At 55.3% G+C, this 69,552-nt stretch overlaps 3 protein-coding genes across 3 annotated transcripts; 1 reads left to right on the top strand and 2 right to left on the bottom strand.

The window, feature by feature from the left end:
* Nucleotides 1-1,797: 1,797 nt before the first annotated feature.
* Nucleotides 1,798-4,261, bottom strand: OVCA2 (OVCA2 serine hydrolase domain containing). The gene has a single exon (XM_015646384.3). The coding sequence runs from the start codon at nucleotides 3,880-3,882 to the stop codon at nucleotides 3,196-3,198; it is 687 nt and encodes a 228-aa protein (XP_015501870.1). The 5' UTR covers nucleotides 3,883-4,261; the 3' UTR covers nucleotides 1,798-3,195.
* DPH1 (diphthamide biosynthesis 1) lies at nucleotides 2,670-21,921 on the bottom strand. The gene is made up of 12 exons (XM_015646375.2): nucleotides 21,855-21,921; nucleotides 21,026-21,172; nucleotides 18,713-18,776; nucleotides 11,145-11,266; nucleotides 9,300-9,454; nucleotides 8,560-8,681; nucleotides 7,290-7,358; nucleotides 6,437-6,593; nucleotides 5,453-5,553; nucleotides 5,151-5,229; nucleotides 4,716-4,847; nucleotides 2,670-4,373 (listed from the first exon to the last, which is right to left on the bottom strand). The coding sequence occupies exons 1-12, from the start codon at nucleotides 21,901-21,903 to the stop codon at nucleotides 4,299-4,301; spliced, it is 1,272 nt and encodes a 423-aa protein (XP_015501861.1). The 5' UTR covers nucleotides 21,904-21,921; the 3' UTR covers nucleotides 2,670-4,298.
* A 1,689-nt stretch (nucleotides 21,922-23,610) lies between these two features.
* RTN4RL1 (reticulon 4 receptor like 1) lies at nucleotides 23,611-53,256 on the top strand. The gene is made up of 2 exons (XM_015647031.3): nucleotides 23,611-23,773; nucleotides 50,110-53,256. The coding sequence occupies exons 1-2, from the start codon at nucleotides 23,761-23,763 to the stop codon at nucleotides 51,471-51,473; spliced, it is 1,377 nt and encodes a 458-aa protein (XP_015502517.1). The 5' UTR covers nucleotides 23,611-23,760; the 3' UTR covers nucleotides 51,474-53,256.
* The last annotated feature ends 16,296 nt before the right edge of the window (nucleotides 53,257-69,552 follow it).

The following is a 69,552-nucleotide window of genomic DNA, read 5'->3' as shown; positions in this document are numbered from 1 at the left end:
TCTCCCAGATGGGATTTCCCTGGGAAAGCACGTGGCCCCAGGAAACTTCTAGACAAAACCTGTCACCCGCTCCTGGCTTTGCCAAGTGGCATCCTGGCACCGCAGGAATTTAGGGTGGGCCCAGGGGGGCTGAGCCAGCAAAGCTGGTGGGGGCGGCAGGGAGAGGTGCTGCTGTTGTCCCCACAAAGGCCAGGCAGGTGCCCACTGGCCCCACACACTGTTGCTGCCATCTGACAGCTCTTGGAGAAACGGCCTTTTGTGATTCAGCCGTGTTTATCCCAGCCTGCAGCCCGGCCCAGCGTGGGTTTCCATGGAAAACTTCCATCCAAAACAAGGAAAGAGAAGGAGCTACAGCAGGAGTGACTCAGCCACAACTGGAAGCTTCTGCAAGTGAAGCAGGGAAGGGGGGGCTGTTCCCAAAGGCTTGGTCCTGCTCCAGCAGCGGGGCCCAGGGATGGTCCCGGCTGTCCCCTGCCTGTGCCACTGCCACCTCGCAGGCAGGAGCTTGGCAGGTTTGGGGGAAGCCTCACTGTAAAACCATCTGGGAAATACATCACCCTCCCGGAGTGCCCTCTCCCCACACCTGTGGCAGGTCCCAGCGGTGGGGACAGAGGAGGAAGAGTGTGAGATGAGTAAGGCTCAAACCCTGGCACAAACTGCCCCTGATGGCTTGGTGGGACGTCGCTTTTCCAGCACTGCCCACAGGAACCCCACCCGTGCCTGGTGTGCCCCAAGTGGGTGGCTGGCAGGGTGGGCAGTGGCAGTGACCTCGAGGTGGCAGTGGCACAGGAAGAAGGGGTGCGGGAAGCTGGGGAGAGGTGGGAAAACAGGCGGGAGTTTGCAGGGAAGCGGCAGCACTGGCAGCATCTCTGCTCATGCCGGGCTCCTCCTGCCCTCCCTGGGACACTGGGAGAGGGCTGGGGGCTCTGCTCACCCAGGGCAGGGGAGCAAAGCTCTGCCTGGCCGAGCCCTGGACTCCACACCTGCAGCAGGCTCCTCACAAGCAGGGCCACAGCAAAGGTCCTTCCTGCCCCTGAGGTCACACAGGTGGCTCCAGTGGCTGCATTGGGGTATGGAAAGGCATATCTGGGGACAAAGGTGACATCCCCCTTGCCAAAACAGCCCGGCTCCCGGGGCTGCTGGTAACACTGGTAACTGTCCCCAGGGCCCTCTTGTCCCAGGCAAGTGGCACAGCTGCCACACAGATCTTGGGCTCACTTCATCACCCCCGTTCAGCAACAGCAACTGGCCACGCTGTTCTGGGGGGAAAACCGACTCCCCTGGGCCGGGTGATGGAAAAGGGAACTCCCCAGCATCAGGCTGAGTGAGGGGTGGGAGGACATCAGCCAGTCTTGTCTCCAGGCTCACCTCTGCGGGCAGCCAAGGACTGTGGCCGCATCCCAAGAACAGACCTGGATCTGCGAGAGAGGAAGGGCCAGCCCGAGGGCATCCCTCCAGCAGAAAGGAGGGAGCGGGCAGGATTCCCATGGCAAACCCGTCTGTCCACTGTGGACACGCCTGAGAGCCGCTTCCCTCCTCCCACCACACCGGGACCAAGCAGGACCTCCCTCCGCTGCTCACACAAGCACCTCCTGCTGACAAAGGTCGCGTTTATTCGTTTTTATTAATTTATTTAAACCGGTACAGCAGACACCCGGCAGGAGCCATCTTCATGCAGACCCCGGGAAAGGGGCAGGTACTGCAGTAGCCCAGTTCAGGTCATCCATCCCTCCCGGCCCCACCCGAGGGAGCCGCCCGCAGAGCTGGGGCCGTGCTGCTCACTCACCGCACCCTAGGGCTTCTTCTTCCCTTTCCTTCCCTCTTCCCAGGAGCTGCCAGTGCCTCCCTGTGCCCGGGAGCTGCCGGGGGCCGCAGTGCGGGCGGGCGGGCCGGCCATGGCTGCGGTGCCTCCCCCGCGCCGGGACCGCACCGCGGATGATCAAACAGCTACCGGGGGCTGCCCGGCCGCGGGGGAAGAGCGGAGACAAAGGCTCCGGTGCGTTGTCACAGCTGTGTTCGGCCACAGCTGCAGCCGGGCATGCAAACCCCAGAAAAGCCAGTCTCTGGTGTCCCCGATGCGGTCACCAAGGGGTGCAGACACCCCACGCCCCCGCAGCAGATGTGACACAGCCCACGTGGAGTGGCACGGACGGCCAGCACTGCCAGAGCCCCCCCAGCACCACAGGGCAACAGCAGCGTGGGGCTGGGCTGTAGGGAAACAGCTACATCCTCCTGCCACCATCACCAACCTGCTGCAAATCAGGGGGAAAAACCTGATGGGGCTGAGAACTGCTCACTCCTGCCGGGCTGGTTTAACCCACAGCAGCTCCCAGGCCTGCTCCCAGCTCAGAGAACATGGGAAGAGTTCACAGAGCTGACACTGCACTGCCCTGCTGCTCAAGCACGGGGAAAATTCACATTTTTCACCCCATTTCCCTCTTTTACCAACTCTACAGCCCCAAGGAAAGCCGTGGTTAGAGAAGCTCTGCTAGCACTCCTCTCCTGAGACTGGTGCCCAGTGCTGAGGGGGGCAGAAGCTGGGCAGGACACCTGCAACTGTTACAGCAATAAAGATTTTCGTGTGCTTCTGGATAATACAGAGCCACAAAGTGACAAGTTTCTCTTGTTCATGGAGGCACTTTGTGCAAGGAAGATCCAACACATGCATGCCGAGCCAGCAGACATTTCATTCCTGAAACAAACACTTGCCCTGGCACTGCCAAGGATGAGAGGGTTTTCCAGGCCCAGACCAGCTGGAAGTTTGGCTTAACAGATATTAAAAACCACTAATCTTTGGGGTGAAAAATTGCAGGAGCTCTGTGCCCTGCAGACACTTGCTGTGGTTGAGCTGAGGGACTCTCATTTTCAGCAGGTGTTTGAGCTTGAAAGCACCTTGCACACAGAGCAGTGTCACCCTCCTGCCCTCAACCCCCTCACTGTCACAACCCCACAATCGTGTTATGTGTCATACATCTTATATACATAGCTTTATATACATATATATTTTATACTGATGTACACAACAAAGCTGAAAAAAAGAGATAAAAAACCATTTAGCCTGGCCTGGGTGGACACTGAAGAGCAGAACGTGCAGAGAGCTGTTCACTGGTCCCTCTGGAGGCACAAAAACAGTGATGTTTCACAGGATGGGCGCACGTGGCTCACCAGAGTCCTTTATTATTACAGAGCCCGATCTCAAACCTCCCCAGCCCCCGGCTGCTCGGCCTGGCCCTGCCCGGGGCAGAAGCGTTCCAAGAACTCCAGGTAGGCTTTCTTCTGCGCCGGAGCCGCGGGGATGAAGTGTCCCCCGGGGTGCGTGAGGATCACGGGCTCCACGAAGCACCGGGCCAGCTCCCTGCTGAGGGCTGCTGCGATGACGGCGTCGGTGTCGCCCACGATGTGCAGCGTGGGCAGGGCGATGGGCTCCCGGTAGAAGTGTCCGTGTGCCGGGGAGCGGCTGGCGAACCCGGCCACCAGCACGGCGAAGGTCACCGGGAAGCGCGGGTCGCCGCGGGCCCGCAGGGCGCACACCATGGCGGCCAGCGCCGCGCCCTGGCTGAAGCCCAGCAGCCCGTCGAAGGGCCCGTGCTCCGCCAGCGCCGCCGCCACGGTGGACAGAGACTCGTCCAGCCCCACCGGAGCCGCAGCCGCTTCGCCCGCCTCGAACGTGCCGGGCCCGGAGAACCACCAGCCCCGGGGGGGGTCGTCCCCGTCGGGGTCGTCCTCAGCGGCGGCGGGCAACGGGTGAGGCGCGTCGATGATCAGCAGCTCGGCGCGGCCGCGCAGGGCCTTACGGAGCGCACCGGTGCGCTGGCGGAGGCGGCGGGCGCTCTGCCGGTAACCGTGCAGGGCCAGCAGCCGCAGCGGCCGCGCCTCAGCCATGGCCGTGCCCACGGAGCGCCACTTCCGCCTTCCCGCCGAAACGCTGCGCGCTGATTGGTCGGAGAGAGGAGCGCGAGCGGAGAGCCCTCGCGGATGTGACGCGCGCCCCCTGGCGGCGGGAGGTCGCGGGCGGGTGAGGAGGGGGCAGCCCCGACGGGACGGGACGCGACCCCCGGGGCGATGGCGGCGGCCGGGACAGGGCCGCAGCACGGCCTGGTCTTGCAAGGGGCAACTTCCCACGGACAGCCGGGCTCGGTCCTTGCGGGCAGTGGTGTCGTCGATGTACGGGGTGCGACCCCATCCATTCCGGCGATGGCAAAGCGGGTCCCGGTGGTGCTCACCCTGGCGGGAGCCACCAGCGGTGCCCCCGCCGCTGCCCGTGCCAGGTCCCAGAGCGCGGCAGCTGCGGGCGACACTCACGGGGCTGCGGGGTCCCCGGTGTTTGGCTGCTCCCCAGCCTCGGGCGGGGCGGGGGGCGCGGCTGCCTTGCCCTGCAGGGAGAGGGAGGGTCAGGGATGTCCCAGCCCCAGCCGGAGCTGTGATGAGCCAGCCCGTGCTCAACCCGCGGGGCACTCCGGGGGGAACCCCCCCTTTGCCGGGGAGCCGCGGGGCTGGGCAGGCGCTCACCGCGAGCAGGGCTGGGGGGATCCGCGTGTCCCTCCCCCGGGGCGGGCTGGCGCTGTCCCCGTTACTGTTCGATGGCAGCGACACCACGGGGTGGCGCTTTTGGTACGCGGCACCGGGCACCGAGCGGCAGCCGGTGCTCAGCCCTTCCCGGCGCTCTCACCGGCCCGACGGACCGAGCGGGGACTCGGTGACACCCCGCTGCCCACCTGTGCCGGCCGCCCGCGGCGCGGGGGCTGTGTGCCACCGTGGTTCACCGTCCACGGCCCCAGGGACTGGCTGGCATAGAAGTCCATGGGATAAGGCTGCTGCCACTCGATGTCCTGGAGAGCCACCGCAGCCTGCGGAGAGGACCGGGGATGAGTCCCCGAGCAGTGCCCATGGAGGGGGAGCTGGTGGTGCTGGGAGAGGTCCCGGCATCCAGCTTGGCGTGCTGAGGGCACTGCTGGGGCAAAGCTCAAGGCACTGGGAATCCTACAGGTTTCACAAAAGATTGGATATCCCAGCAGCATGCCTGGACTGCGTACAGAGCACACAGATGGAGAGAGGAGGGGATGCTGTCTGATGCAGGGACATCCCCAAGCCTGCTCTGGTGCATCACCCCAAGCCAGGACTGTCCCCCCAAAATGGAGAGGGGTGCTCACCTCATAGGGTGTCAGCAGTGGCTTGCTGAAGGCTTCTCCCCAGTCGATGGAGAGCCGGGGACAGGCTACCTGCACCCACCTGGAAGGGAAATGTCACAATGGGGATGAGCGTTTTGGGAAGAACAAGCCACAGTGAAGTCCCTCAGCAGAACCCCAGAAGGTCCTTACTGTGCCAGCACCACCCTGCTAAGGACAGCCATGCCCCTTCCCTGCACAGTGACAGATGTGTCAGGGACGGCTTCAAGCAGGAATTCCACAGGGTTGGGACACCCTGAGGCTGGAGGGGGGTCAGCAGCACTCACACATCCACGTCTGGGAAGAGCTTTAACTTGCTGGGGAAGATCTCAGACAGCAGCACCCGCACATAGGGCCGGCCCAGGGCACGGAGACGCAGCTCCAGGTGCTGCAGGGGAAAAAGGCACCCAGCAGGGTTAGGGTCCCCCAGCCCACAGCCCCTTCCTGGCCATGAGACCCTCTGTGGGTCCCAGTTCAGCCCTACAGCCCCATCCCCTTGGCAGTCATAGGCCAGACTGTGGCCATAGCTCTGGCTTGTGCCCAGCTCTCCCCAGCACGTGCCTCAGCCTAATGAAGTAATTACTGCTCAATGACAACAATCTGTTCTCGTTAGCGGCTGCCTGCCCTGGGACATCCGCCTGTCATGGGCTGGCTGCAGCCACAGCTTTCAGGAGGAGGAGAGGGGCCAGAGATGTCCTTGTCCTGCAGAGATGGCACTAATCGCCCCCTGCCCCGTGCCTGTGTCCTGCCCACTGTGGAAGAGCAGCTGCTGGGACCTTGCTGCCCTGCTCTGCCCCCTGGTCAAACCTCTGCCCACTGCCTCAAACCTCACCTGTGGCTACCCCAGAATTTCTGGGTGTGAGCACAACCACCACACTCAGAGAGCAGAACTGTCCTGCTCCCCTCACCCAGCCAGGGTGCAGAAAGCACCAGCACAGCAGCTGAGCAGGGATGCTGAACCTGATCGGAAGTTCATCCAATTAAAACAAACCCAGCCAATTAATTGCCGAGCTGCCTGGGCGGAGGGGGGTTCTCCGAGACTGGCCAGCTCTCCCCAGGAACGGGTTTAATGAGTCCTTGTCCAGCCTCCCTCATCTGCTGCTAATTGCCCATGCAGACCGGGCCAGTGGCCACTGATGGGCCACCAGCAGTGCCACATCCACCCTCACCCTGGCAGCGAGGACAGCGATGGTGCCATCGCCATCAGTGCTTCCCCCCACCCAACAGCAGCGCCCGCTGCCCAGTAGGGACAGTGGGGACAAGGCTGGTACCTGTAGGATGCTGGGGGAGCCCTGACGGCCCAGCGTGCCCAGGATGAGTCCCCAGCAGCGGGCACTGGTGGCAGTGCGGATGGCGTCCTGCCGGGCGCGGTGCATGCGCTCGTGGCTGTAGTGCTCCTGTGAGAACACTTTGCTGTAGGGATCGTACCTGCAAAGCACAGCCAGGCTCACACGTGCTCCATCACCTGCCCTCCTCCCGGTGATGCCCGTCTCTCATTAGCACTAATTGCCTCCCACAGCATCTGTCCTCCTGGCTGATGTAGGACCCAGCCGGTTCCTTAAGGATAGGGACAAGTGTCCCACCACAGCACCCCAACACCCAGCACAGCCTCGGCTCCGTTCTCGGCTTCACACTCAGCTCCCCCCCACCCTGGCTCATCAATTATAAAGAATTCTTTGATTTGTTGCTTTGTTTGACGAGGAGAATTTTAATCAAATCCCACTCGGGTTTCGGCAGCTTCACCAGTGCCATAAACCTGACGTGCGCCTCCCGCTCGTAACAAACGACCTACTAGGAAATTCAGATTCCACCAAATGGGCCCAGCCTTTCACTCCTGATATTTCATCTGCTTTCAGCGGCCTCATCATCGCGCTTTATGGCCTCTGCCTGCAGCAGCCGTGCTTTAATGGCTGCACCTCCACGAGCTTTCACAGGTACTTGTCAAAATGTTTATATTCAGCCGGAGTAAATGGCTGGTGTTCATCTCCCCCAGAGCACCTCCTCACCCACCCCATGGCCTCTCACCTGCCCCTGCCTGCTGCTGACAGCTACCTGCCCAGCCCCAGGTGTTCCTGGGGTGCACACGGGGACAGATGGGGTGCAGATTGGAGTGGGTGTCTGTACCTGTATGCAGCTATCCCTGGGTTGGCAATCATGATGGACTCCAGGTGGAAGCGCCCATCGCCCAAATACCTGCCGAGAGGGGAGGGAGAGCTATGGCACTGGGAAACAGCAGCAAGCACCCCATCCTCGTGTCCACAGTTTTCCCAAACTGCAGGACACTGGAGATACCAGGAATCCAAGCTCCTGTGCTGGAACCCAGGGGCAGCAGGCACAGCCAGGGCTCCCTGGCATGGCAAGGTTGGAGAGGCAGACATGCTCAGAGCAAGGAGGGGTGCTCACACCAGCACGGGGTGGCTGGGAGCTGCTCCATCTCAATGGCTGGTTCTAGACGTTGCTGCTTCCATTTCTAATCGGATTTCCAGTCAGCAATTACATTTCAAAGCCTTTCATTCAGCTGCCCTAATGGAGTGAGGGCTTGGAAAATGAATTCAGACGTAAAACTTGACTAGATTTTGCCCTTAATTGGAGAATGACATTTTGGGAGATCAAAGCTAATTTGTCTGCAAAAGTTAGCCCCAGAGACGGTGCAAAGAAGAAAATAATAACGCAGGGAGGACGCAGGTAAGGCCGAGTGCACCTGCGCGGGTTGGTACCGCACTGCCGCTCCTCTGCCAGCTGAAAGGAGCCACTGTCAGCAGTGCAGTGCCAGCCTGGCTGCCCCTGCCTGCTCCTGATGTCCTTGGAGAGACGGAAAGTGGCTCAGGATAAATCCAGAGCTCCCACTGACCCCATGCCCAGCAATCTGGAGCCCAGCTCCCTGCCTGGCTGTGCCTGGAAAGGCACCACTGCTGTTGGGCAAGAAGTGTGGGCAAGAAGGAGCTCAGCAGGGCCCAAACCCACACCTGGGCTCCCCGGCTCCCCCCAAGGGTGGGGTCCTTGTATTTATTTATTCTGCAGCACACTGTATTCACAGTACATTAAGCATTTCCATTACCTAAAATAATTAGGTGATAGGAAGCGAAGTGCTCCCTCTAATTTGCTGTCCTTAAATAAAATTAATGTTGCTGTGATGTTGGGCCCCGGCCATTTGTCTTTTCCAATTATCCACCCGCCCTTCCATCTATTATCTATTCTGATATACGACTCAATTATTTCCTCTGTGCTACAAGCACACGCCACTTAAAGCAGCGTGAGGAGCTGAAGGGGGCCCATCCCAGCCTGTGGGTGTCCCTCACCACCCCCCAAAATTGCACAAAACCAGGTAGGGGGTGTAGGAAGGATGGGAAGTCTGGGCCAGGCAGGAGGGTGGTGAAGGACCCCGGGTACTTACACAATGGCATCCGTGTCCTGAGCAAGCCGGGGTGACGTACAGCCCAGGATCTCTCCTGGGGACAGCGGCTTACACTGGGGCACACACACCTTGTACTGGGAGCGCAGCTCCTGTGACACTGCCTGTGGGAGATGTGGCATCATCAGGGACAGGCCATGGCACAAAGGGTGGCTGAGGACCCTTGGGGACACCCCAGTTGTGGCAGTCCCAGCTGTTGTGACCCAGTGGGGGAGAACCAGCCTGCTCGGGGTGGCACCAGGAACAGCCCCGCGCAGCCGGGATGCTCAGCGAGGCTCAACAAACGTATCAATTAAAAGACAAGGGAAAAGGCTTAACGCTTGGATAGCCCCGTGTTTAGATAGACACGGCTCAAGAGGCCCATTCATCTCCTCCCGCCCTGCCCAGCCGGCCGTTCAGGGCCAGACAGACAGACCCGCCGGAGCTTCCCCGGCCGCTGCCGGCACTGCATCAAAATGCCAAGTGCTCCACAGCCTGCCCTGACATTTCCAGAGCAGCTCCCGGGGGAGCTGGGGAGGGGTGCCGCCATGAAACATTGATCAGAGTTATTATAAAATACTTGATCAACATTATGGCAGCGGCACGTTACTGCAGTGACTCGTCAGAGGAGAACCAGCTCCACCAGCACTCCGGGGCAGCGCTCCCAGAGCGAGGTGCAACAGGGAAGGGCTGAGCCAGAGGAAAACTCAGGGGGAGACAAAAGCCAGGGATTTCCATTTCACCTGCACCGTGGAGACGAACTGGATGGTGCTGACCAGGGCCAGGGAGGTGCCTGCTGCGAAGTTGAAGCGAATGGTCTCAAGAAAATGCGATGCATTGATCTTTATGTCCACGAACACATAGAGCATCTTCAGCCCCTGTGTGGAGTCGATGGGAACTGGTGATGGGAAGAGACAGGGTCTGAGTGTGGGGTACACTCGGGGCTCCAGTGAGCCCCAAGCTGTTGCTGCCTGCAGCTGGGGAATAAAGCATGTTGGTGAGGCTCCCTGTGCCCCAAACTGCCCTGGCACAGGCAGGGTGGGCTGTGCCACCCCTCTCTTGTGCTGGCACCCAGGGCAGGGGGTACAGATGTGAGCCACTGAGAGCACCCGCTCCTTTCTCTCCAGATAATGGCAGCCTGGGGAATCAATGAACACAAATCTAATTACCCCTGGTGCTAAGAAGCCTTTGTCACCACGATTAAGTGAATAATTAAAGTACACAGAGTCCACATCGATCTGCAGCTCCGCGTTCACTTCCCATTTTGGTGCTCTTCCCTGATCACAATTAAGTGCAAATTACTCCCTCCTGTGGGGCACGTGGGGCTGGGAAGGAGCAGGAAGCATCTGTGTGCCTCACCATTGGCCACCCAGGTGACAGGACCACCGTGGACAGTTCAAGAGGAGCCCAGCATCCTCACAGCAGCCCGTGGGTAACCCAGGGTGCCCTGTGACCCACCCAAGCCAGAGCAGGCAAGGGCAACAAGGCCACAGGCAGCAGATGGCAGCTGGGCTGGTGACAGTCAGCCTGGCAGTGCCTGCCTGTCCCTGCAGGGAGCAGCTCCAGCTGATGTGACTCCCATTCCCTGGAGCAGCCTGATGGATACAGCTCCTTCCTCCCCTTCCTGCTGTTCATTCATGAGCAGCAGGCTACAAACCAGGAGTTTTATACTCCCTGTTCCAGTGGTGCCCATAACCCTCCCTCCATAACAAAGCACCTAGCACACATATTTATCACCACGAATGCTCACACCGACGTGGCTTTCAGGACAGAGTTCTCAACTGGGGAGTGAGTATTTCATACAGAGCCTGATGCAATTCTTCAAACCCTTTTATAGGACCCCATAAACGTCCAGGAGGGCTGCCAGGTGCTGGGAGCGTGGCAGCAGCAGGAATGCACACACCTCCTATTCACTATGGCAATTCTGCAGATCCACCTTAAAACCCAGAGCGTCTTATTGTTATTTTTGGGCTGATTCCATCCTGGGTGGACTTCAAAGTTAGCAGCATCTGGGACAGCAGCGCAGTTTCCATGGCAACTGGATCCAGAGTACTGTCCGCCTGGGGAGCACACAGCCTCCTCCTCCTCCCTTCCCCGCCCAGCCTGCACTGTACCCGCAAAGCCGAGCGGGACCCCCAGGCCCTTGCTCTCCTCTGCCATCATTCCCTTCCTCATCACTCCACAGAGGCCAGGTGAGGGGCAAGAGCAGCCTCATCCCTGCTGGCAGCTCCTGGGCCAGCGGGGTCCTGCCAAGCCATGGCCTTGCTGCTCTGCTCCTGGGGACAACAAGGCTGGATGTGTGCGCTGCTGCAGCAGCCGAGCAGGATGAGCACGCCTTGCTGCGCCCGAAATCCTGCCTGTGAGCAACCATCCAGCCAGCCTGGCCCCATCCAAAGCCAGCAGCTGAAGCTGGAGATCAGAATGCCCTTTGGGAAGGGATTAGTTTCGGCACTAAGTCTCCGAGCTGGCGTCGAGAGGGGTGTGGAGCTGCTCGGCGTGGCACGGTGGCAGCGGCATAGCCTCCACAGTGTGCACCCACCCACCCACACGGCCACCCCAGCAGCACCCCGGGACTCAGTGGCACCTACTTAGGCAACTGTGGCCGTAGTGCACCAGGAAGTCAGCGCCCAGGGCCCGGGCCGTGTAGTCGTCCACGCAGCAGGCGCCGTAGGTCACGTCACCCATCACCACCGCCTCTGCACCCGTGAATCTGTGGGAAGGCACAGCACTGAGGGTCACAGCTGCGTCACCACAGCCCAGGCTCTGCCCCACAGCCTCGTGGTGTGTCACTACGCGGGGACCCCGCGCTGCCACCGAGCCACGCGCTGAAGAGGACAAGCACTGGCTACTCTCCGAGATGTCAACATGATTAAGCTGGAGAGCGGTAATCCGCCTCTTCAATTGGGTAAAGCTGTTTGCAATTCAGCGGATTATCCACTCATCAAACAATACGCTGCCAGATTCCTAATGCTCCAGCAGGGAGAGCAGCAGAGGGAGACCCGGCACAGTGTGGTGCCACTGCTTCCACCAGACAGCCCTGGGCGCTGGAGTCACCAGGATGGGCAGAAGAGGTGTCCTGGAATCCCCTGCAGTGCCAGCCAAGCCATCATCATCCCATACCTGGGCACTGTGTGAGCCGGTGAATCCAATCTGCACCTGGCTGTGCCACCCCTGCATGCCGGTTTGGCCGAGCTGGGTGACCTCCAGAAGAGCTGGTGCTTGAGTGGCACTTGGCAAGGGAAAGCGCCAAAACCACCACCGGTGCTGTCCCCTACTCTCAGTGCTTCAGTCCAAACCCACCTGGCACCTGCCAGCCTGTGGGTGAAGGGGCACACACCAGCACTGAGCAGCAAAGCCAGGACTCTGGCATGATTTAGAGGCACCACCTTTGTGGGTATTTATTGCACCATTTTGGGGGATTATTAGCTTGGCTGCCTTCCCAGGGAGCTGCCGCAGCAGGATGAGAGCAGGTATTGCCATGACAAAGCCCCTTGCCTGGAGGGGCTGCTTAAACCAGATGCTAATTCCTTATTTACTTGAGGCCGGCTGTAGCTCGGTGCCAGCGGGGTCCCCCCTGCTGCTGGCACAGGGGACCAGGGAAGGAGCAGGCCCTGGCACAGCGTCACCCCCTGCAGCACCCATGGCTGGCTGGGGGCCAGGGTCCCGCGCCCCCCACAAGCGCCAGGCAGGGAACGTTACGTCGGCGGCAAGAATAGAAATGGTGGGCAGAGCTGGGCAGATGGCAGAAGGTGGAGAAATGGCGGAGCGTGCTGAATATTAACAGCTCCGGCCCATCCGCCAGCGCCCGGGGAGGGGACAGGGGAGCAGCAATGCTGCAGCGCCCCCGAGGAGGGGACACAGCCATCCTCACCTCCCCAGTCCTGCCTGGGCAGCTCCCACTCCTCAAGGGTTGGGGATGCAGCTGGAGAGCGTCAGAAGATGGGGTGGATCCTGCCAGCACCCAAATCCTGCGATTCCTCACGGCCAGCGTGGCCTGGATGCGAGGATGGCTCCTCTGCTGCCCACGTGGCCACACTATGGGGCAGGGGGCTACCAGTGAAGGTTCGAGAAGGCTCTTCCCACCCTTCCAAGCCCCCAGCCCCCTCCTCTAATGAGAGGTGATGAGATGAACATGAATCAGACTCCACACATCTCAGCAAAAGTGGAAAATTATTCAGCTCCTTAAGATTCAGGATGGGGAGGTCTGACTCAGAGCGGCAGCCAGCGCCGCTTAATTTTTTATAGATTAAAATGTATGCAAATTGGCCCAAACCCCAGAGAAAGTCCCTGGGGGTGAAGAGCAAGAAAGTGAAATAGCAACGGTGGAAGGAGGAGGGCAGAAGTGCCCGTGGCCCTGTGGGGCTGCAGCTGGGCAGGGAGAGGAGGCTGAGCCATGGGCAAGATTCCTCCTCTGGCTTCAGGGAGTGGAGTCACAGGTGAGCAAAGAGGCCACGGGATGGTGCCTGGTGAGGAGGGAACCCAACGGTGCTGGCAAGGCCAGGAGCCTGGTGGTGCTGCAGGAGGGGCTCCAGGATGGCATGGACCGGGATCACCCGCTCCGGCTGGGCTGGACAATCCAGTGGAGCCGTAATCATCTCCCGAGACAAATCAAAGGCAAGCGCCAGGGCCTCCCCTTGATGTTTTAATCAGTTCGGTGTCGCCAGAGTCTTTCATCAAACTACAGAGGAAGGAAATGTCAATTAGCAGCCACCTGCCTCCGATGCGGGCTGGGGAGCTGCTTGCCAGCCAGCCCAGACCAGGACACAGGCAAGGGGCAGCCACGGCAGCGTTCTTGTGTTTTATGTCCCTGGAAGTTGTCACAGCCACGGATGGGTCCCAGCAGCGTGCTGGCAGTGGTGACAGGGATGTCCCCACCCAGTGCTGAGACGCTCCTTACAGCTGGGAGCTCATGAATATTGAACACGTGGGGAGGTTATTCATCTTTTACGTCCCGCAAACCCCGGCTCATTCTGAAAAACCGCCTGGCCTTAGCATTTTTCTCATCTCCCCCTAATTCATTATCTGCTCCTTTAAACAGATGGCTCCCAAAATCCCATTTATAAAGCCCCATGCTCAGCACTGGCAGGATGTGCTCCAGGGCAGGCCAGGTCCCAGCCCCAATCCCAGCTGGGACCCCCAGGCCCTCCCAGCTCTGCTCCCCAGCGCAGGATGGAGGCAGCAGCAATCCAGGGACAAGTTTTGGGGCTGAAAACATGGGGTCAGAGACATGCACACATGGGGCCTGCATGTCTCCAAGCATGGGGTAGCCAGTCCCTGTCACCTGAGCACAGGCACTTGGTTGGAGCAGCCCTGATTTATCCCAGCCCCTCGAAAAATGAATGAGAGCATTTGCTGCTGGCAGGAGTGCGAGGTCCCTTGGCAGTGTGTGAATGATACAGTGCTGGTCCTCAAGCCATGAGGCAGAGCTGCTCTCCCCAGCAGGGACGAGTCCTCAGCCCCTGTGTGTCCACCAGCCCTTGGTGGGGAGGGGATTGAGGGGACTGGGCTGAGAGTGGCCAGGACCCCTGTGCTATGTGAGGATGGAGACAACACTGGGATGATGCCAGGGTGCCTGCATGCTGTGCTGGGAACAGGGACATGGTGCAGCCTGCCCCTTGCCTCACAGCCACCTGCCTCACCTGCATGTGGCCCTTCAAATACCCCACAAGCACCCCATGATCACCCCACAAACTCCACACTCACTGCCTGCCCTGTGCCCAAGCCCAGCATGTCCCAGGACACCCATGGGTGCTGCTGTCCTGGGCTGTGGGGGCTGAGCCCAGCCCTGGCCGGGAACAGTGCACTTAATTAGCGGAGAAGCCCATCACCAAGCCCCATTACCAGACTCCCAACTTCATTAGCACAGGAAGGCTGCACATAATTAAAATAATGAGTTTGCTATTTTATTGCAGTTGGTGCTGGAAGAGCCCAGCTGCAGCTGGGCAGTGATGGGACCTCACAGAGCTTCTGCAAGCGGGGCACAGTGGGGAGAGGTGGGTGTCCCCACATCCCCCCAGGAGGAACCATCTCCAGCTGGGTCCCCTCCCCTGAGGGCACTTCCTACTCTGTCCTCACTACAGGTGGCAGGGCAAACACCTCTCAAGGGGCACGTCCCAGGGCACCCCAGCTTTGCTGGTCCTGTAGCAGCAGAAAAACCCCACAAAAAGACAAACCAAGGGCCAGTGCACGCTGGTTGTAAAGCCACCATGACCATCCTGTGTCTGGATGGTGCCTGTCCCCTGTTCACAATGATCACATCATAGAGCTCTGTGGGACACAAGGAGGTGGCATGGGGCACCACACCTGTGCTGGCACATCCCAGCCCTGGAAGTTGACAGCCCTATAGACCCCACACACTCCCTCCAGCCAAATCCCCCTGGCACAGCCACCACCCGGGTAGAAGGTTTTGAACATCTCCAATGAAGTGAGAACTTCATTCCTCCTAATGATGCTGTTGTGTGGTTAATGACAGTGATTAAATTCCCCTGCACAGTGTGCACCCGCTGCCAGCGCCTCCAGGTTGTGCGTGAAAGGACGAGGGAAGAAGGGAAGGCAGCGCTGGCCGGCAGAGCCATGGCACTGTGCACCTGAGGCCACATCCTGATCTGTGTCAGTGTCCCAGGGTGACCTTTTGGGACCCCCTGGTGATGCTGCCAGCTTCATCACAGCATTCAGTACCACACTGCTCAGTGTCACATGGCAGACCTGCCTGGCCAAGGGACCTGGTGCCTGCTGGCACTGGGAACCTGCTGGGCACACCAGCCATGGCACCGGGGACTGTGGGGCACAGCAGCCATCAGGGCCTGTTTTGTGTCAGCCATAGTGGGGCATTTTAAGCTCTGCCACAGCTGTTGTGTTGTGCACACAGATGTTTAACTCTTTATTGCTCAACCAGGACTCAATGTCACTCCAAGATGTCCCCATATGGTCCTGAGTCAGCAGGACAAGACGAGGATGGTCTGCACCCCCTCCAGCACCGCCTCTCATGGATCTTCAAAAGCCATTGGGAGTGGGGAGGTGTTTAAAGCTGCAGCGGGGCAGCCTGTGTGGGCATCAGGACATTCCTGTGCCCTCTGCCACTGCCCATCCCTGCCACCAAGCCCTGGCTGATTAGCAGGAGCCTCTCACCCCGGCGTGGCACAGGAAGACAGAGGGATTAGCAGCTGTGAAGCCTGACAGCCGACTTTATTAACACAGAATCAAAAGCCCAGCTGAGAGCCCAGCTGATCCGTCTGCTCCAGCCCCGCCAGGGAGGGGAGCGGGGGTCCTCTCCTGGCTGCACAGCCCCCAGCTGCAAGCGGGTGGCACAGGGGGACACGACTGCCACCTCCCCGGCACGACAGCGGGTGGGCTGGGGGGCTGCCCCTCCCTGAGCTGTGGTCCGAGCTCCCCCCACGCGGCTCTCCACACTGCCACCCCCCAGCACGAGTTCCCCTCTGCCGAATGACATCAGCCATGACAAATGGAGCCAATTTGGAAGGTGCCGCGGGAGCGTCGTGATGTGGCACCGGCAGCGGGCAGACCCCGGCCCCACCGCCCCCCCCGCAGCCCGGCCGCTTGCCCCGGCACATCTTTGACAATGACAAACCTATTAACGGTAATTAACTGGCCTCACACTGGTCAATGCTCCCAGACTGCTCTTGATTTCAAAAGCTCCAGGCTAAGAACCCCACCGGCCTTTCCAGTGGTGGCTGTGATGCTTCGGCTACATCTTCATCCCTGCAGCCCCTCGGGGCTTGGCAAGCGCTAGTGCGATGCTGGGAAACTCAGACAGGCCCCACCTGGCCGCCCCCTCCCCTCTTTACTCCATGGAGCTCCCCGGGGGCCTGCTCACTCCCACATGGCAGTGAGGGACGTGGTGACACTGCCATCCCACAGCACGGGGACAGACAGACGCACAGCAAGCACTGTGTCCTCTTGGAGCCGGCTGTGATGCGGGGGAGTGAGCCACATCCCCGCTCTCGGCTCTCCCCAGCACCACCAGGCCACGGCACAAATATTCTATTAAAAGGCAGCTCCAGCAGAAAGGATAAATATTCCGTTTGAGTGGCAGCTGACATAGCTCCAGTTCAACTGAAACACACAGGGGTGGCCACTGTCACCCCAGGGCACCAGCCCCGGGCATGGCTCTGCAGCCAGCAGCAGAGAATGCAGGGGAGGGGGAACTCCCTTCCCAAACTCCCACCAGCAAGGATGAGGCAGGAGGCTGTGGGCATGGGCTGGGGAAAGGGGCTGCTCACTGAGCAATGCCCCCCGGGGGCACACAGGTATTCCTGTCACGCTCAGTCCTCACATCCTCTCTGTCACCAGGAGGAAGGGGACACTAGTGCAGGGCTGATGGCACCACAAGCCCCTGTCCCCAGCCTGGCCACGGCAGCCAGAGCACACAGCTGCAGCCATTCCTGTCACGTCGGAGGCTCATCCGGCCCCAGCACTGGGTGAGGAGGGCCAGCAGGAGCAGGCGGCGAGCTGCGATTCCACATTAATGCTGGCGATGAATATTAATAGCAGGAAGAGGCAGAAACTAACGAGGCCACCTGCCGATCCACACCTCACCTCCAGCAACGCAACCAGGTCCCCAGTGTGTCCCCAAGTGTGTCCCCAAAAGAGCAGACACAGGGCTGGGCTCACTCCTGCCCACACCCACAATCCTCTGGCTGGTGGTGCTGCTCACAGCCACGTCCCCAGGCAGGGGCACGGATGGCACCCAGTGCTCCCAGTAAGGGAGTGGCAGTGGCATGTGTCCAGGTGGTACACGGTGGCAGTCAGGGAAGGATACAGCCCTCCTACTCAGCCTTGAAGCCATCCCACATCCAAACACCATCCCATCAGTGCCCCCACATCCCTTCCCTTGGTTGGGCACCTCCACCCATGCAGCACCCCTCACCAGCCCAGTGGAGCACCCCCAGCAAAGAGGGTGAGTCCAGCAAGGATGCCAGCACCCCAGAATCCATGGGCACCCTGGCATTCAGCACCCTGGAATCCACCATCCACCGGGAAGTGGGGCTTAAGGTTTCATTCAGATAAAAGAGCCCCTTAATCCGCTGCCTTTGAAGTCGGAGACATGAAAGCGGCTGGGTGCCAAAGCTGGAGAGGAGGCAGCTCCACTTAAAGGGACAAACCCACGCGTTGCTGCCCACGCTCACACCCATCCCCTGCCCTCCGCGCCCGTCCCTGCCCACTCCCACCTTCCCACCGAGTGTGGGGCTGCCGCGATCCCCGCAGGGGAGGCGATGGCAGAGCAGGGACAAAGCCCACGGGCACGGCTCCCTTCCCACCCAGCACAGCAGCGGCAGCAGCCTCGGCTCGGCGGGGAGGCGAGGCTGCTGGCCTCGGCAAGGCAGCTGCTAATGAGTGCCACGACCCCGATGGCAGACGAGGCACGAAGTGCTATTAGCGCTAATTCATTGTGCTAAAACAGAGAGGGGCTGCGGTGGGTGGGGAGGAAGGAAGAGGCGCTCAGCAGGAAAGAGATCACGGCCAATTTCTGCAAGGTGCCTGCATCCACTGTCACTGCACTGCCCAGCTCCTCTCTCCAGTGCCTCAGCCTCGCCTCTCAAGCGGCACAGAAAAATCAAGAGAGGAGCCGTGGCCAAGGGGTCACCCAGCAGGAGTGACCCCTTCCACGCCATCACCGTGGCCTCAAGCCTCCCCAGGCACAGCGAGGCTGCCCCTGCACATCCCGGTGCTGGGCAGGACGAGGGGAGAGGAGGATGGGTCTGTGCCGCAGCGGCGGCTCCGCTGCCGGCCCTCCCCTGGCCGCGCTGTCCTGGTGAGCGTGCGGGCACCGGGCTGGCAGCAGCCGCTTGTTGACAAGGCTGCTCCCGGCTCCAGCACCCCCCAGGGGCCCTGACATGCTGAGCCTGTCAGCAGCTCCTAGCACAGAGGAGAGGGGAGGAGAAGCCAAGCAGCGAGGGCTGGGCTGGCACTGTGCCGGTCCCTGTCCCCAGGGCTGGCAGCAGGTCCCTGTGAGCTGCTTCAGGGCTGCCCAGCTGTGCCCAGCAAGGTTGTGGCCCCACAAAGGCAGCCGTGGCACCCTCTCATCCATAGCCCTGGGCCTCATCCTGCTCAGTGGCCAACCCATCCCCAGTAACAGCCCCCATGCCCTCGGCAGCCCCAGACCCGCAGGGAAAGCAGGGAAAGGCCACAGTCTTACCGCTCAATGATGTCAGCAATGGTACAGGCAAACATGAGGAGCCCTTCTGGCATCTGCAGGGCCACTGGGAAGAGAAACAGCCACGGGGTTAGGAGGGACTGGAAGGGACATCCTGAAGTGGGGACCAGCTCAAGCTGCAGCCACAAACCATTCTCCCCAAACTAGCCAGGTGTTGGCCAGAAATCTGGGTGGCTCTGGCAGCTCAGGGGCAGACTGTCCTGCCTTGGACCATATCCACTCTCTCTGTGCACACACCTCATCCCTCTCTGAACCCGCTGACACTGCTGGTCTGTCCTGCTTCCCGCAGTAATGACTTCCAGATTTTAATTATGTGCTGCACAGCAAAAGGTACTTTCTTCTGTTTATTTTAAACCTGCTCCTAATAATGTAAACGTGTGCCCCTGGTTCTCCTGGTACAAGAAAGAGCGAATAATTATCCCCTGTTCAGCCTCTCCACAACATTCACAATTCTACATCCCTATCATATCCCCCTTCGTTCACCTCTTTTCCAGCTAAAGGATCTAAATCTATTTAATCTCTCCTTATACAGAAGCTGCTCCAAACCCTTGATCATCTTTCACTGCCCTTCTCCACACCCCCCTCCCAGTTTCTCTCTCCATTTCAGGAGGGTGGCCAGCAACAGCCGCAGCATTGTGCCTTGCAGGAATTTATTCAACAACAAATTATGTTTCCTCATTTGTTCCCTCCTCACAGCTCAGAACAATCCCTCTTCCTCCAAAGGCCAGTGGACTGCCCAGTGCCTGGGGTCCAGCCAGGAGCCCCCCATGGGGTGGTGGGGAGGAATAGAGACCATGATGGAGGAAGTGAATGGAGGAGGCCCCATTAATCCCATTGTTGTTTCACCTCCCAATCCCACTAAGATATCCCAGCTTCCATGCTATCTATCCAAACACTCTCTGCAGATTCCCCTCCATCCCTGTGCTGCCAGGCCCAGCCTGCTGGCCAGTGTGGAGCTGCGTAAAGGCCTGGCTCAAATCAGGCTGATCCCACCCTGTTCCAACTTGCAGGACCCAAGGAAAGTTGCACGTGCTCTACCAGCGCTTGCCTGACCTGGCAGGGACGAGGGCTCCATGTCCCAGCATCTCCCAGCCCGTTTGAGACCCTTTTGGCCCATTTGGGGCTGCCCTCCACCCCAGATCTGCAAACAGGGGGGTGCAAGGAGGCAGTCGGGTCGTTCTCCACCCACCATCACAGCACAATGGAGAAAGGGGGTGCTTCCCAACCCCCCCAAACCCCCCAGCAGGCAGGGCACAGGCAGGGCTGGCTGCAGCCCTGTGGGAGGCTGCGTTCCCCCAGCAACGAGCCCCTGGCTGGTCTGTGCACACGCGGATTTTTAAATCCCAGCACGGCTGGCTGGCTGATGGGCTCCGCTCCCAGCTCGGAAGCCTAAATCCCAGCCGCATATTTACATTTAATTAGGAGGTGCCAAGCAGCAAAACACAGCGAGGAAAGCCAGAGCAGCACGGCTGGGCATGGTGGGGACACGTCCAGCCCTGACTCCCACAGCACAGCCGGGATGGGCCGGGCAGCCCCACACCCTGCAGGCACCGCAGCCAGCAGCAGCTCAGCTTCCAGAACATCCCCCGTGACACCCGCCAGCCCTGCCAGCTCCGTGGCAGCAGGCAGAGACATTCCCAGGTGGATACAAAGCATTTCAAATGTGACTCTGCCACACAGCCCCATGAGCAGCCCCTGTCTGCACGTGAAGTCGGGCTGGGGACGCTGGTGACAGCCGGGGATGGAGGGGGAGGCTCCGTGTCCTGCTCCCCGTAGTTGATCACATATTGCTCAGTGGGATGCACAGGCTGTGCAGGGAAAGCCCTGGCACCACTCCTGAAGCCTCCACAATCATCCCCCGCTCCTCTGGGGCAACACAGCCCTCTGAGGAAGGTTCAGACCCGAGAGCAGCACGGCCCAGCTCCCTGCCAGCCCTCCCCTGTGCCCGGTGTTGGGGGGCTCCCCCTTCCCGGCCCCAGCAGTGTGTCAGGAAAGTGCAGGGAGAGAGAAGAGAGGCAAAAGGAGCACAGCAGGGACCTGGCCGGCATCCCAGACACATCTCCAGGCTGACAGGTCCGCGCAGCTCAACCTGTCCTGTCCAATGTGATTATAATCCAGAGATACAGATCTATTAACCTCCCTCGAGAGGAGGAGAGCTCCCCAAGACAGGGCCTAAACACACCGGGGGCACAGCAGCAGCTCGGCCCCACCCCTGCCCCACGGGGGTCCCACGGGGGGGGGGCTCAGCAGCACAAACCAGCCCCAAAGCCGCTCATCCCCCGGCTCAGCGCTCACCCTTCCTGGCCTGAGCCTGCCGGATCCGCCAGATGGTCTTGGGGATCTCGAAGTTGTAGTTTGGGGGCAGGGCCTCCACCGCCTCCCGCAGCTCCGCGTTCCCGAGGATCTCCTGGGGGATCTGCTGGGCCACGAGTCGCGCTCGGGCTGTGGGACAAAGGGGGGACCCAAGGAGCCGTCAGAGAGCAGCGCCCCGCACCCCAGGGACCACCAGCAGCCTTGGGTGGCTGTGCTCAAACCCCTCGGGACAAGCAGGAAAAAGGAGTGGGATCCTGCCCTTCACGCTGGCGCTTTTTGGGGAAACAAAAAAGGCTTTTTTAGCCCAGAAAGCACCGCAGTAACTGTGAAAGCCTGTGAGCGCAGCTGGCTGTCCCCACACCCAGGGGACAGCCCCGCAGGGCTCATCGGCCAGCACCCCGGCGACATCCTAGCGCACCCCTGTTCCCCCAGCAAGGGGATCCCGTTATCCCACCGGGAAAGAGCCACCCAGCGCCGGGTTACCCATCCCCGGGAGCCTCATCCTGAAGCCGCCCCCCGACAGCAGCCGCCCCCCTACATCTCGGCGATGCCAGAGTGCAGCGGGGGAGTGACAGCAGGGGGATTATTCACTATTTCCAGCCCAACACCGGCACTCACGAGCCACCAAACCCTCCCCGCACGGCCCACGGGACAACCGACAAAGGGCCAGCTGGGCCGGGCCGGCGGCGGGGGTGGCCGGCACGGTGGCGGAGCCACCTCCCGCCACCGGCCCGGCCTCCCCCGTCGAGGCAACCAAAACAGCGCCCGGTAGCGGCACCGGGAGCCCCGCGCTGAGCCGGTCCCAGCCCACCTTTGGCGGGCACCGGGGCCGCGCTCCCGAGCCGCACGGGGGACGCCATGGCTGTGGCGCACGTGGAGGCGGGAAGGCAGCACTAAGCGATCCCCGCGCAAGGCCGGAGCAGTCGCCGGCCGAGAGATCGAGCTCGGGAGCGCACCTGCGGGCCCCGACGGGACGGGCGGTGCGGCGGGGACCGAGCGCTCTCGCCACGGTCCCGGCGGGACACTGGGAGTGCACTGGGATGTGACAAGCGCTGTGATGGCGGGGATGTCCGCCCTGTATGTCGGGGACGTGGTCCCGCCGTATCCCTCGCGGTGCTGACAGCTCCAGGGTTAATTGTCCTAACGTTAACACAGGGACGGGGCGGGGGCACCGGGGACGTTGTCATGGTAACGAGTCCGTGTGTGTGTCCCCCACACCCGTGTCGTGGGGCAGAAGCCACGTCACTACGAAGCATGGGGCAAGAGGGACCCGAGGATAATGGGGACATCCTGGAGACAATGGGGTTCCCGATGGTGCCATACGGACAGCAGTGCTCCCGGGAACGGGATATAACGGGACCCTCTTGGAGCACTGGGGACAGCAGCCTTCCCGTTGGGATAACGGGACCCGCTGTGGGACAGAGGGAAGGAGGCAAGAGGGACCCTCGAGAGGCAGGAGAGACAGTCCGGGGTCCTCCAGGGGACGATAGAAGACCGAGGAGACAGCGGAGATCCCCCGAAGAAAGCGGCGATCCCGGCGGGGCAGTGGGGATAGCTGGGTTCCCGGTGGGATAACGGGACCCCCTGTGGTGCACAGGGGAGGAGGCGAGAGGGACGGTCTGGGGACAGTGGGGACAGCTCGGGAGCAGTGGGGGGCCGGGATCGCGGCGGAGAGTGCGGGGACGGCAGGAACCGGGAGACAAAGGGAACAGCAGGAAGCGGGAGGCAGAGGGGACAGCAGAGCCCCCGGTGGGGTATCCGTGACCCCGGTGGGGCAGAAGGGACCCGGTGGAGCGGAGGGGACGAGAAAGGACGGAGGACACCGTAGGCGGCGGCTGGGACCGTGCCGGGGCGGCGGGGACAGCACGGACAGCGGATCGGACGGCGGAATCTCGGCAGAACACGGCGACACGGCGGACAGCGGGGACGATAAGGGGCCGAGGGGACGGCGTGTCCCCGGGGAACGGCAGGGACGGGGCTGGGCAGGCGGGACAGCGGGGACAGCCGTGACCACGGCAGGCACGGGGCGGCGCGGCGGAGCCTCGGTGCGATAACGGGGCACCGTGTGCACACGACGGCAGAGGCGACAACGATGGGCCGGGAGTGACAGTCGGTCTCGGGAGGACCGCAGAGCCCCGGAGGGGCGGCGCTGGGCCATACCCCCCGGTGGGGCGGAGGGAGGGCGGCGGCGCGGGGAACGGGAGCAGCGGCACTTTCACGAACTGTCCACGGGAGGCGGGAGAGGCGGCGGCGGCGGTGGAAGGGGGGGCCCGGGGGGGGCTCGCCCAGCCCAGCCCAGCCCGGCCCGGCCCAGCCCTGCCCGCCCCGTCGCTGCCCCGCCCCGCCCTGCCCAGCCCTGCCCGCCGCTGCAGGCAGCGCGGCACCGGCACCGGGCACCCCTTTATAGGCTCTGCCCGAGGGGGTGGGGGGCGGCGGCGGCCCCAGCCCCGAGGGGGCGGCTCCCCCCTAAAAGCCGGCGGCGGGACGCGCGGCGGGCAGAGGCGCGGCCGGCGCTCCCCGGTGATCCGGGGCCGGCGCTCCCCGGTGCCGCTGCGGCTCGGCCCGCCATGCCCCCGCGGGGGCCGCTCGCCCGGGCTCCGGCTCCTCGTTCCCGGTACAGCAGCAGCCGCCGCCGCCGCTACCGCTCGCCGCCGCCGCGCCCGAGGCTCTGAGCGCCGCCGCCGCCGCCGGGAGACCGCGCCCGCCCCGGCTTCAAGATGCTCCGCCAAGGTGAGCACCGCACCGGGAGGGCACCGGGTGCCGCGGGCATCGGGGGCAGCAGGGCCGGCCCCGAAGTTTGTCTCCCCGCCGAAGTTGGGGCCGCGCCGCCGGGCGCCCCCCGCCGCCGCCGCGTTACCGGCGCCACAACCGAGGCTCGGGCACCCCCCGGGGAGCGGCACCGGAGGGAGCGCAGCGCGGCGGGGAGGCGGCAGACCGGGAGGAGCGAAGGGAGGCAGGGCGAGCGCCGGGTCCCGCAGGACCGGGGACGCGGCGGGTCCCGGAGGCACCGGGGTACGGCGGGTCCCGGAGGCACCGGGGCTGCGGCGGGCGCGGGGGGGGGTTGATGCTCTTCCCTCAGGACGAGGGAACGGGAAGCGGGGCTCACCGGGGAGCGCCGGGGGTTCGGCGGGGAAGTTGGGGCGAGCCGTCCCGTTCGGCCCCCCCCGAGGAGAATCGCTCCGCTGTGACATCACGCGATTTCCATGGCAACCGCCTGGGACATCATCGGGGAGCTTTGTGACATCACAGCGAGGGGAGCAGCCGACTCTCCCGGGGGGTCCGGGCCGGCGGGGGGGCCGGGGGGCAGGACCCCTGGCCCGGCTGCACCGGGATCAATCCCGGGGAGATGCTGGGGACAGTGGTGCCATGCGGGGGGACCCCGGCTGGACCCCCCAGCGCTGTCCCGTGCCCCAGGGAGGGGACAGCCACACAGCCCCAGGCCCAGCCCTCGCCACCACCAGCACATGCCCCTCTCGGACGAGGCTCGGGCAGCGGAGAAGGTGCCAACGCTGTGTGTGCAGCCCCTGGCATTGGGGTGCGGACCCCTGGGCAGGGCCGAGCCCCCGCTGCCACCCCAGCGATGTTTTTGCCCACTGGGGGAAATGTCACCTTGCGGCTGTGGGGCCTCGCACTCAGAGGCTCCTTTCTCTGGCTCTTGCCTCAGCTTTGTTTGGCGTATTAACCCAACGCGGCTGGATGGCTTGAGAATAAACCCCAAGCCTGCGGAGCAGTCCTGGTTTCCAGCCTTGATTCCCAGCCCTGGTGCTGCCGGCTGGAGGAAAAGCATCATCCAGGCTGGGAAACTGGGAGCCTGAGGTGGAGGCAGGCAATGAGGCTGCCGGCAGGGTTGGATCCCACCAGGGGTAGCCTGTTAAGGTCAAGATCTACAGCTTTCATTTGTGGAGCTAGAAAAACAAAATGCAAATTGAAGAGCCTGTGGGCTAAAGCAAAACCTATTCTTAAAGTTTTTGTCTTGTTAAGCAAGGAAATAGAGTGCCAAATAGGCTTTGTTAAGTGGCAGTCTAATTAATAATTTAAAATCTTGTAGCTGTCTTTCATTAGAATTTATCTGTACATCAACCACAAAATCAGTCAAACACACTCATTTATAAGTTAATACCGTTCCTGAATAATTCAACAGGCAGTTAGAGGAGGCCTCCATCCTGCCGGCAGGTTCTCCCCTCCCTGCCTCACCGTGGCCAGGTGTCCCTGGGCAGAGGGTCCCCATCCCCAGCACTTGCCCCAAACGTGGTGCAGAGGGGACATCCCACATATGAAACAAGGGGACAGCAGCTGCTGGGGCACTGGGCTGGGGCCAAGCCCCTCTGTGAGGCTCCGGGGCAGCTGGTTTTGTCAAGGATGGTGGCAAAGCAAGGCTGTGCTGGTGGGTGGCAGCGCAGGCTGATGGTGGCACTGCCACCGCATCCCACTGCCAGGGAGCAGGCTTGAGGCTGGGGCCGTGGCAGTATTGAGGCAGCAGGAGCTGTGCCGTGGTTGGCACCTCCAAGGGTGGCAGCTCCGAGGGGACGGCTTCACACGCGGTGCCGCACGGACAAAGTCGTTTGCAGCGGGATGGCGGCAGCGTGGCCGGGCAAGAGCTGCGATTCCTGGGGACATTTTGGGCCTCTTGCACTCCATGAGCTTCATCCGTGGAGTCACTGGTGGGATTTGGGGTGCATTCTGTGCAGTGGGATGTCACTGGTGGTGTGACAGTGCGGGGTGCAGCTCCAGCCCGGCTGAGGGTGTCACAGCCTTGTCAGAGGTGGCCGCAGGCAGCCGCAGGCTGGAGTGCAACACTGGCGATGCAGGAGAAGGAGATTTCCAGGTCAAGGATGACACCAAGGTCATGGGCAGCCACATCCCTGTCCCTTCCATCGCTCATCCCATCGATGGGGCGTCCAGCCTCCATCCCTCCCTGCCAGGGCAGCAGTCAGTGGGCAGGGTGCAGGCGCAGGCTGGACTGCGGTTCTTGCGCCGGGGAGCCAAGAGCCCAGAAACCTTTCTGCTTATAAAAGTTTAATTTCCTAAAGAGCTGATAGGAAGCCACAAGCTCTCTGTGCCCGGTGAAGCAAGGGAGGGGGTCAGGATGCGGCCCAGGCTGTCCCTGCGGTGGTGCTGGGGAGAGAGAGGCAGACAAGACCCGGAGTGGGAGCTGGGAAGCGAAGGAGCCATCACCGCTCAGTGACCTGCACTGATGGAGCCCGGCAGGGTCAGAGCTGTGGCCACGCTTGGCTGGATGTTATTCCCACCTTTTGCCTAAAATGCCACACCCGGCGCCCCGCAGTCCTGTCTGGGTGCTGGAGGCTGTGGGTGACACTCCAGGTGGCCTCCCTTAAAAACATCAGAGAACCTGCCAGGGAGATGTAAAAATATGCATTTTCCAGCGTGATTTCACACCCATCTTTCCCTGAAGCACCTGGCAGTGCTGGAGCCAGTGGCACAGGCCAGCAGCAAGGGCAGAGGGGCTCCATGGATTGCAGGACGAGGCCACGAGTGGGATGTCATTGCCTTGGGGGCAGGCAGGAACTTGGGCTGCTGGAAACTGCTGGAGTGCTGATGGGTTTTGACAGCAAGATCCAAAATCTTGTTTGAAGGCAAAAGCCAGGCAGGGAAGTGTGGGAGCCTGGAGGGACGGGGTGGTGGCCAGGTGTGACAAGGGCTGTCTCCCATTGGGGTGTCCCCTGCTCCTGGCAGTGTCCCTGTGGGGGTGTAGACGCAAAGCCCCCCTTGCAGAGAAGTGACCCAGGACATGGCCACTTCAGCCCCACGTCACTGGGGCACCCCTGGGAGACACTGCTGCTCAATTCCACCCCAGGGAGCTGCTCCAGTCTCCCCCAGACAGCCAAAACCTTGGGCTTTGTTTGCAAAGTGCAATTCCAGGGTTCAGCCACGATCAGTAGAGACTTGGCTTATTAAGAGCAGATTACGTTTGCAGAGCACTTTGGTGGAGCAGCAGCACCCACACCCCAGCAGTGGTGGCTGTTGTTGGGGTTCCCAGCAGGTTGGGATGGGCGAGGTGTTGCCCTCGTTCAGAACCCACTGAAGGAGGCTGGAGTCTGATTTAAGAGCAGAGGCAACAAGTGGGAGGCTGCAGGGAGAGCCATGAGGCCAGGAGCAAGCGGGATCCGGGTGGGATTTAGCGAGGAGGAGCTGGGGATGCTTTTGCTGGCATGGGCAGGGGTGCAGAGTATGGCCTCAGGAGCACCACTGGGATACAGGAGCATCCGTGTCCTCTCCAGCAAGGCTGCTCTGCTCTTCCGCTGCTATTTTGGGTGACGCTGCTCAAGCCCAAGGTGGAAGGAGCTGGCTCAGCCTCAGGATCCTCTGCCAGCAGCAGGGCTGGCGCTGTCCTCGCTCCGGATGTCAACACCACATCCCATCTCCCAAATCGAGGAAGCACCAATCCCACCGATCCCCCTGTACCATCCCTGCGGAACAGCATCACCATGGAAACCCACAGCCCTGCGCCTGCCGCCCGGCAATCAGAGGGGGGACACTTTTAGGAATATTATTTTTACTGATGACAAATGGTGGAGGCTCAGTGCTGACAAAGGAGATGAGCCCAGTGCTGGGCAGCTCCTGTTTTCCCAGTGGCCGGGTTTTCTCCTGCTTTTGCTGCTGAGGACACGTGCTGATGGGGCAGCCGCGGCTCTGCCCGGGTGCTAAAGTGCGGCCAGGGCGAGCGGCAGATGCAGGACGGGAAGATGCGGGGGGCAATCTTCTTTGCGCAGATTAGGATTGGGGGTTATTAAGCGGAAAATGCTCCATTTGGTGTAGAAATCTCCTTTTCCTTTTTAACAGCATATGTGCCCGCTGGCTGCTTGCTTCCCGGTGCTGTTGGCACAGCGGCTCGGAGCCGGCACGGCAGCTTGGAGCCGGCCCAGCTTTGGTGAGCAGCTTTTAGCGATGCTCCTGCCTTGGCTGGGAGAGCCGTGACCCCTCTGGTGGCTCACGGTGCCAAAAGCTGATTCCTGTCACGGCTGCATCTCTCATGGCCAGCGAGATGGGGTGGCAGCGGGATTTGGCCCTGGAGAGGCGATGGCACAGCAGGTCCATGGTGGTCCAGCGCATCCGAGCAGATCCCGAGCGTGGGGAGAGCGCGGTGCTGGAGCCGGAGCGTGTCAGAGGTTGCTCCACGTGCTCCCTAAGTCCCGGCATCACCATCTCACGGGGAGGATGCAGCCGCTGTTTACCGGGGAGCAGCGGTGGGAGGGAATTTGGCTGCTGCTGCTCTGGCAGGGCTCCTCACGGAGCAGCCCTGCAAGTGGAGGGGAGGTGCCAGCGGCTCCGCCAGCCCCGTGTGCCGCACTTGGGAGCCGCTTTCTATTTTTTTCCAGCTGCATTTGCACCAGCGCTTGCATTGGTTTGCTTGGGGAAAGCCCATCCCCGTGAGCACGGGACCCCCACGCTGCCAGCCGAGGGGTGCAAAGCCCGTCCTTGGGCACGGAGAATGTCACGGGGCGCTTTTTGGCCCGAGGTGACCCGGCTGAGATCTTGTCCCTGAGACCTTCACCCAGCTGGGTATCCCTGTGCGTTTGGTGTGTGCTCGCACCGGGCAGAGCCCTTCCGATCCCCGCGGGGTGAAGGCAGAGGGGGACAAAAGCTGCCGGCTGCATCCGCCGCCAGCTCCTGCCTCCCTGAGCCTCCCTCCTTCCCTCCCCGCTGCCTGCAAATTCGGCATCCCATCGGGTGCTGGATACAGCCACCCTGCGGGAGGCACACCAGAGCCAGCAGAGGGGTTGGGATGATCCCCCCTAGGCAGGGATATGCCGGGGTGTTTGTGCTAACAAGCCCAGCGTATTATAATTTCAATGGAATTTAAAAAACAAAATAGTCCTCAGACAAACGACTCTGCAGTGCCTCTGCCAGGGCCTAAGATCTGCTGCTATCTATTTTTTAATAATTGAGGGTAATAAATATGTATTTCTTTCTCCTTTCTCTCCGTACGCCGCAGCTTGTCAGCTCCCTGCGTCTCTCCTCTGATCAGACCCCATCTTTGCCGCGCGGAAAGGAAAAGAAAGGGAAAAAAAAGAAAGAGAGGGGAGAGGGAAAAAAAAAAAGATTCTTTAAGCAAAAAGGATTAAAGCCTTGAAAGTAGGTCTGCCCGAGCCACTCGGCTCTTCCTGCTCCCTGCCAGCCGCAGACAGAGCCAGGGACAAGAGGAGCATCCCCAGGTGGTGGGATCCATCCCCGCGGGGTGTTTTTTGGGTGCAGAGCCCGGCTGGGCAGCGGCAAATCCCCCGGGGAATGGGGCTGTGGCTGGGCAGAGCCGCCGGGTAACTTGGCAAACCGCTGCTCAGAGCCGGTTCTGCTTCGGCGGCAGATATTCCCCGGCTTATTATTCCCTCTGGTTTTCAGATGGAGATATCGGCTCCAAGACGTGGAGGGGGTTTGGCGGTGGGGCTGAGCCCGGGCCAGGCTGCGGGACCCCCCCGGCCTCGGGATGCTGGGGCGGAGGAGGCGCTGGTGTGAAGGAGGCGGCTATTTATAGCTTCCCTCGGCTTTTGTTCCTTTTCCAGTAGAGCTCCTCTCGAAATAGAAACAGTGCCGACTGCGCGGCCGCTCCCGGAGCCCAGCCTGGATGCGGGGGGCACCTCCCGGCCCGGGGCGGGGGGATATCCCAAGCTATGGGGTGCTTTGGTCTTGGGCATCCCCCCATCCTGCATCCCTTGAGACGGGGCTGCTGTGGGATGGGGAGTGGAAGCTGCCCCTCTGCACCCCCCGTGTGCCGGTGATGCCCGTCCCGACCCTGAAGGGGATGAATGGCTCTTAGGGGAGCGTCTCCGTAGGGTGACAGCGCTGGGTGTCCCTTGGGAATGTAGGTGAATCCCTCGGGAACGCCCTGACAGGATCTGTCCCCGTTTTCCAGCTCAGTCGTTGCCTCTGCTTTCCCCTCCCAGCATCCAGCAGCACCCCCTTGCTCCCCGCCCCCTCCCCACTCCATCTCTGATCAATATAGCTGGGAAAAACAAAACAAAACAAAGTAAATATTTAATACGATCCAGGGAGCCACAGCGAGCGCTCCCCCCGTCTGTCTCCTCCAGCAGCCGCTCGCTGCAGCTCCCCGGCCCTAATGAGCCTGAGTGCAACAGGGATCGATGGCAAAGGCAACCTCCGCAGAGGGGTCAGGTCTGCCACATCCCCTGCGCTGCTCCAGAGCTCAGGCTTGGCCCCCTGCACCCCCCAGGGCTGCCTGCCCACCTCATCTTCCTCCTCGTGCCCCCTTTTTCCTCTCCTGTGTCCCCTTTGTTGTTTCCAGTTCCTGGGGGGGATGGAGGTTCTGCTGTTCCATCATGGCCACACGGGACATGGGCTGTATCAGCATCAGCTCCAGGCTGGGGGCTTCCTCAGGGTGTGGGATACAACATGGGATGAGTGTGTGTTCCCCCACACTCGTGGAGCAGATCCCTTATGGATGGAAGTGGGAGTCTCTGGGTGACCCCAAATGCCTTAAGAGCTGCCTCTGGTTTTTTATCCAGGTCCAAGACAGTGGCTGTGTTTGTGGTGTGATCAGTTGTGCCTCCTCCTCCTCCTCCTCCTCAGCATCTCACTCCTCAGCTGCATCCCCTGGTGTCCTCCAGAGACCCCAGGTGATGACAGAGTTTGGGCAGTGCCAGTGCCAGGCTGCTCCTGGCAATGCCAGTGCAGGACCTGCCTCATTTCCCTCTAGCTCCACATGTTTTCCAAGTTTGGATGGTCCCTGTCACACCAATGGAGCTGCCAGATTTCCTGTCACCCAGGCCCAGCTGCCCTGCTCTGGAGGGTCCCCATTGTGCCCAACCTGTGCCATAGGTGAAGGGGAGGGACCAAGCTTTTCCCCCAGCCAGGCATTCCATCATCTGGACCTGTGCATCCCTGTGCTGCCTCATCCTGCCCTGGTGTCCCACAGGATGCAGAAGTGGCACACAGGAGGCAGAAATCAGGAGGGCACCAGGCTGTGCTCCTCTGCCACCACAATGCTTTGCAAATCTTTTTCCATGTAAAAGTCAATTGTCCTTGGTGGTGCCTGGGATGAACCCACGACTGAATTCCATCCCTGGGATGCGATGAGAGGAATGCCCACCCTGCCTGATGCCCCTCTTCCAGCACTGCCAGACCTCCAGCACTGCAAAGCCTCAGCCAGGCTGTGCCTGGGGATGGGAACTGCATTTACAGCTGGAAAACAGCCCAGTGTGCCCCAAGCACAGGGATGGGAGTGGGCATCTCCAGCTCCCAGGTGATGCCTCTGAGCATCCTCCTGCAGCTCAGGGTCTCCCAGCAGGTTGAGGTGCCAGGGCAGGATTCCCCCTGGGAAGTTCAGCAGAGGGAGCATGAGCTGGGACAGCGGTGCAGCTCCTGCGTCACAGATGCAGCTTGTGGCAAAGTGCCGAGGAAGTTTTGCAGCAGCATTAGAAAATGTTGACATGTTTTTTGAAACAATTTCAGATCTGATATCTGCGCCAGATTGAGTTTGTAACCAGCTTTATTGTTTAAGCCTGCTGGGATTTCATCAAAGGCGTCTGCTGTTTACCCAGAACCATTTCATTGGAGAAAACAGCAAACAGACCTGCATTTCTATCTGATTTCACTTTTTCCTTTTCCTCCTGAATTTAAGTGCTTGTGAAAAGCATGGCTGATAAGCAGAGCGGTGTGGATAAATCCCGAGGACTGGCGCGGTGGATGCTCTACCAGCTGCTCCAGCTTTATTAATAGACCGAAGGCAGTTGCTGGACCAGCTGCTGGGTGCCAGCCTGGAGCGAGGCACCCGCCTCAGGGGCAGCTGGATGTCCCCAGATGGTTTTGGGATCTCCATCGCGGCAGGATGAGCCGAGTCATGACTCCTCAGGATGCCGAAGGCTGGGAAGAGGATCCACGCAGAGCTTTTTTAGTGCTTTCAGCATGAATTCAGATTTAAACTGTGAGGGAGCCAATGCCTGTCCCTCCCCAGGGAGTGACCCCAGCAGGCAATGTGCTCTGTCACTCCATGACAAGCCAGGCCGAGGCAATGCAGCCACGGGAAGCAGAGAAGGATGAAGGAGAAACCAGACTAGAAAGGGGCTTGGTGTAAAACTGCATCAATCCTTCTCTTACATCCCTGGGGAATTCAGTGGCTGCCAGCCTGGCTCTGTCTTTTGCCCATTGCTGGCCTTGGAAACACACTGGAGAGAAGGATTTGGGGCTTGAGACAGAGCCCAAGAGGCTTTTACAAGGAGCTGACCTGGGGGTTGCAGCCCCCTCTGCCACTGACTGTTTTGCTCCAGGCATCTTCCCACGGTTGCATCCTGGTCACCCGTCACCAGCATTGTTTTCTCCAGGATTTAGCATCTCCCTCACTTGGAAATGGCCTTGGTGGCTGTTCCCACTTTTCCTGGCTTTGGGGACAGAGGCACAACAGGCTGGGGTTGGTGGAGTACATCCCACTGCCTTTCCCGGAGTCCCTTTGGCATCTCCCAGCTGTCCCTGGGCAGGTGGTGACAGTGGCACCTCGCTGCCACTCCGAGGGCTTGTCTTGCCCATCGATCACACCTGCACGGTGACAATGTAATTTTTGTCTCCAGTTGTTTATTTCTCAGACAGAACTACTTGTAAATTCCAAGAAGAATATATATCCCTGTGCGTGACAGATCCAGCACATGGCGATTAATCTGCCCTCTTAAGACCTGAATACAAAAGTGTCCCAATGTCACTCCTAGATGGGGTGTCAAGCCCTGGGGCAGCACTTTGGGGATATGCAGGGGCCTGGTGGCAGAACGTGCCCAGCTCCAGGTGATGCTTCCCAAATACTTATTGCACTTCCTACCAGCTCTGCTGATCCCTGACTGATATTCCAGCTCTCCAGACTCAGGCTCCAGCTCCTCTTTTTGGGAGGTTTATGCAAATAGGGCTTTTTTTATTTTTTTTTATTTTTTTTTTTAATTCCTCACCGCTGCTGCTCTGCTGTGCCCCAGATAGCAGAAGTGCTGAGGACAGGTGTTTGCGTCAGGTCCTGCGGCACCCGCGTCCTGCCCGGCTGAGGGGAGGAGGGATGTGCCGAGGGGATATCCTGGGGGGAAAAGGGCAGGGAGCATCCAGCAGAGGCCAAGGATGGAGAGGGGAAGCTCCTTTAATGGCTGCACTGGGCTAGTGAGGATGGGCATTGATGGCAGTGCAGGTCTGTTCCAAGCCCAGGCATGGCTCTGTCCCCCGTGAGGGGCAGGACAGGGATTGGGGTGCCACTTTGGGCTCTGCAGCATCCCACAGCCCCACTGGCAACACCCTCTGTGTCATAAAACCTCTTATTTACAACGTCCTACTCGGGAGCATCTGGGAAGCGGAGCGCGTCATTTCCAGAGAGAGCAAAAATGCTGCATATTTCAGTGTCTTTTGAATTTTTTAGGTTTCCCTGAACTGTGCTAATGGGTTGGTGGTGGTGGGGGGGAGGTGAGGGCCCAGCCCAGCTCCCGGCCTGCCTTGCTGCTCCGCCACGCGGCCATCACTGCATTGCTGCTCTTAAAATATTCAGTGCTGTTGGCCACAATTTCACAGCGGGTCAAAGCGCGCCGAGCCAGCAAGAAGGAGGGAAAGTGTGACAACGAGATTAACCCCGGCCCGGCAGGCCCCGGCCCTGCTCGGCAGGCTGAGCACGATGTGCTGCAGCCACCTGGTCCCAGGGGACCAGCAGCGAGTCCAAAGGGGCCACGACACCCAAAATCCCTCTGGTTGCCCAGTCTTGCTGAGTCGGTGGCATCACCTGCAAAATGGTGAAGGGACATGGAGAGCATCCAGAGTCCTGCTGGGAGGACTGAGCTTCCCCTCCTTCTCCAAGCTGCTGCAAGGCAGATGCAGTGGGATGAGGAGCTGAGGATACCCCCAGGTCTTGGGGACATTGCTGAGAGCCCTCAGTGCTTTTCATGGTGGAGCAGCAGATTTACAATGCAAAGGAGCAGCTGCTTGAGCCGTGTTTGCTGACAGGGATTTAGTAATCCTGTCGTCAGTCAGCCCAGAGTTTGCTCTCGGAGTCGCTGCCTTTGGCTTCTCCAAGAAAACTTCTGAGGCTGGGGGAAAGAAGTGAAGCCAAGCACATGGGCTGTGCCCACCGTGCAAGGGGGATGGTGGCTGGTGTCTGTGACTCTGTGTGGAGCCTGGGGTGGATGAGGGATGCTGCCACAGGGAGAAGGTATGTGCCAGGCTCAGTCCTGGAAGCCACGTGTTGTTCAGAAGCTGGAGACCCCCAGGAGCTGCCTGTTGGATGGACTGCACCCCCGTGGGTTGGGATACCTTGCATGGCCAGCTTGGCTGAGGCTTGGTCTTGTGTCTCCTGTACTTTCCTTGGATTCCTGGTGGCGTGCCACGACTCCAGAGCTCGCCCCCAGCAGCACGGATGACTGCGCACGCAGGCGTGGTGTCACCTGCAGCAAGTGCTGCAGCTGATGGATGCTCTCCTGGGGTTCTGAGGGCACTGTGGCTGATTTATCAGCGTGTCTCCAGGGGTCAGGGTCATGCCACTGGCCTCCCTGGACAAGAGGTGGCTGCTGGGTTGGGTGTTCTGGCAAGGAGCTGGCAGCACTGTCACCATCCCGCTGTCTCAGGCTGCCACCTCCAACCCGAAGGCAACCAGCCCTGTGGTGACACCTCTGTCACTGCCTCATCCCCAGACACACCCACTCATTGCCAAAATCATCTTCCCAAGGGTGCAGGGGTGCATTGGTGAGTCTGCTAAGCTTGGGGCTGGACCAGCAGTGCCCTCCTTGAGCCAGCCCCGTGGTTGCCCTCCTGCACCCTGTGCCGGCGGCAAGCCAAGCTCTTCTCCCTAATTCTCCTTCATCCCTGTTAATGTACCACCAGATGTTCTCATTATCCATTTAAACATATAATCCTCCCCCGAATCCTGCTAAGCTCCTGGCCTCCCTGATACCTCATGGCAGTGCGTTCCACAGGTTAATTATGCATTTTTAATTAATCACCAAGCAGAGAATGACCCATGAATAAGGGATATGAAGATCCTTCAACTGGGAATAGTTGGCAAATTGTCCCCAGGCGGGGCCATGCCGGTGTCATGGTCTCCTTGAATAACAGGACTCGCTCTAAAAATTCCTGGGTTTTGGATCTGACATGAGTGGAGGTTGTGACAGAGCTGTGCCTGTGTGGATGGGACCCCTCCTGTGCCTCGTGTCCCCCTCCAAATGGGGAGGAACCACATCCCCACCAGAGCTATCTGTGTCCCACCTGGAAGTGATGGAGCGAGTGCAGGGAGGAGGAGGAGGAGGAGGAGGAGGAGTGAGGCAGGGAGGGGAAAAAAAAATCACATGTTGTTTTAAAAAGGCTTTTTTGACTGAATGCTGAATAGGGTTTGGGAAAATTGCCTTAAAGGCCTGTTCTCTGCAGGGACGGAGCTTTTCATGGAGCAGGAGTATTCTGAAACTTAATTGCACATTTGCACGGGCTAGTGTTTTTATTTCTCTCAGGTCTCCGAGGTGGTCTTTGAAGATTGCTGTCTCTCTGTAATGGTTTTCTTTATCTCAAATAAATTCCGCACACCTGCGAGGTGGAGCTGCTTGAAAGAAATTATGTCGGAATTGGCTCTCGATTTAATAAATCTGCAAATGGAACTGGGATGCAGAGCGGCGAGGTGGTTGGTGGGGCTGGCTGCACCTCCTCCCTGCTCCCCACCTCTCCTCTCCTTTCCCTTCTCCACCAGCCTGCTCTCAGCCTCCCCACGGGCCAGGAAGAGTGTGGGGCTGGGCAAAGCAAGTCCAGATCCTGCCTTTTCCCCTTGTCAGCCACTGCTGGCACATCTGAGGGGGCTCCAGCTGAATGTCTGGCAGTGCAGACCCCTCTAATGCCCACCTGGCTGCCTCCTCCAGGAGCGTGCAACCCTGGCACAAACCCATCTGCTCTTCCAAAAGTTGCCATTATGACCCCAGGATCTAAAGGCTCACTTGATGGAGATGGCACTACAAGCTGGATGCCCAAGGGGTATTCCCAAGGAATGTCCTAAGGACCCTCCTCCAAGGCAGCCCGATGCCTTTATCTTTCCTGCCCTCAGTTTGGAGCTGTGGTTTGCCCCAGCAGCTCCTCCTGTAGCAGCCCATCCCACGCCGCCACCGTTTCTCCTTCTCCAGGAATCAGTTCTGCGGCTCCCCAGCTCACCAGGGAACATTTAGCCAGCGCTCCATTTTGGAAGCAGCGCGAAACAGCGGAGAAAAGCCTGCGGCAGGGCTGTGTGCCGCTGCAGCAGGCAGACACAAATCCCCGGGCAGCCGGGGCAGCGTGTGCCGGGCAGCCCCGGCTGTCAGGCGGAGAGGGATGGGCGGCCGCGGGAGTACACAGACAGGTTAATGGCAGCCGTGGATGCTGCACAATTGGATTTCACCTCCCCGCTTCTTAAGGAATCAGCAGCTCTCCCTTGCTCAGAAATCCGGCTGTGCCCCTCTTGCCGTGAGCCTCGGGATGAACTGTTCCCCGTTGGAAGCTCACCAAGGGCCGTTTCAAACCCTCCCCAGACACGAGGTCGCCCGTGTCACCTCCTGTGCAAGCCCCAGCTGCTCAGGCTTCAGGTGGACAAGGCGCCGGGAGATTTTATTGCATTGCTGGATTTTGTTCCACTCTGTTATTCGCCACGATTGAATTTGCTGCCGTGGAGGCAGGAGCCGGCGCAGCCGGAGCTCCCGCGCCGCTCCGGTGGGACCGTGACCTTGTCTGGGTGTCTCACTTAGCCCTCAGCTGGGTAATTCGGTGCTGGTGTGGGAGCTGGGCGTTCGTCTGCCTCCCACTGAGCATCCCGGCGTGGTCCCGCTCCCTTGGCTGAGCCAAATGCTCTCTCTGCTCCACTTTTAAGCGTTGACCTTGGAAATGCTTTCAGGGAAAGCATCTGCCTACCCAGCTCTCTCCTGTCTTTCCTACCCGATTATGTCCCTCTGTCCTCGACTCCCTGGGCAGCTGCTGAGCTTTCAGTGCTCTGGGTATCACCACAGTGCCTGAACCCCTGTGCGAAGCATTCTCAAGTTTTAGTCACACTTGCTGGTTCATGGTGTCAGCTGGGAAACAGCATCTCATCTTCCTCCTACCCTGCTCTTGCACTTACGTAAAAAGCACCTCACTTTCCTGAAAATGTAGTTTCTTGGCTCATTTTCTCTTTGGACAGAAAGCAGAGTGGCAGCAGAGCTGGCAACATCCCACCTTTCAGTGCAGGTGGCCTTGAATCAGTGCAGTCCTGTGTGGTGGCACCAACGCCACACCAGCACGAGACCTGACCCCAACCCTTAACAGGGACACAGAGCCATTCCCAGTGCGTTGGGAGATGCAGCTGTGAGGGGTCAGTGGGCAGAGCCACCCAGGAAGGCTGTGGAGGTCTTGTTCTCTCTGTGTGGACAGCGACAGCTCTCCTTCCCCACCAGCTGCACCATCGCCTCTGCCCCATGATTGGATTAGGGGGCTGTAACCCACCCCCCTCCCGCCCGGTCCCCGGCGCGCCGGGCTCAGATGCTGAACTCGAGAGCCATAATTTAATAAGTCTCAGGCAGACAGTGCTCTGATAGCCATCGGGATCTCTCGCCTCTTCCCTGCCCAGCCATGCACTGATTTATGCTCCCAGGTGATGGCTGGGATTTTGCCTGGGATTTGTGGTCTTCTGGGATGATCTTTTCCCCAAAGCAAGAAGCTTGTGGGGTGGGCTGGGAGCAGGAGTGGGGCCACGCAGGCTGGGGTGAGCGTGGTGCTCACTTTTCACCAGGTTGACCCTTTATTTGAGGAGGAAGGAGAGGTGGGGGACAGAGGGACCCCATTCCTCACAGCAGCAGCTGCTCTCAGGCTGCCTGGGCACAACGAGTTAAAAGTTGTAATTAGTAAAGTGCTGACGATGGAAAGGTGGGGTGGAAGCAAGCGGCACTAAATGAATCCTGAAAGGTTATTCCAATAAGCAGCAGTGCAGTTTCCAGCTGTGCTCACTTTCCTGGGAGCTGGGGGACGAGGGATGGCATCCAGGGCAGGAGATACCAGGTGGGATGAGGGATGGTGCTGGGGGATGCTCAGGTGTCAGCGATGCCTGCTGGAGTGGAAAATACGGCAGGGGAATTAAAGTAGGAGGGGGGGACAGGCCACCACATCCCAGGGATGCTCATCCAAGGGTGTGGTGGGTGACTCCTGCCCATTCTGTGTCTCCAGTGGCTTTTCCACATAGTCCAAACCCTGTCACAGGCGTGGAGCCCCGTGCCCCATGTGCGCGGGGAGGGGTTTGGGGATGGTGTGAGCCATGCTGCTGTGGCAGGGAATCCTTGAGATGTGGAGAGTGGTCCTTCAGCTGCAGGGGAGGCTGCAGGGGAGGAGGATCCCGGGAAAGGCGTTGTTCTTCCAGCTGAGCAGGCAGAGCCCGGGCAGGCGCAGGCAGCCAGCGGTGGCCTCTCCCTGCCAGACGTAGCTGTTCCAGCTCTCTGCTGGTGCAACACCACACAGCTATTATTAGACTCCAGTTTTCTGTGGGTAGCTCTGAACTCCCCAGTGCCTCCAGCAGCTCGGCAGATGCCAGGGCAGAGCAGGATCTGCTGGCACTGATGGGGACAAGGGTCCCTGGTGAGTTCAGAGGGGTGTGGGTGACAGTGAGGGGTGGCAGAGCCCCCCAGCATGGGGACATGGAGAGCGGAGCACCACAGCCTGCTCTGGAGCTGCAGAGCAAAAGGCAATTAATTAATTGTCTAATGAGAGGTTTGGCTGATGAGGAGGGCACAGAGCCCCTGGAAACACTCCTTGGGTCAGTGGTAGGTGAGAGAGATGCTGCCCCAACAGAGTCATGGTCTGCAGGGCTCTGCACCTCAAAGCACATCTGGATTTCACAGCATCGCCCCAAAATGGAGCCACAGCATCGCCATCGCTGCCATCCTTGGCAGGAGGCACATGGGAGCATGAAAGGGTTGTGACACATCAGGACAACTCATCCCATGCCAGAGGACGGCTGGGACTGGGGACACCATGGTATCTCCTTGCTCCCACCCCTCTCCAAGCCTGGTTTCCAAGCAGGAATGTTTAAATGCCTTTTATGTAGTGACTCAAATGATGAAAGGCCTGAAAATGGGACTAACAAAGACGAGTTGTACTGCAGAATAAAAAACCCATGAAAGCAGCAGATGCTGTCATAGGAATAAATTGTATCAACAGCGATCAGATGGGAAGTGAAAAGTCAGAATGGAGTTGCTCTGTCTTTCACGCTTCCAGTGAAAATTTCTGGGTCCATGAATTTAGCCAGAATCAGGTAGGATGAAAGACTTTGTCTGACAAGGCATTTCAAAGGATCTGGGAGCCTCCAGAGATGTGGCCACTTGGACAGGGAAAAGGGGCCCCTCAGTTTTAATGAGCATTTCAGTTGCCTGCCTTTATCCTTCTGCCAAGATCTTATTTTTGTTTTCTTTTCCCTTAAAACTGCCGATTTCTGCTCTTTGCGATTTGTTTTAACTTTGCAAAATGTGCATTCAAGCAGCACAACATGAGGAGGAGGAGGAGGAGGAGGAGGGTAGAACATCCCTATCACTCCATCCAGCCCAACCTGTTGCTTCTCACCATAAACCCCTCCTTGCCGTGGCCAGCCCGGATGTTTTGGCTGCTGCCAGTCGGCATCACCAACCTTCCCGGCTCTGCAACCATTTCCCATCTCCCCATCTCCCCTTTCCACAGTGACAGGATCCTATCCAGGCTGTAATTAATAGAAATTAGACTGTCAAGACCTTGCAGCCCATAATTACTTGGCCTTACTGTGGTGGAGGAGCAGGGATCGGCGGCGGGCTCGAGAGCTGCCGGTGATGGGAACACATCCCGTTATCAAAGCTATTTTTATTAAGCTTTTAATGCAGGCACTTGTGTGGTGCTGGGGGATGTGCAGCATCTCCACAAAGTCCACTCCCGGAGGGATGTTTGGGGGATATTTTGGGATGGAATACCGGCACTGGAGCTAGACAAAGCAGGATATTAACAGAGTGCCATGTCCTGACCACGTTCATCACTTGCTCATCAATTCCCGGCACCCAACTGTTCCAAACATTCAGATTTCAGGGGAGAAAAAGCAAAGCTCAGCCCTCAGGTCCCCCACATCCCCACACACCCCAAGAGCTGTGTGGGAGAGTGACAATGCCCAAGATCCAACTGGGCACATGGCATTTCCTACCAGCTCATTAAACCTCCCAACAGCCCCGGATGCCGGGCAGAGGAGCAGCACAGCTCAGCTATTCACACTGCTCTGCTTTTATCACTGCCTTTTTCATGAGCTGGTAAAAAGTTCAGTGCAAAGCACAGGAGAGGTGTCTGAAAGGCAGCTGTTCTCATGACCCAGCGTGCTGGCTCACGTCTCCGGTGGGGATGGGGTTTTGCTGGGATCTGCGGTGTTCTCTCGGCTGGTGACCCGCAGGGATGTTCGCTTGGAGGGCTGGTGGCATTGCCCTGAGAGGAGACCAAGGGCACAGGGAAAGGCGCTGCTGCCCTTTTTGGGTGTGGGAGAGAGACCTGAGGCTGTGGGCTGGGCTCCAAATGACGCCAACACTTCTTTTTTGGTTGGGGGGAAGAAAATGTGACAGAGCCGGCAGCTTTGATGCGTGCCCGTCCGTCTCCTTCCCCCCTGCTGCAGGCAGAATGATGTGCTGCTGAATGAGGGAGAAGGTACATGACAAGCTCCAATTTGCCCTCTTCTCCACCAAACACAAGGACATCCAGTAAATCTCAAATGCAGAAAGGCTGAAAGGGGATGATGAAAGGGAGCCCATGCGGCACGGTACAGAATTTGCTTGTGGATCTCGCTGGCACAGGACACTGCTGGGGTCGGGACCTCAGCAGGATTACAAGTTTATAGGACTAATGCCCTCCCTATTAGCCATACTGGCATGAAACCATCTCTGCCTCCCTGTGTCACGTCGCTGTCCGCTCCTGGCTCCAGCCAGGTACAGATCCAGCCAGAGCATCCCCGCTTTTCCACAGCCTCCAGTGTTTCCATTCCCCGTGGATGTGAGCTGGATGGGGCAGCCGAGCGTGCTCTGAGAGCCCGGACAGCTGTCACTTTGCTCTTCCATCTCATATTTGCCCTGCTTTGGCTGTATTTCTGATCCTAAAGAAACCCTCCGTAGCTCCTGGCCAGCTGCTGGCAGAGAAACGAGCTGGTGAATCTGCTTTCTCCACACATGAGCTTGTTCAGCGTTTGATACCGATCTGCCTGGTGCTCAGCTGGGGTGGGTTTTGTCATTTCATCTGCAATTGTTTTGCTGTAAAGCACCTCGAAGGGTTCACTCCCCGGCTGCTTTACAAAGGACATCGTTCTTATTGCTGCTGTGAATGAACTGCTTTGCATTTCTGTGAATGGGAAGGAAAACTTGTCACCTCAGGACAAAAAGGGAGTGGAAGTATCTGATGATCCCCTGAGACGCCTCAGACAATCCCCTAAGCTCAAGTCATCCTCCCGTATTTCTCTTTCCTTGGGGGCAATTGGAATTATTAGTCCCTTCCCAAGGACCTCGAGATCTCCCTGTCCTTTGCCAAATTCTATCCCGGCTTCACTGCAGGCTGCTGACAAGTCCTGCCGAGCCCTGTCCTGTCCTGGGGACCAGCAGAGGATGCCTGGTGCCTGATGGGGGTCAGGACATCAGTGCCAGTAGCTGGTGAAACCCCTGTCCATGTCTGGAATCCTGCTCAGGGTGTCCCCTGCTCCATGCCATTCTCTCCTGGAGAAGCAGGAGCATCCTGGTGTCCATTGACAACTCCAGCCACAGCAGGACCCAAGGATTTCACTCATCCATGCACAGAGAGATGTGCTTTTCCCCCCAGCATTCTGCACTCCAAAAAGGTCCCAGTGGCTTTTGAGATGCACAGTGGGGTGAGACACGGGGCCACAATAAACCCTGCAGCAGCAGGAAAAAGAGACCCAGGAGAAGAGGAACGTCTGTCTCCCCCAATGTCCAGGCCCAGGACATGTGGGAATGGTTGCACCAAGGGAGGTTTAGACTGGACATTAGGAAGCATTTCTTCACTGAGAGGGTGGTCAGAGCCTGGAACAGCCTTCCTGGAGATGTGGCTGATGCCCCAAGCCTGTCAGTATTCCAGAGGCATTTGGACAGTGCCCTTAATAACAAGATTTAGCTTTTGGGCAGATGGAGCAGATGATCACTGTAGGTCCCTTCTAAAAGAAATATCCCATCCCATCCCAGTGATCTGTTTCCAGCTGCTGCAAGCAGCCTCAGATTTAAACAGCCTTTTCCCAAAGCTGCACTGAGGTCCTGAGGTTGCTCCCTGTGCCTGCAGCTACAGGACCAGCAGCATCCCATTGCAGTTTTCCACCAAGGGCATCCCTGCCGTGGAAGGTGTGCTCAGAACTGGGGTTAAGCAGAGCAGATTATACTGGGAAAACACACTCTACACTCCCTCTGCTTCTGCATGTGTTAGTCCTGAAAGAAGCATTTAAATTAAACAAGTTTCTATAGCCGAGTTTCAATCCCACAGCCACTTCCACCATTGACCTCCTTTTCTCCCCCTTTTTCTCTAGCTTGAGAGCAGGAGGAGGAGATGCAGACAGAGAGGAGTGCTAATTAAACAGGGAGTTCCACATTAGGGTACAAATCCTCTGGACTAGCACAAACCCTGCCAATTTCTGTATTTATTTATTATTTTTTCAGTACAATTGTAATTTCCAGTGGTGCCTCCAGCACCAGGAGAGAGTTCAGGGGCTGCTCTTGGAGAGGATTAGCACGCTGGAAGCATTATTACTTTCCTTCGCTGTGAATTCAGGAGTGATTCCCTGACGGCTGCACTCTATATAGAAGTGAATCGGTGCTAATTTGTTTTTGAGGATCACACATCCACCAACATGTGAAAGACAATCCTGCTTCTCGATGTATATTTTGAGCCAGTGCTACAGCAAACAACGGAAAATAAGCAAGCAAAGGAAGCCAGACCTCCCTCTCCCAGAAAGCCAGAGCTGGAAAAGAGCGGACTTTCATTATTTTTTGCCCATGTGAGTTAGTTCTGCATCTTTCCAGAAGTATTTTGGGTTTTGGCCCTGCTGCCCATGGCAATAGAGAGCAGGGGCTTGGGCAGCTCTCACATGGAAAGCCTCAGGGACTCTGTGTTGGACGGGATGTCAGAGAGACTGAGCATAAAAGGCTCCTTATTTTTTCCTGTTAAATCATCCTCGAGTTTAACTGCGAGAGAGGAATAAATGAACTAATTGAATCTGTAACTATGGAGGGACTGGGCACCTGGCAGGGGAGCAGCAGCCTAGCCACCCATCGCTCCTCTCTCTTTATTTGTGTGATTCAGAGGGACGTGGTCCGTGGGGAGATATCAGAGCTGGCTGAAATGGAAGACAAAGCTATTGTTTCAAACAGAGTTATTGATTTTTACATTATTACACTATGAAATTTATGGTCTGGTTTCAAACTGCAATAGGAGTTAATGACCACCATCCAGAAACTTCCAGGTGACCTTGGCCTTGACTTTGGTGGGGGAAGGTGAACAGCTCCAGTTACCAGGTCAGCAAATGTAGACTGAAGTTGCAACACCCTAAAGGACTTGATTTCGGGGTGCTGCTGGGCCCAGGTACCCACCCTGACCTTGTGCTCACAGCAAGCCCCAAGCTGGTTGACAGCCATGATGGAGTGGGGAAATTGGACCTTCTCAGCTCCAAACAAAAGTTGTTCCTGCTGTTAAGCCATGTTTTGCCCCCAGCCAGAAACACCAGGATGTCCCCAGAGCTCCTGAGCAAGGCTCTCCATCCTCAGCTGACCTCCCAGCATATCCAAGGGTTTGCTCCTTCCAGTCACAGCTGGAGAAATGCAAACCAAGGGGCTCTGGGATGGGTGAAGAGCACCCAGGGAGAGGAGGCAACACAGCCCAGAGCAGGAGAAACCCTGGCAGAGGGGAGAGCAAAGGGCAGTGCCCAGAGCAGGCAGCTGCCTGCAAAGACCACGGTCCTGATTCCAGCTCTCCCATCTCAGTCACAGGAGGAGGATTTTCTTTCAGGGTGACCAAGAGGACATTTGTACCAGTTAACACACGAGATACTGGTGACACAGAAGGGTTTGCAAAGGCACTTCCCAGTCTACAGCCTTTTCCTGGCTTTTCTTTAAAAGTTACCTCCTGATGTATCTTTTGGCACCAGACTCTTCCCAAAGCTTTCCTTAGCACTATTCCTTCCAAATTTCCTTGTATGCTTCTTCCTGTGGGAACAGTGTTTCCACTTGCCAGCCAAGGAAGGCAATTTCCAGCTGCTGGAGAAGGTTTTTTTTTCTTGTAGTGCCATCTCCCTGGAACATCCCTGATGCTGCACCCCGAGCTAAAGTCATGTGAAGCCAGTAGCCTCCAAGCTCATCTTCTGCCTCGGAGGTCATAATTGCCATTAAATCACAGCTTGCCTAACCAAATTATGCAAAACTGAAATTATCTCCAATGATTTTTATGTTGCTGAAATGTTCCAGAACTGCCGGGGTGATGACTGGGGGATTGGGAGCAGCTGTCACTCCATCAGAAACCATAACTCCAAACAGCTGGGATCTGTCAGTTATTTATGACACCGGTCGCAAAAAAAAAAAATTAAAAAAAAATAAAAAAAAAATAAAATGATGAAGGTGGATGGGTGGCTGCCACTCTCTGGCTGAAAGGCAGCTCGTGCAGAAAGCAGAGCCTCGTGCTGTGTCCTGGTGCTGGGAGCTGCTGCTGATGTTTTGGGAGCAATCCCAGCGAGGATGCTCCTGCTGCAGGACTGCGGGGCAGCACCTAAGGGGCTTTGCACAGAGGCTGAAAGGGAGCTGCTGCTCACTGGGGAATTTAGGCTTGGTGACAGTCAGCACAGGCATGTTTATTTTATCCTGTGTGTTGCAAAAAAAAAAAAAAATAATAAAAAAAAGAAGAAAGAAGAATAAGAGGAAATAAAGCCTGCAGCTGCTAAGCACAGGTCTGACACTGCTTTGTTGAACCGTCCCAGATCCTGAGTTTGGCTCTTGGCTTGTGCCCAGTTGCTTTTGCTACTTTGTCCTTGCTTTTCATCGTCCTTCACTTGGCTGATGAAACTGTGAGCATTTGAGGCAGCTTTTTCTCCCTAAACAACAGCTTCTCTCTATGTGAACATCCAATTCTGAGGTCGTTCCCAAGTTTCAAAGTGTACTTTCCCCCCGGGGGTTGTAGTCATGTCTTTGTGCACCAGCTTGTTAGGGGTGGATTTTGAAAAATCCTTTGATAGATCCAGAGTGGGAACAGGGCAGGAAAATCTCTGTCTAGAGCTCAGTGAGGTGCTGGTGTTAGAACAGGTGTGAGTTTGGCCTCAAAAGAGGGTGAGTGATGAGGAAGCTTCTCCTGTTTTGATAATCCTGCCTGTGAGCAGATGCTTTGTCCCCACTTGTAGCACACTTTGGTTAAGTATTATTATTTATATTATGTAGTAGCTATACATAGTGTTTTATGGCAGTAAAAATACATAAATCAGCAACCAGAAGACGAGGGCTTTGCTCTAAAGAGCTTATAAATCTAACAGCTTGAGCAGCCCCGGTAATGGACACAGTAAGCAGGCAGTCAAGTTGCATGTAGACATGAGCTAAGATGGGTCTCCCAAAGCAGATGGCGGGTTTAGGAGAGATTTGGAAGAGAAGCAACCTGCTCCATCCTCCAGAGCGGATTCTCCTGCTGGAGAATTAGACAGGCTCTGACCCATATAAGCCTGTCCGGGTGGAGAGGTGAAAACATCCATCTGAGAGGAGCAGCTGGCCAAGAGAGAATGGGCAGGGGGTGCTGGGGTTTGTGGCAGGGCTGCCTTTTGGGGTTGTCCTGCAGGTGCATCCCCCACCAGGGACAAACCCATCCTTGTCCTAAGTGATGTCTTGGCCTCGAGTCTGAGCCTCCTAATGAAAGTAAGTGGCATCATGTTCTAAAGAAACCGAGTCCCTGCCTGGCTCAGAGGTCCAGTAAAGTGTTATACACCTTAAAAAGCAAGAAAACTGCCAGGGCAGGTACACCTGACTCTCTGGAGCAAGTGGCACTGCAGAGTCAAGAGTCCCTGCCGTGGTGGCAGAGAAGAGCTCCAACCCTTCAAACCATCCGTCTTTGATCCTGGGTATCAAACCAGGGTTTTGTTGTTTTTTTTCAAATTTCTTCCTGTGCTGGCACCGGCCTGGGAGGAACCTGGTCTGGGCTGGAGAGAGATGTGCAGTGTCTGGCCGATCACGCTGGCTCCGGGCGTCTGCATTCTTCTGGCTGCTTTCAGCTCTTGCACAAATTGAGGCTTCACGCTAAATGCATTACACTGTATAACAATTAATCCCATGCTACATATAGAAAGTCCTTACTCATCAATAATGCATGTGGGAGGAGTGATTTTCACTCTCAGTAATAAGGCTAAGACAATGGAAACAAGCAGGTAATGGAGAACATTTATAAAGATGTTAATCTAATAATGAGTCTAATGCTGTTAAAAGTAAGACTGCAAACTGGACGCATCCAAAGATAAATTATTTCAAGCATTCATTAACTGATGCCTAATTAATGCCCAATTAGAGGGATGTTACATGGGAAATGGTTTGGACAGTCAGACGAATTCATTCCAATCACTGAAACCTCAGTCAGAAGCAGGAGGCAGCAGAAGGACTCGGTGAGCAGAGGCCAGGGTGACACAGCACACCAGTGGGAGAAAGGCAGGAGATAAACACCCCTTTGCTGGTTTTATCCGTGTCAGCGGGGATTTGATTTTACTCACTTCACCAGCAGGTTTCTGGAGGATTTTTCTGTGCTGCTTTTGAAGCTCTCCCTCCCCGGTGAGCTCCGACACTCGGGCTGGTGACCCTCTGTGTGCCGCACAACCTTTACAAGATGAAGCTGAAAGGGCTGAGTCAGGAATAACAAGTTAGACAGGGTCAAACTCTCAGGAGAGCTGGGCTGGGGCTTCTCAGGAGGCTCCCATGGTGTTTTCCAGTCTGGGAAGCCCAGTGAGACCCAAGTGCCCCTGGCCCACACCCCAGTGGGATTTGGCTGCTGGATATCCCAGTGCTGGTGTTAACAGCCCCAGGAGCTTCATGGCTCCATGACCACTTTGCTTTTTGGGCATCTCATTCCCAGATCTAAACTGGGACCAATCCCAGAGCAGGCCAGGAGCAGCTTCCCACAGCATTAAGCTGTCAGCAGGTTTTACAGGCTTGGAAGGAAGGCCTCCTCGATGAGAGTACCGGCCTTGTGTGCATCCACTGGGGAGTCCGGACCTTCACAGAATCACAGATTGCTTTGGGTTGGAAGGGACCTCAAAGAACATCGAGCTCTATCTCCCCTGCCTCGGGCAGAGACACCTTCCACTAGGACCAAGTTGCTCCAAGCCCCATCCAAACTGGCCTTGGACACTTCCAGGGATGGGACAGCCACAGTTTTTCTGGGCAGCCTGTGCCAGGACCTCACCACCCTTGCAAGGAAGAATTCCTTCATTATACCTAATGTAAACCTACTCCCCATCCAAGTCCTGATTCCCTGTTCAGCCTTTTTTTCTTTCTAAGTATCCACCCTTCTGTTTCCCCATTATCCTTATTCCCAAGTTGCAATAGGGGGAAAGACATCCCTGTCTTTTCTTCCCACCATCCTATTCTCAGGAAGCTGAGAACCAGTAACAACCCCAGCATATCCTCACCACGGTCTCTGCCTGCAGGAATTCCATCTCCCTCTCCATAGGAGCTCCAGCCATTAACTCACAGCCGCCTGTTAATTAAAGAGATGGACTCAGTTCCCTCTGACCTTTACCTCCGGAGTTATCCCTGCAGGCAGCGAGCTGTTAAACACCGCGTTCCCTTTCGGCAGGAGCCTCTACCTTGGCCATGCTCCAGGGAGGCCCAGGCTGCCTTGGTCCATCACCAGGCGTTGCTAACAGCCTCCTGTCATCACCATCCCTAGACGTGAAATCCTGTATGCTCCCAGATCCCTGCCCGGCTCCACCTCCCGTCAGTAATCCCGTTAGCCTGGCAACTGTCGTGTCACGGAAGAGCGCATAAAACTGTTGTTTGGAAGCAATATGTAATCTTCCAACCTGCTGCGTGTAGCTGGGAGATGGTTTATTGATTCAGACCCTTGTGATTTGGTATTTGCAATAACAGACTCTGCATGTGGGAGATCGTCACAGCACTTGTGCCTGGCAGGGTTTTACTAATAAACATCAGACCTACGGAAGGCGCCCGTGCTCCGGTGGCACCGAGGTAAGACGGGGGACGTGGAGCCGTCCCACCTTGGTGAAGCACGTCCTCGAGTTCAAAAACCCAACAGAATATATCTGCAAACGTTACTTTATCTCTCCCATGGTAGGAAAATCCCAATATCCTCAGGACACCGCTGCCTCCCAGGCTGTGAGTGGCAGCCAGGGCTCCCGTCTTGGCAGGGAGCACTGGGTAGTCAGCATGATGCTCCCACCAGCACAGCCCCTCGCTCATCGCGCAGAGGCACGACAGCAAAGCCAAAATGCTACGGCAGTGACTTGGAGAACGTTTCTTTTCCTACACAGCCGTAGGAGTAGTCGCGAATTCAGCGTTCCCGACTCAGCAGCCCTTTTTGGCAGTGGTGCAGGGATGAGCCATCCCTCCTGGTAGCCCGTGCTTCGTTTCTGAAGGGCAGCACCTGGAAGTCGTCCCCCTCATTCCCATTCCCAGGCAAGCCTCGATCCGATGCTTTGGGCAGCAATGCTATTTTTTTCCCTGTTAACCAGTCAGCGATGACTGGCTCTTACTGGTGATTTATGGAGAGTCTGAATAACCCAGTTCATCTAAAATATGTGGCAACTTTGCCTTGAAAGGATGGGTCTAGGTGGATGGGTCGCTTGCTGTTAACTAAATGGCAATAGATCTCCACACCAGGGAAAAGGCAACAGCAACCACACAGTTATATTTCAGACACAATTAATAAGAAAACAGTGAGGTTTTTGTGCCTCCAACTTGTGCTAGGCTATAGGCACTGCAAAGAGGGACTGTAAAAGCCCAAGGGGTCCCTGCTCTTGGACTAGCTGGTGATAACGATGTGGAGTAATTAGAGATGAACTCCACTTCCACTCTCGTTTTTCAGATTATTACAAGCTGAGTAGGACTCGTGGGCAGGATGGCACCGGCAGCTGTGCGCTGCTCCGCTGTTACTCCTTTTCCCCGTAAAGTCCAGAGGCAGAATTCATTAGACATGAGCAAATTTTGCATGTAAGAGGGAAAAGCCAAATCTAGGAGGAAAATCTGAATGAGAAATGACAAGTCTGGTGCAATGAGTCTGAAAAGCCACTCGGCGCAGAAGGAATAGCCTGAAAGCAAGCCTGGTGTGAGGAGTGGGAGCGAGACGGGAGCGGGGCGGCGAAAGCGGAGCTCTGAGAGCTGAGCAGAGGGAGGGGATGATTCTGCCTCGCTCTCTGCTGCGAGAAGGCCCCAGTCACAGGCACGTACTGTAGCATTAGAGGATGCAATATGCTTTGCCACAGGACATCCATTTAAAAATATGTCTGAGCATCCCACTTCCAAACGGAGTTTTCGGCTCAGCCTTTTCCACCAACTGCTGACAACACATTTCCCTGTAAATCGCTGGGGTTTCGGGGTGGATGGTGGTGTCTGACAACTGTAGTGAAAGGAGACGGTGGGGATGGCTCTGTGCCTTTGTGGGGAGGGGGATGCACTGCACACGTGTAATTCTCGGTGGTTCGCTGGGAATTGCTGAATCGCTGCAGCTTTTCCTCTCCGATACGTGCAGGCGATTTAACAGATGCATTTCAGGAGGAGTGGGGGCACCTGCGAGGCTTCGGCTTTCCTCTGTTTGCTCTCACACCGCGGCGTTTCCTTGCCTGCAGGCGAGGGGCTCTGCTGCCTGCGCTGCCAGCGTGAATTCTCACCGAGAAAGTTTCTGCTGCCTGTTCCGGGCTGGGAACACAAGCAGCCGCCTGTTGCAGGCAGGGAGAGGAGGCAGGGAGTACTCCATGCATCACGTTTTAGCTGCCGTGGGTGATGAGCCTACTCATCACAGCCGCGTGGGTAATTCATGAGCAGAGAGGAGGGCTGAGCTAATTGGGGGCGTTTTTCACCCGGAATAGTCTCCAGAGCAGCGATGGGTGGGCGGGAGGTGCCCGGTTCCCGCTGACGCCGCTCTCCCCTCTCTCCGCACAGGGGGGTTTGCGGAGCTGCTGCTGGTGCTGCTGGGGCTGAAGGTGCCCGCTGCCCTGGGCTGCCCCACCGACTGCGTGTGCTACCCCTCGCCCATGACCGTCAGCTGCCAGGCTCACAACTTCGTCACCATCCCCGAGGGCATCCCCGAGGACAGCGAGAGGATCTTCCTCCAAAACAACCAGATCACCTTGCTGCTGCGGGGCCACTTCAGCCCTTCCATGGTCACCCTCTGGATCTACTCCAACAACATCACCTTCATCGACCCCAACACCTTCGACGGGTTCATCAACCTGGAAGAGCTGGACCTGGGGGACAACCGCTACTTAAGGGCTTTAGCTGCAGACACTTTCCAAGGGCTGGTGAAACTCCACGCCTTGTATCTGTACAAGTGCGGGCTGAGCTCCCTCCCCAGCGGGATTTTCGGTGGCCTCCACAACCTGCAATACCTTTACCTGCAAGACAACCACATCGAGTTTCTTCAGGATGATATTTTTGTTGACTTGGTTAACCTCAGCCATCTTTTTCTCCATGGAAACAAGCTCTGGAGCCTCCATCAGAACACATTCAGGGGACTAATAAACCTGGATCGGCTGCTCATCCATCAAAATCAGCTGCAGTGGATTCATAGGCGGGCTTTTCATGACCTCCGAAGATTGACCACCCTTTTCCTGTTCAATAACAGCCTCTCGGAGCTGCAGGGGGACTGCCTGGCCCACCTGGGAGCCCTGGAGTTTCTCAGGCTGAATGGGAACCCATGGAGCTGCGACTGCAAAGCCCGTTCCCTCTGGGAATGGCTGCACAGGTTCAGAGGCTCCAGCTCCAGCGTCATCTGCGAGTCCCCCGAGCAGATGCACGGCAAGGACCTCAAGGTGCTAAGAGCAGAAGACTTTAGGAACTGTTCAGGGTCCGAGTCGCTCCACCAGATGAAAACACACACCTTCTCTACGGCGGACAGAGGAGCCCCCAAATCCCACCACCCTCACCACTCCTCCAAGGAGAAGGGGAAGGAGCGAGGGGCTGAGAACAGTTTGCACAGCAGCCAGCCCGCCGGCCCCCCCGGCTCCCGGCCGGGCTACCGCAAACCCGGCAAGAACTGCACCAGCCACAAAAGCCGAAACCGAACCTCCAAACCGGTGTCCTTGGGGCCGCGCAAAAACGGGCAGGAGGTGCCAGACTATGTGCCTGATTATCAGCACAAATACAGCTTTGGGGCCATGCCCACGCTGTCCCCCAAGCGCAAGGGTAAGTGCACCCGGCGGACGCCCATCCGCCCGCCCAGCGGGGTCCAGCAGGCTGCCGGCTGCCCGGGGCTCAGGGCGTCGCTCCTGGTTTTTATGGTGGTGTTGGCGGCCGTCATCCGCTGAGCCCCCCTCCCCTGGCCGCGGACGGAGCGGAGCTGTACTGCCACCAATCTACAAAGGACCAGAGTTTCTTTTCTTCTTGTTTTTTTGTACGTGGCTCAGCGCTGGCCTGGCGAAGGGAAGAATGTTGTCTCGGCTTCTGAGGGTTGTCTCCGTGCCCGGCCGGACTGTGCCGAGCGCAGCGGGAGCAGATTAAAAGGCATTATCACACCTTGTCACAAACAGCCTAACCGAGCACCTACAACAACAACAACAACAACAACAAAAAAAAAGCCAACCTTCCAAAAAGCAGATAACAGGGACGGTAACCAATTGGTCGGTGACAAGACCCAGACAAATGGACTGTATCCGTGCTGTTGTGAAATCCCGTTCGTTTGAGAGCGCTCCGAACGACCTCTCCAATTACCGAAAGGAACATAATTGCTGTAAAAACCATCACCGATTAAGCCTACACTGTTTCTCTCTGAAAGTGAGTGCAAGGACACTGATACCTGATGTAATAAGGACATTTGGTTCTCCCACGTTCTAGCCCTTTTGGCTCCAAACCCAGAGGCCAAAGTTGGCTGGGAATCTCTTAGAAGACAATCTCAAACCCCTGAATATCTCAGGCATTACAGCAGAACAGGGCTTGCCTGCTGGGCTTGGAGTAGCCAACAACCAAAGGAAAGACTGATTAGAGGTGGAATTAAACAAAAAAAAAAGAACAAACCCCAAACCCCAACAAACCCCACACAGAAAGAAATGAGGTACCCGCAGGGAGTGTGTTTTTTGTAACCATGTTCACACATCTGAGAAAAAAACCCCCAACAATTGCACAGGCTCCCCTTCTTCCCCTCAATTATCCATATGTATGTCTTACAATGTTTATAAACTATATGGAAACTGTATCTTCAGAACTAAGGATTGTATTATTGAATTTATAGCAGATGAGTATATGATTTTTTTTTTTTTCCTTGAGAAAACAAACCGGCAGCAGTGCCTACAGATGCTGAAAGCCATCGGGCGGGCTCAGTACACGCAGGGGAACCACAACGGACCAACGTTCTCAGCAATTCAGAGCACTAAACTTTGGGAGGGGTTTGGGGGGTGGTTGTGTGCAATGCAGCAAAGTCCATACCCAGAGAGCCAAAATTCACCCTAATTTGTAACCGGTGGTGGGGGGAGAGAGATTCATTAGCCCAAATCAATAGAGCCATAGAGCTCTGTCTCCAGAGAGCACTCCCAGGCCCCGGGGAGGAATGGGGCTGGTTTTGGGGCTGGAGGCAGAGAGGGGCTTCCCAGCCGTGGCGGTGGCATGAGGACCTTTATAGCTGGACTAAGGTTTTCACTGGGGCAGCAAGGAGCAGCTCCCAGGCTGCAGACAGACCTGACAGAGTCAGGAGAGGTTTTGTTTCTTAAAAGGAACAGATTCTGGAAGAGTCAGAGAAGAGAGAATCTACAGCTTGTAGAGGACCAGCGGGAAACGCGGTGCCTGAGGTTTCTGGTCCGTGGCAGGAAAGAGAAATCCGTGGTCCAAGAGAGCTGTACAAAGGGGGATGTGGGGAGGTGGAGGAGAGGGAGCAGGGCATCCTGTTCCTCTCTTCCTGGGTTAGGTCATGTGCTAGAGGGATGTGTTTGCTGGTCGGGGCATGGCAGAGCCGGCAGCTCCACCGATGGCAGCCCGCGGGCTCGGGGAGATGCTGCCCAGATTCTGCAGTTGGTGTGAATTCCCTGTCAGCGTGGATATGTGAGACCAAACAGACACTGAAGTTGATGAAACAAGGGAAATAAAAGTGATCTTGGACAAGAAAAGGCTTCTGTTCTTTCCGTAACAGTATCTCAGTGGTGGTATTTCGAGCCTGTAACTCAGGTGTGGGGCTGGAAATCCTGAAGGAAACAGCTGGAGCTTCCCATCAGACATACAATGAGCTCTAGGAAGGATGGGCCAGCTAGGGAAATGTGCTCTCCCAACCACTCTGGGGAAGGGGAGCGGGTATTTACACAGTGGCAGATCCCTTGGAGGTATCTGGAAATGAAAAGGGGAACTCCCACTGAAAAGAGAAGCAGAAAATTCCCCGATGCACTCGTGTTTACGAGCAGCTGGATGGTGAGAGGAGGAAGCTGGAGGGGCACGGCCTCCAGCAAGCAAGGAGGGCCAGAGGTTTGGATGCTTCTCTTGTAGATGCCTTTCTTGGGGAATAGCAAGAGTGATTCTGGGAGGAGAAAGGAAGAGGTTACTTCATCAAGCCCTCTGCCTTCCAGCTCCTACCCAAACTTTTCTGTCTACAGGGCTCTAAAGCTCCACTAAAGGGATGTCCAATGCAGCCAGAACAAATAATCCGTGATCTGAAATAGCTCCCTCATGTCCTACTCTCTATAACCAATAGCAACTGAATGAGTCTGGCACTGTCCCTTAGAAGTGGAGCATGTTGTTATGTTGGTTATTTCGTTTCATACTCTGGAAATCAAAGCTCTCCGTGGGAGAATGAAGAAGAGAAGCACTTTATTAATTTTTTTTTAAGTCTGCATGTAACTCCTGTAATATAGGAGTGAAATGTCAGCACAGGAGATGCTAATGTTTTATAAATGATTTGGGTGCAGCAGGCACGGTGGATGGTCTTTGAGATGAATTATATTAGAACAGACTACACCTGGCTCAAAACCATAATTGTATTTTTAGTATCTTTTCCTTTAACATGTAGGAAAAATAAAGGCAACTGCATGGTGTATTACAAGCCCTGTCAATCAAGTGCTCTAACTCCTAGTGATAAAGGCAACTGTTTAAAAACCAGAAGGGAGACATGGATACACTGCTAAATAGGAGATGTCTCTTGACACGGTGTTGAGGTTTAACCTGGCAGGCAGCTGAACACCACATGGCCGTGCTGGAATGGGGAAGAGGATTGGGAAAAATAAAGTGACATTCATGGCTTGAGATAAGGCTGGTTTAATAGGACAGAAATGGGAGAAATAGCAACAGTAGAATTGGAATATGCAAACCAAGTGATGCACGATGCAGTTGCTCACCGCCTGCTGATGCCCAGCCAGGCCCCCAGCAGTGGCCCTCAGTTTATACACTGACCTGTGATTCCATTTGGTTTAGGGTATCCCTTTGGCCACTTGGGATCAGCTGTTCCCTCCCAGTTTCTCGTGCCCCATGGCTCCTCAGAGGTGCAGAAAAGTCCTTGACTCAGGGCAAACACTGCTGAGCAACAACGAAAAATCTGTGTGTTTATCAATATTATTTTCATCCCAAACCCAAACCACAGCTCCTAGAGAGAAAATCAACTAAGCCAGCCCAATCCAGGACACACAGGTTCCTGATATTCCTCCTGTCTCCTCCTTAGCTGCCATCCCTCCTTTTTCCCATCCTTCTTCCACGACCACAGCTCTTTGAGGATAAACTAAATTTTTATGGCATGCTCTGACACTGAGGCTCAATAACTAACTTCCCAGGTGCGTGGTTCAGCTCACCACAGCCCTGGGTTCACGCTCGTGTGTCTTTTCCCCAGCTCCTTCCTACAGCATGTCTTCATGCATTTTGAATGTTGCTCTGAGGCCTGGCAGAAATCCCCTCTCCTCCGAAGCTCTCCCGTCGAGCGGGTGCTGGTGTAACCCTGACTTGCCAGAGATTGTCAGAGAAATTTGGGATCTCATCAGAATTGCTCCCAGACACCCAAGGTGTCTGACAGGGGTAAAGAGCTGAACCCCAAGGTGGTGGGAAGCACCACTTTGAGGTGATGCTGGCCAGTGGGATGAGGTCCAGCAAGGCCACGTGGCAGATCCTGCACCTGGGTCACAACAACCCCGTGCTGCACTACAGCCCTGGGGCAGTGTCTGGAGAGGAGGGAAAGGACCCAGAGGTGCTGGCTGAACATGAGCCCAGGCCTGCCCAGATGGGCAAGAAAGCCAAGGGCACTCCCATCCCTGGGGGGATTTAACAGACCTGAGGATGTGGCACTTGGGGACGCGGTTTCCTGGTGGCCTTGGCTGTGCTGGGTTAACTGTTGGGCTTTATGACCACAGAGGACTTTTCCAACCTAAATGATTCCGTGATTCTATAAATTCTAAACCCTTCCGTGCTCCCATCACAAGCTCATCCTTTGGATGTGCCCTGATCTCCTCCTGGGGTGGGGGCAGACAGGCTCTGTTGCCTGGGCAGACACTGCCAGTAGCTCCCCACAGCTGAGCTGTGAGCTCCACACACCTCTGCTGGGGAAAATGTCACCTGAGCCTTTATTTGCTCATCAGTTCGCCTTTCCTTCAGTGTTCTCCAGTCTGTGCTGATCTGGAAGATGAGACAAGTCCCTGTCACTGTGCTTTCCCCTTCCTTCCATCAATGAGCTTTAAGGCTCCAACTTTGGGCTGTTCATGCAAATACTTTCCATTAAAAAGAATAAACACCAGAGAACCCAGAAGAGACCCCAGACTGTGCCTCTGGGAACTCACTCCCAGTGGCAGAATCCCGTTTCCTGAGTCTGAGCCAATTTTCTCTCCTTTGTACCACTTTTCCACAGTTTCATCCCATAATTGCTAATATGGAGCTTTTCATACATGCTTTGAAATCAGAAACCACGCAACACTGCATCTCTTTTATCCTCCCAGGCAGGATGAAAAACCAAACACCTCTTGGATACTGAGAATAAATTTTTAGTTTATCAGTCAAAACCAACACCACGAGACCGCAGTTCCTCCTGTGTTCCCCATCTCTTCCCAGCCCATGCTTGTGTCCCACCCTGCACCAACTCCAAACTATTTCCTTTGCCTCAGAAAGTTGCTTTGTGACATGTTCCCCTTCAGAGGGACAGAGCAGAACAAAAGCACCACTTCACATTTCTTGCAGCTAAATAACTCTTTTTTTTTTTTTTTGCAGTCCTTCAAGTTTATCCTTCCCTAAATCCCCTGCCTGTGTATTCTTTCCTTGTCTTAGCTTCAACCACTCCCCCAGGAACACTTCCCAAGAGCCCATTTCCCATTACCAAGATTATTTCCCTTTTCATCACTATCTCCTTGAGGTCCTGCTGGTTGGCACCATCCCCCTGTGCCTCCAGATCCCTGTCCCTCCCTTACCACATCCAGCAGCCCCTGAGCTTGCCCCTGCTTTGGAGAAACACGACACCAACACCAGTGCTGGTGGGAACAGCAATTCCAGGGATGCTGTTGTGTTCCTGACTGCGTTGGAGTTTGTGGGTTACAGATGGAAGCAAAAAGCAACTCTGAAAGGAGGACACAGGTGCTCACGCTCTGCAATGTGTGTTTTTGGGGAAGGTGTCACGCTGACGAGTCAAAAACAGCTCTGCCCACATAAAAGCAGCCCCAGGAGCAGCACCCCTCCAGAGCCTCCATCCATCTCTGTCCTCCCCTTTCCCAGAGCAGCAGCCTTCAGCAGGGAGAAGGATGTGTCAGCTCAGTGACCACCTCTCTGGTCCCCACTCGAAGGCAGCCAGTTTGGAGAACAAAAGCAGAACGTGAGCCCCTCGTTACCCAGCTCCCTGCTGGAAATAGCTGCTCACTCTAATCCATTTTTTCCCCCACCCCGTGAACACGGGTGAAATTCTCCCCACGCCCAGCCACTCTGCAGATGCATCTTTATCTCTCTGCAGGCTCATCCCTGCCCTCATCTGCACAGCCCGAGTCCTTTCTGGAGCTGCCCCTCCATCCTCTTCCTCCTTTGTGAAAACAGAATCAAAATAACTGTTTAACAAATCAGCCATTACCTTCTCTCATGTCACCAATTCCCCGCTATCATTTCGTAATTGGCCAATTTTCTCTTTTACCTTCTCTCTGCTCTGAATACGTCTCGGGGAGCTCTGATTGTGTGTTAAAATATCCTCCCTAATTCACTGCTCAATATCTCTTTCTGCTCTTCTAATTGCCCTTTTAACTTGCTTCTAATTTTTTTATAAATCTCCTAATCCTCTTCCTGCACAAGTTGTTTACATGCACCGGAGAATGTATATGTATTAGCAGATGTTCCTGGGTAAATAATGCACAAAAGAATATTACTGCTTCACGCAAGCTGCAATTACTGCTTCCCTCAGAATAAGCCCTGTTTAACCCTCCTATTTAGGGCACACGCCCCTGCTCTTGCTGCACATCTCCAGGCTATTTCACTCCTGCTGCAGAACATTAACACCACCAGCTCCACCACGGCTAGCTCGCTATCTTCTGGGGGGAAAAAACCACAAGAATTAAAAAAAGAAAGAATCTAAGATAAAGGGAATGGTGTAGTTATGCTCCAACCATTTATTTTTTTTTTCAGGGGGAACACAGCTAAAAGAAACTAAACAAAATATCTAGGCAAGTCAAACACAGCAAGTAATACCCCAAGTAATAAACAAATTTGATATCTTGGTGCTTTTGATTTATGGAGAGCTTCCTGCACTCCCAGCTCGCAGGGAGTCAGCTGTCACAGCCCCAGCGCTGCAGACAGGCACAGGGTCAGGCAGGCGTTGTTTGCCATCTGCTTTGTAAAACACTTCCTAACATTACTCAAAATTTCCTTCCTCTTTTCCATTTCTCCTCTCCATTTGTTTGTGATCTCCCTTTGCCAGCATGCTGCAGCACCCGCCAGATGCTCTGAATCTTGTGTTTTCCAGCTAAAAAAGGGGATGCTAAAGCATGGGCTTGGAGTTATGGGTCTTGTTTGGATGAAAAGAGACAAGTTCTCTTCTCTGGGGAAAAATCCAGGCAGAAATCAGTTGGTTTATTTTTTGTTTTGTAACCCAACCCTTGATCTTGTTGAGGGACAGAAGGCATTGCTGGAAGCTTCAGGGGGAGAGGGTTATTTTGTATTTACAGCTGACACTTAGAGAGTATCAAAATCCAAGTACCAAATCATGATTAGCAATAATGTCCTGGTCAACAGGACATGGTGTCTTACACCTCCATCCTGCCTAAACTAGGTCCTGCTACACCCTGTGAGGCTCCAGCAGCCACACTGAGCACCTCACCTGTCCAAACCTGCCTGGGGGACAAGAGATTTAAACAAATGGACTTGGAGGAAACCCAAAATCTGATGGAAACAGTGAAAACTCTCCTGCTTTTCAGGGGCTGTGCTCTGCCACACAGGGTCAAAACCAAAACACTTCTATTAAAATACACAATTGTTCCTATGACAGGCTGAGGATTTCTGAGGCTGTTAAGGGATAATGAAACTCTTGGCTGTTTGCTGACTTGCCTGGGAAGATTTCCATTTCTCCCCCACATCCATAGCCCTTGTTCCCCAGAGAAGCAGATCCCACTCCCAGCAAAGGTCACCATCATTAGAGATGGATTTTGTTTGCTTCATCTGAGCTGCACCAGGTGATCCCTCTCCACCTGGGCAGGTACCACAGCACCCCCAGCACAGGATTTGTCTGCACCTTCCCCATCTCTTAGATGAGATTTAACACCTCCACTTTGAGCCTACCAGCATGACTTGGTTATTTCTTTTTTCCTACAGACCTTGCAAAACTTCTCTCAGGCCTGATTTCTCAATAGTGCATACAAATTGCTCTCCTTGGAAAAGGTTTTTATCATGATTTCCCCCAGTCAATCCTTCTACAGCTAAAATACCCCATAATCAAAGGTGTTGGCTCCTCACACATCTTCTCTGAGGAAGCGTTTCTGCGTGTTCTGTCTCATGAAGTGCCTTGCATGCCCTCATATCCTCAGAATAAACCCTCCTGGAACCCCTCCTGGGAATCACAGCCTATCTGTATGATTTTCAACTCATGCCTTAGCCTTACTCTGAAATATAAAAATGTAAAAAATAATAATTTAAGAGAAAAAGCAGTGTCTATTTTGGCACCAGATGATCCTGGGGAGGACCAAATGTGCAAAATCTGCTGGCGCACGGCCTTGGCTGCATGCAGGGTCCTGTTCCACAGCGCTGTGTGCCCTGCTCCCAGGAGAATCATGTCCCTTGCCACTTTTCCAGGGATCCCTGGGACACTTGTTCCTCTCCAGCTCTTGATGTTTTCTAAGGGCAGAGCTTGGGGAAGCAGCCCAGCAGAGGAGAGCAGAACATGAAGCAGCAAAACCTCACCCTCACTGTCACGGGGAGGCTTCTCCACTCTTCCCTGCATCTACTTAGCACGTAGAAAGCAAAAGGAAACAAGAGAACACACACATATGGAGCCCCTGCTAAACCTGAACTAAATATACCACGGGATGTTAACAGCCTGCCTCAACTCCCTGGCACTCCAGCTGGCATGGCAGGACCCCGGCCACCGACTCCGCTGGTAGCTGGAGGGGTTTTCTCTGGAGCAAAGATGGGAAACCTCCAAAATCCCCCTCCACGTGTGCTGCTGACACAGCACTGCCCTGAAACGTTGGTGCCAGCATCCAGAGAGCAGAGGGGCAGCCAGCATCTCCTCCTGTGAGGCTCCTTCTGCCTGGGTGCCTGTGGGATCCCCTCCCGCAGGTGGGCGAGGAGCAGGGACCAGCCAAGGACATCTGCACGAGGGAGCTGTGCAGCACACCAAGCCATCAACCCAGTGGATCTCTGGGAAGGAAGATGGGAATTGTCGAGGTTAGAGCAGTGAGAGAGAAGGGGAGGGCTCGGCAGGGGCAGGAGCAGCAGGGAGGAGGGCACAGATGCCGGCTGGAGTGGGTGTGTGCAGCCCTGCGAGGGGAAAGGTGGACATATCTGTCTTGAGAGCTGAGAAATTATTAGAGCCAATTATGTGAGCAGAGTACGTGAGAAGTAATCCCAGCTGCAGGGAGCTGGGGGTAGGGGTGGGGGAAAAGAAAATCATGATGTGATTCAAGGGGGCCCAAGAGAAAAAGCACAAGAGCGGCGATGACCTGGTTTGCAGATGGATCCATTTCTATTTCTGCTCAGATGCTGAAGCTGAGCCTCACCCAGAGCTCTCGGCTCTCCCATGGCTTGCGTGACTTCTTCCCTGCCTGGTGCAAGTGTCAGGCACATGCATGTACCACACATCATTTGGGAATCATGTTTGCCTTCACAGATTCTGCACAAATGTAAGGGCAAACGAGAATTCACTACTAACATGAGCCCTCCCTCTTCCAGCAGAACGATGGTTTTTAGTCCAGTACAACACCCCATTCCCATGTGTCAATATTTGGGACATAGGCTGCTCACTTCTATTTTCTCTCTTTATACAGCTTTGGAAATAAAAGCTAATTCATTGTGTAAGTTCTGGTAATTCTGAGTCATGCACTAAATACAGCATTTCGCAAGCAGATTTTATTCCTTTCTCCCCCCCCCACGTAGTAACTTCCCCCAAGTAGCACTGTACACAGAGAAACAAACACCAGGGAAAGAAAACAAAAAGCAGCTTCTACATCAAGGCAGATCCCAGCTCCTCAGGCTTCCAGCACATCTCAACCCAGAAGTAGAGCAAAAGGGCAGATTATTTAAAGCCATTGCATGTAGGCCAATTTTCACTGCAGTTCCTTTTGGCTCTGATTTTCAGGCCCCAGTGGAGTGGTGAAGTCATGAATAAATGCAAGTAAACTGAGCTTATCCACTCTTATTTTGAGCAGTGGAGTTTACTCACCTCATGCTGCTTCAGATGGAACACCAAAGGGTAAGTTTAAAGGGAAAAAAAATAAAAATCCAGGAGGGGGTGGGGGATAATCTACTGCTGCCTTCACCTACTGGCACAGCGAGTCCAGCACAGAAGGGCTGGGAAGCTGCAGATCCTGCTCTGGATATTGAACACACACAGTTATCTCCTGGTGCTCTGGAAGGGTTGGAGCTGGTTCCCTGCTGAGTGATGGGCAGGGGGAAGTTCCCTGTGCCCCTGCCAAGTGGGAACTCACCCAAAAGGGATTTCCCTTCCTCAGCCACTGCACACAGAAAGGAGGAGGAGGAGAAGACACCCTCAGCTGATGTTCTCCATCAGGAAGGCAGAGTTTGGAGAAGGAGGGTTGGATTTTGACTGGAAACAACATTACAGCCTTCCAAACTGAAAATAATTAAAACAAATATTTGAGAGTTGAAGAGAGTATCTCCAGTAAAATAGCATATCTCCTGCCCAGTGGTGTCCAATGGGACCAACAATCAAATGTTGCTCAGCTGGGCTGTTCCCCAGGGACAAGGCAAACTGGAAACACTCTCAGAGCTGGCCAACAGCAGCACTGCAAAGGTTGTGCAATGAATTAAATACACTAAACAGCTTATTCTGCTCCTTGGAGCCAGGACCACACTTGCCCACTCACCTGGTTTGTACAGAACTTCCTCTCAGCTCTGCCCAGGAGCGGCAGAGCCTGAGTCTCCCATAGACAGGATCTGAAATCTACAGAGATAAGTCCATTGTGGTTATCACATTAAATTCAAATAAAAAACAGAAAAAGAAGGAGAAACACCCTGCAATTTTCTCTCCTTGCAAGCATCCCTTTTGCTTGGCTCTGACCATAGCCGAGGGATGGCCACACTTGTCTCCTTGTGGTCTAAACAGCAGAGAGAGCCAGCTTCTTCAAAGTTAAAAGAAAATAGTAATAATGGAGTCCCTACATTCCTGCTGTGTTTATAAAGAGATGTTTTCTTCCTGAGCTCTACAGCATGGCAGGCTTAATCTGAAATTTCTTTTTAATCATAGCGGGAGTCCCAATTAAGGTGTTGGGTAATCGTTCACGTAGCACTGGAGTTTCATGGCTGCAGCAAGGCAAGGACAGGCTCAGCATCAGGGTACCAGAGCTTGGGCAGGGATCAGGAGCACACCAGGTACCCCTGCTGGCCTCACCCCCTCCCCAAACCAGGGGCAAAGAGGGCAGCTCCCTTTAACACACAAAGAGGTCCCCGAGCTCCCCAGGCATGGGGAATGCGGCAGCTCCAGGAGAAACCTCAGGCGGGAGCGACAGCAGCGAGCTGCCTCCACAGGCACCTTCCCGAAGGAAAAACACCCATCACACCCAGTCCTGCCTCCGTCTGCAGGCGTGGAATCCAGCACATGTGCTTCCAGCGCGCAGGCGGCCAGGGGGACCTGCCTCTGACCTACTTTCTTTTGTTGCTGGAAGTGCTGATCTCTATGCAGAATTGTGCGAGCAGGCAGAAGCTGTCATTAGGGTCTGGCTTCACCTCCGCCTTACACCGCTCCTTACATCACCGCAGCCGCCAATTCCAGCCCGGCTGCTCCCGATTTTCGCCGCTGCCGGCGCCAGGACGCTCTGACCTCGTCCTGCCTGCGAACACAGAAAATCTTCTGCGAGCACAGAAAAATCTTCTGCGAGCACATAAAAATCTTCTGCGAGCACAGAAAATTGTCGCCTGTCACGCAGCGAATTTTGGCCAGGCAAGGGGGGTACCTGCAGCCTCGGATGAACACTGTACTTCCCCAGAGGAGGATGCTGCAGTCAGCACACCCAGAGCAGAGCAGCACACACATCGCCTTACTCTCTTGGTTTTGGTTTGGTTTTTTTTAAATGTTTCATTCACAAAGAGCTCGGGTCTGAGTTAGGCACCGTGCTGACCTGGAAAGCGAAGCTCTTAAAATTCAAATGCGTACACCCAGGGCGGATCTCATCGGGAAGTGTTATGGAAAACACGGGCATGCAGCTCTTAAAACAAGCTCTTAAACACCCAGGCTTCCATCTCGAAGTATAAAAAGTCTGGCTGGAGTGTGACCCTCCTCCAGCTCTCCTCTGGTCCCTCAATAATAAAACCCTTTTAGGATGTTGAGCCGCAGCCCTGAGGTTTGGGAGTTCCAGGCTCACTGCAGTCACTGGGGCTTGTGTAAATTGGTCTTCAGAGAAAACCAACTCCGCAGCCTTATGCAAAAACACTCTTTAGTAACCTACTAAAGAGCTTCCCCAGAATCTGTCTTCCCTGAGCTCCCAGGTACCCGGGTGCAACACAGCGCCTTGATGTTGCAGATCTGGAGATAAAAGGCTGTTGTGTTAAACCCCGCATCCTTCAGACCTTGCAAGGCAGTTACTAGAAACAAGCCTTCCCTTCTGCAATGGCTTAAGAACAGACCGTTTTAATTGATTAGTTTGCCCATTATGGGTAAGCAGAAGAACAGCCTTGCAATTGAACCTCGGTCCTTGAAATGCAGAGAGACATCAGCCTGCAGTGCATTTGCAAACCTCAGAGGCTAATTTCTACCCTTTCTGCTGTTCCACTCCCTCAGTCTGGGATTTACCTAAGCACACAGGATGCATCTCTACACCAGGCAGGGGGGGAATTGCTTTGCATTGACGTTCAGTCGACAGATTCTAACGATAAAACAATTTCAAATCCGCACTTTGATTAAAATCAGAGCCATGGAAAAATCATGCTAAGGTTCATCTAATGAATTTTACTTTCCAAGACTTTAGCAGAAGCCTGCCAGGGACTAAATCCAAAGGGGTAAAGCTAAATTTGACAGTCTGATAGTTGTCTTCACTCCTCATGCAGGTTTAGCAGTATAAATAAATCTGGCATGGCCACCAAGAAAATAATCCCATCTATTTAGCAGCAACAGTCTACTGGGGAGAGGATAAGAGGCATTTGAAGACAAAAACAACCATCTCAAACTGTATATATATGAAATTAAAGGACGTGGGTAATTAATTCTTTGATGAGATAAAATCTGCACTAAGTTAAGGCCATGAGTCAGAGAAATGAGAGATAGAAAATATGTTCATCACTCAGTCCACCTCTTTACCAACACATATTTTCTAGCATTTGTCCAGTGTAGGCTTTGTTTTGTTTTTTCAAGTCAATGAATCAACTTTCTTGATATTCAGCCCAATGCCAAACAGGAGCTACTGGCATTTGCCGAGGATGAATAAATAACTGCTAATGGCACAGTCTCGTGAGATGGTCCAGGAGAATCCTGGGCGAGGTTTCCCCGGGACACGGCGGGCTGGATCACACTCCCCTGTGCTTTCTAAAAGAGCATATATACCTACATATGTGGAGATCTGTGTTGTTACACCAACCGCCAACGAGCGCCGCCCAGCCCGCACCTCTCCACGGATGCGTTTTTGCCTGCTGCTCCCATCTCCCCGAAATACCAAGCGACTTGTTTTGAGAAAGCTCATTTCTCCCGGCACCCTTACCTCACTCTTAGCAACCTTCTATTTAAAGTCACAATCTGTTGCAGCAAGCCAGCTTAGGAGTGTATAAACAAGCTGTTATGACCCCGCTGCAGGAAGGGAAGGAAATGGCCTATGCTTTAAAGTCAGCTGCCTTCAATAATTAGAAGCAAGTAGACAAACATGAAAGCAATGACACTTCAATGTTCTGTTATTTAAAGGGTACAGCCGCTCAGTCCCTCGTTACCACCCAGGTATGCAGCCCTGGTGCAATTAGTCAAGCAAAGAACAGTGTCACCTGCCACAGGAGGGGGTCACAAACTCTTTCCCTGTCCCTGTTACTGGGAGAAGTACGTGGGGCTTTTTATTTTAATCAGTCTTTTTCTCTTAGCATGCAATGGCAGCTGCTTCTCACATCAGAAACCCTGAAAGGTTTTTATTAGTCCTAATGCTCCACAGAAGAATTAAGAGGTAACAGCACATATGTTCTGCTGTGCCCCTAAGAGTGGGAAAGGGAGGAAAATGAGCTCTTCTGCAGCAGCACAGCCCAGGGTGTAGGACTTGCTTATTACCAGAATCAGCTGCTGATAGAGTGAACACATCCATGCACAAAGCATTCCCTTTGCAAAGTAGCAGGCTCTGCATTCCTGGCCGGAGAGGGGGAAGCCAAAGGTCCCACAGAGCAGCAGGAAGGTTTCCTCTGGAGCTGTCAGTAGAGGAGACAGTCTCCTTGCGAAAGGCAACGTGGGACTCTGCTTTATTCCATCTCCCACATGGAAAGTGGAGAAAAAGGCAAAATCAGCACTAAGATCACACCTGGGAAGCTCACAGTGCTGCGTGGTTTAAACCTGAGCGGGGCACATATCTCCCATTAGGCTGTCTTGACATTACACTCACAAATAACCCTCAAGTGCTTTTAGTGTAAAAGCCTGAAACTTGTTTGCTGAGGGACTCATTCGCATCAGCATCCTGAGCAGGGAGCCGACTTCTTCAAAGCAGCTTTCTTTAGGGAAACACAACGCCAAGGAGAGCAGGCACTCAGCTCTTCCAGGAGAGATTAAAGAGGAAAATTAGAGGAGCTGCAGCTTATGCCCATACCAATAAGAGCAGGCATTTACCACCACTTAAATAATTAAAAAGATTCTTCACCAGTGACCAGGCTGTCACCGACTCATCTCACTGCCACCCATGGATGCAGGCAGCAGAGTGACAGCAGGGCTCTGCTCTGAGGGATTCTGCCACCCCAGTAATCCCAGCACACTGAACTGCAGGGAAGAGCAAAGAGAGAGCAGGGAAAAACCCCGTTTTTCCCAAGAAGCTCTGCTATAGGATTCTGGGAGAGGACCCAGGGTTTGTTTAGAACAATTTTTAGCCAGACTATGTAATACTGACTACATTAAAATGCTGAGACTTTGGGAGCAATTATCCCAAAAAATAGCATGCCAGGCAGAGCAGTGCAATTAGGCTGCATGTTAAGAGGCAGGATCCAGGCATTAGCACCCAAACCAGCACGCACGGGACACGATCCACATTCAGTGTATTTACAACACATGACCTAATAGTAAAAGCAATAATTAGCTACTATTAATACCAGTGGATGAAAATAGAGGGGAAGGGAAGCTGCATAACATAAGTTATTTATACAGAAGGGGCTCCACCAGCCAGGAGTAAAGATGGCAGTGGTTTAGCTTGAGCCTCAAGAGGGAACAGGATGGCCCAGGGACGAGGGACAGCTTTTGGAAACCTCTGTGGCTGTGCCATTCCAGCTTGCAGGGAGGATGGGTATTCCAGGCTGAAGGAGGTGGATTTGAATCCCACCTCCATCGGCTCTCCATGTACCCAGCTCACATGCAGCAGCCACAGAATCTCTCCCAGAATCTTCACACGGGATTAACACACAACCTGTGGAGGGTAAACCAGAAGGATGACACCCCCTCTCTTTTTACTTATCCAAAACACTGCCAGGCAGCCAGGCAAGGCAACAACTGCAGTGATGCAAAGCAACACCACAACGTCTCCTAGAGCAGGAAACAGGACTTGGCTCAAAGCTTTTGTTAGGGAGAAGAGGGTCCTTTCATAATACAGCCCTTTGTTCTGCTGGAGGAATTCAAATGCTATAAATTCATCCCCCTGGTAAATGCAGCAGTTATCAGGCATTTTACCACAGGATTCCTGGTCTCCTAGTGAAGTTAAATGCAGTGCCATTACAGCAGCACTTTAACGTGTAAATATTACATTCCCGGTTCTTTAGGAGATGTTCATTTAGTGAAATAAAATCCTGCTAGTAAAACACCTGATCAAACCCTTCAGCTGAACTGGCCCAGTAATTGCTCTAGGACTGGAGGGAGTCCAATGACTGGTTGCAATTTATGACCACTTTAGGAAAAAAATCTACCTTGAAGCATCCGCTTAGGACTGAGTTGTAGATGAGATCATGGAGTACATTTACATCGCAGCTTTCTATAACATTAAGTGGCCACTAATTCGTGCTGAATTCCTTTGTAATTCTGATGAAATCACATCTGACAATCACATAAATAGCAAAAAATTCCTCAGGAATAATGTTACTACAACAAGGAGTAAAAGGCAAAGGAATGATTCATCCTTCATGGTGAGACATGCCCTTTTCTATCATCTCTACTCACCCAAAATAATTTGCCCAGCCCAAATTTCACAGCCAGGGCTGACAGACACCAAGTTGTAAAGGGGTCACTCTCCTGAGCCACACAACTCAGCCACAGTTACAGTTTGAGGGAAATACAGTTAAAATCTGAAGCTGTGAGGAAGCTTAAAGACAATTAGGCAACAAGATGAGCTGCCTGAGGGAGGCGGCGAGGAAATCCTTGATGAAGATTTTGCTGCAGGCAGGGGGCTGCATTAAATGACCATCATCTTCATTGCTATTAAAAATCCAGGGGTCCTGGTAGGAGCTGGACAGAGAGAAGGGATGCAAAACACAACCATTTTAACCCTTTCCATTCAGCTGAAAGAATCAGGTTAGGAAAGGGTGGAACAAAAAGAGCAGAATGCAGGAAAAAGCAGAGTCATAAATGTATCGGAAGACTAAGATCCAGCTGGAGAGCTGTAAAATGGCAGAGCAGAGTCAGAATCCTGTCAAAGGCATGGAGGGGAAGGATCATCACAGATTTTAAGGAGTTTGGTGTTTTCTTCTTCCTGCTGTGAGGGTAAATCCTCTCCATATTCTGGAAGCAGGGAGGAAAGGAGGGTTTAGGCTCTCTGCATCCCCCAGCTCCAGAAAGCAAACACTGGTTCTGCCCTGGAAGGAAAGTGGTTTTATCACCTTCAATCCTGCTCCAAAAGGGCTGTGTTAGAAAAGCCACAATCATTTGGCACTTGAATAGCACTGAAATCAAAACACCAGCTCAACTCCTGCCTCCACATCCTCCCCAGGAGGAAAAACACCTGGGAAAGCCATCAGGATATCTCTTCCCCTTGCTCCATGGACCTGAGAAACCTGGAGATGATCCAAAAAAAGCTGTATTTTGACTGTCTCAATTAACCAAATAGCTAAAAACTTTGTTATTTGCCTGGCACCAGTAGAAGCAGCGTCCATATGCTGAACTAGAACAAGAACTTGCTCGAGGAATTGCTGCCTGCACCATGAGATGCCAGAAGCCAGATGGGGGATTTATAACAGCACAAGGCTGGCTCTCTGGGGCAGGGGCTGCTCCAGCACAGTGTGTTCCTGGAAGAAAGCAACAATCACCAAAGTTAGGGGAAAGAGTTAAAAATAAAAGTGAGCAACTTTCTTATCATGCATTCCTTGCCTTCCACTGAATTAACATCAGAATCAGAAATCAGATGATGCTCCAGGCTGCCTGAAAATTGTTTTTACACTTTCAGTATGCCCATGGCCAAAACCTAGACAATATATATTCACGTGAGGTGATTATTTAATGAATTAAGGGTGCAGACAGATCAGGAGGAGCTGATGCTCCTTTGTGCTGTTCTCCTGAACAAAGACTTTAGGACCAGCTCCACAAAACAGCAGCAGCATCCCTGGGAAGGTGACTGGCTGATGCCTCAACTCTTTTTGGACAGCAAACACATTCCCCATCTCTTGTGGAAGTTACAGGGCCTGGGTGTGATGTGAGGCAGAGGGATGCACAACATGAAGTTACAGTTTTAGCTTCCCATTGGGTGCAATAATTACAGGTAGGGAGTAACAGCAGCATCTCTCCATAAGGCTGTTAATAAAGTTCACCTTCACTTGCTAAACCCATTCCTCTTTCCTAAGGACTGGAAGAGATTTTATAGCAGATTCATCACCTCCACCCTTTAATTCTATTTTTGGAGTCTATTGAACTTTTGCATATGTTGAAATGAAAAGAGTCTATATTAACACAACCACTTTTTTGTTACTGTAATGAGAGCCTTGAAACCACCACAAAGAGAAACATGCCTTTTAGCAGCTGAAACAAATTATTACAGCAACTGAGTCTTAAAAGGAATTTCAAGTAAAAATATAGTATTGCATGAAGTTGTTATGGCAACTGATGTTGTAGAGTAACTGCACTGGGGCAAGTTTTCCTCCTTCATCCTGCTCAGCAAAGTCTGGGAAAAACTTTATGATAAAACTGTGCCTTAATTAGTCAAATAAGTCATAAATATAGCTTATCCCAAAATCCTTAACATTCCAGCCTCATGCAGACTGTGTGCAGTTACTCTACTAATGAGAAAATATATCTACTAAAGCCCCACTTACCATTAAAAATCCTATCCAATATTTTTCTAATACAATTTATCAATTTAAACACATTGCACAATGTAATATTCTGCAGCATTCCATTAAAATGATAAATAGCTATGGAAAAAACAAGGGATTAAACATACTGTAATGTAATCTAACAGTATTTAAACATAAATAAAAAAAACCTTAAATATGGATGGGAAATGTACTGTATTTGTGAGCAAAAAGAGCCCAAGTCGTTCCCAGGGTTGGAGTATTAATAGGCCAGAGGAAGCAGAGCAGTGAGAAATGACAGTCAACTTCAGAGGATATAAAATGTCCATTAGGCTTTGTTATAAGATTACATCAAAGCAGTTCATATGTTTTAATCTGGGGAAAGAGAAAGCAGCTACTTGGGGTCTGTGCCTGGGGGCTGCCTCT

Source organism: Parus major, chromosome 19 (assembly GCF_001522545.3).
Source record: "Parus major isolate Abel chromosome 19, Parus_major1.1, whole genome shotgun sequence".
Taxonomy (NCBI): domain Eukaryota; kingdom Metazoa; phylum Chordata; class Aves; order Passeriformes; family Paridae; genus Parus; species Parus major.
The sequence above is the reverse complement of the archived record's forward strand: the minus strand, read 5'-3'. Positions and strand labels throughout refer to the sequence as shown.

Bases quoted from the DNA above. Each gene is read 5' to 3' on its own strand.
- OVCA2 (XM_015646384.3), bottom strand. From the start codon at position 3,882: ATGGCTGAGGCGCGGCCGCTGCGGCTGCTGGCCCTGCACGGTTACCGG.
- DPH1 (XM_015646375.2), bottom strand. From the start codon at position 21,903: ATGGCGTCCCCCGTGCGGCTCGGGAGCGCGGCCCCGGTGCCCGCCAAA. The intron at 18,777-21,025 runs GTGAGCGCTGAG...TTCTCTTCCCAG, and splicing joins GCAGGCTCAGGCCAGGAAGG to TGGCCCTGCAGATGCCAGAA. The intron at 5,230-5,452 runs GTGAGTGCTGCT...TTTCCCTTCCAG, and splicing joins CTCTTCCCAGACGTGGATGT to GTGGGTGCAGGTAGCCTGTC.